The sequence below is a fragment of the Micromys minutus genome, assembly GCF_963924665.1.
Source record: "Micromys minutus genome assembly, chromosome: 32".
NCBI classification, from domain to species: Eukaryota; Metazoa; Chordata; class Mammalia; order Rodentia; family Muridae; genus Micromys; species Micromys minutus.
In genome coordinates this window covers 23864086-23936174 of record NC_137967.1, presented here as the reverse complement: position 1 = coordinate 23936174, position 72089 = coordinate 23864086, and the positions used below count along the sequence as shown (strand labels likewise).

General features: G+C 35.1%; 1 protein-coding gene and 1 pseudogene across 2 annotated transcripts; both read right to left on the bottom strand.

Moving 5' to 3' along the window:
- Positions 1 to 23151: 23151 nt before the first annotated feature.
- Positions 23152 to 23937, bottom strand: LOC308413679 (vomeronasal type-1 receptor 4-like; annotated as a pseudogene). The gene has a single exon. The product of its transcript is annotated as a vomeronasal type-1 receptor 4-like (transcript).
- Positions 23938 to 41753: 17816 nt separating this feature from the next.
- On the bottom strand, positions 41754 to 61817 carry LOC308413447 (vomeronasal type-1 receptor 4-like; the record flags this gene model as incomplete). Its single annotated transcript, XM_080908425.1, has 2 exons — positions 41754 to 41884; positions 61028 to 61817. The coding sequence occupies 2 exons, from the start codon at positions 61815 to 61817 to the stop codon at positions 41754 to 41756; spliced, it is 921 nt and encodes a 306-aa protein (XP_080764551.1).
- Positions 61818 to 72089: the final 10272 nt, after the last annotated feature.

Genomic DNA, 72089 nt, shown 5'->3' with positions numbered 1-72089 from the left:
CTACTACTCCACAAGTTATAAATACTTCAGTTTCATCCAAAAGCCCATTCAAGTTCCAATGCATAAACCAAGCCACAGTCTCTTTTTCTACTATGTATGCCTTAAGTTCTGTTTCTCTTTCTTTACCTAGTCCTTTTTTCCTCTCTTTCTTTATTTCTTTCCATTTTTGGTTCTGTCTTTCTTTCTCTTATTCCCCCTTTATTTCAGTACTAAAGTTGTATAGATTTTAACTACAACTAAAATTAAGAAACTGTGTTGTGAAGAAAGTAAGATGCTTTCATGAGCACAAGCATGATTTCTCAAAAACCGGCTTCCTAATGTCTTTAGTTCTTACTGCTGTGCTCCTGAGGGCACTCACCTCAATGCTTGATGACTCCATTGTAGTGAATGTTTTCAAGAGCAGTGAGTCATTTAAAGTGAGACACCCTTACTTAAATAAAGTTTCATGATCTCCTGGTATTCTTTCCCAGAAGACAAATCATTTTTAAAATTATTTCTTGAACCATGGTGACAGGAGTCTGAGGTAATGCTTAAACACCTTGGTTCTGTGTTCCTCTCAGAAAACAAAAAAAAACATATTATTGTGAATTATAGAATCAACTCCAAGGAATTGAGAATTAGAATAGAAACTTTTCTCTCAACCTTTGAACACAAAGAGGATAGTATAGAGGCATGTATAAGGCACAGGGTTTCATTTCTATGAAAACATAATTTTATGACATTGTCTCTATAAGGTCTTTCACTGTCACCCAATATCTCAGACTGTGTCAATATATGAAGTGTTTTTAGTCTCAAAGATATTGAAACAAATGGATAACTGAAGAGCCTATTAAAATATCATATTAAGATGGCTGCCAGCCTCTCACAGCATAGCAGACAACCTCCAACAGAGTTTGGCCCCATTGTATCACTATCCCATTCATCTTACACAAAACTCCTTCAAACCCATCTTTCCTTCTATTCCCCTAGTTCCTTCTATCCCTCCAAACCCAGATTTGATTTTGAAAGCTCATGAGCTCTAAAACTTGTTTATTCTCAGGGCCCTCCTTGTCTTTTTGTTTCTTCTCATGCACTGTTTCCTTTTTTCATTGTTTTCTCTGAACTCTTCTCTTGCTCTCCTCACCTCTCTCCTCCCATGGCCTGGTTCTGTGTGCTGGCCTTGTCTAATATACTACAACTTTTCAGTACTCTTGATGCTTCCACATGTTTCTGAATAGTCTCTCCTTCATGTCTACAATAAAAACATCTTTTCAATGAGACCTTACTGTAGTCATGTCTTAATTTTGATTTAAAACTGTCCAATAATTAATTAATTCCATTCTTTAGGTTTAATTAATCCATGTTGTGTATGACACTCAGTTGACTTTTATGCTTAAGAGAAATACAATATATGTGAACAAATGTATTTATATCCATTGGGTATAAAGTGGTGTAAATCATCTTAGTGTTATTATGAAGAGTACGGTTGGGATCTTAGCTCTAAATGAATGCAAGTATACATAGGAATTCATGCCAAAGCAGCAGGTTGAATAAGGCATAATTATATATAAAGGTTTGCTTTTCTCAACATAGTTATTGTAGATTAAAATATGATTATAACTCTAACAAAGTTTCTAGTTGCAGTATGAGGTTTATCTTTTGATATGTCTTTGTAGACTCAATTTTAACAGAATCATGAATTCATTTTCAAGTAAATGCTGTGAAAATTTACAAAATTAGGTTTTGTATATTTGTTTCTAAACCATGAATAGATTGGTATTTTCCGTTATGATTTAAAAAAAATATATTTTCCTAAAAATACCTAGCTTGTTAGTTTGTATAATTAGAAGTCAAGAACAACGGTTGCTTTTTAGGAAACTCAGTTGATAGCCCAGAAACCTATTTAGTAGAAATCAGACATTCAAGGTAAATCTAGCCTTCCTCTGACCTGGATGAGCAATCATCATACACATGCTACATACAAACACGTAGTACATACATACACACTGGCAAATATTTAAACACATAACAAGGAATGTTTTTAAATTGGTAACTAGATTTTTACTAGACAGTTTTATTCATTTAAGATCAGTCATTAATTATGTTCAAGATCCTACTAATTTCACGTGTATAAAAGAGTAATAATATCTTTCTCAACTGTTTATGGAGATGAAATATGAGTATGCCTAAAACATTACTTTGTTAATCACTTAAGAAATTCTTGCTTACACACACTTCATGTGAATTCTTGAATTACAAAAGAATACATTTTATGCCTATTTCCCTCTTATTGATATAAAAATTTTTGTATTCCCTGAAAACTTTTTTAAATGCAATATAATTATTTGATTAGTCAAACAAATTTAAGAATTGTGTAAATGTCTGGTTCTATATTTTGAAAGGCACAGGATCTTTTAATGAACATAATTGGAAAGTGAAAAGCAACAGATAATAAATTTAAAGACTTAAAGATTGAGAAACACAATGGCAAAATTCTAGCAACAAAATCATTTATAATTGCACAGGATGTAGATAATAGAGCATTTCCCACAGCAGGAGGGAGCCTCCACATGCAGTGAGGTGCTGACATATGACTGCTATGTAGCCTGGAAACATAGTTATTTGTCCTGTGGGGAACAGGTCATTTTTTTCTTGGCTTCTGGTCCCTAAACTCTGGTAGAAAACTGCTCAGAGAAGTCAGGAACAATGTATTGGCAGTCCACAGGTCTGTGAAAGGGCCAGAGTAGGTCTCCCAATTTCTGGTGCACCAAGGTTTTCTGAGTCCTGAGGAATTGGGAGCAGAGTCAGAGGCCTGCAGTTTGGTGATGACATTTAGCCCAGGATCATGTCAAAGGGAAGCTCTTTCTCTGCTCAGTGGTGATTGTCCTGTGCTTGGCTTAGAGAGAGTGGCCTTTGGCAGGAGACTTAGGCTGCAGCTCGGTAGTCTTCTACAGAGTCTTCCCCATGCCTCCCCATAGCAGATCTTGCTGAAAGACACGTCATTTGTTCTAAACAGTTTAGTGACTGTTTATGGAGAAAAATGGATGCATGCTTACTTCTCAGAGACTGCCTTGAGATTAATTTGCATTTACAGAGAAGAATGTTTTTTAAAGTTTACTTGTGGAGCTTACTTATATAATTCTTAAAGATACAATATAAATTCCTAATCCTTTTGAAAATTGCAATTATGAACTGTTATGGGTGACAAAATTACAAGTTAGGAACTACTAGGAATTAATAGTAAGACAAACTCATATCATATTTGACACTAGTCTATTTTATAATTATAAAATATATTCAATGTTATTCAGATAGTAAATAGCTAAGAATAAACAATGTATGATAATTCAGATATACTATAAATATTTGGTCTTCTAAATTCTCAGGGATCCATAGAAAATGATATCTAAGATTATTTCATTATAAAATGATCTTTTGACCATGAGACAACTCTGCTCCTGTACCTAATTCCACTCTAAAGAAGATGATGAACATCCATAAACTTCATAGTACTTAAATTATGTCAAGCTACTAATTGGGCAAAGAAAATGTCATGGTTCAGCTATAGACAAATCTGTGTGGAAAGGGCAAACAAACACAGAGTAGTTAACTACCAAGCTCTACCAGGACAGATTAAGCAAGTCTTCATAATTTTTTTTTGCCTTTTTTTATAAGACACTCTGTATTTACTTTTGAGATGTTATCCTTTTACCCTGTCCTGATCTCTTCCTCCCTCTCCTTCCATTAGCCTTCACAAAGCTGCACTCCCTCCTGATCATCCTCTCCATTTCATTGTCTTGGCATTCCCCTACTTTAGGAAAAATGCCCTCCCTGGAACAAAAGCCACTTCTCACATTGATGTCAGACAATGCTATCTTCAGTTACATACATAACTGAATCAATAGATGTCTCTAAGTGTGCCTAAGGTTGGTGTTTAATTCATGGAAGTTTTCTAGAGTTTGGTTGGTTGATGATGTGGTTTTTCCCATGAGGTTGCATCTCCTTTCACTTCCTTAGATTCTTTCTTTAGCAATCTCATTGAGATACCCAAGTTCAGACTGATGGTTAACTGCAAGCATGCTCAGCTGTATCTATATGACTCTAGCATAATCTCTGAGAGGGAATCTCTTTCTGGTTCCTGCCAGTAAGTACTTTTTGGGATCATTTATAGTGCTTAAATATGGGGACTGCATATGTGGTGGATCCCAAGGTGAGGTGGCTTCTGAGTTATCTTTTCTTCAATTCCTGTTTTTCTATTTGACATTGCATTTTTTCACATAACATATTTGTATCTCCATTTTGGCATTCCTTCTTTTTGAGCTTCATAATGTCTGTGAATTGTTCCTTAGGTATTGGGTATTCAGAGCTTTCTAGGGCTAGTATCTGCTTTTCAGTGAGTTCATACCATGTGTGTTCTTTTGTGACAGGGTTACCTCACTCAGGATGATAATCTCCATTTGCCTATGATTTTTATGAAGTCATTGTCTCTAATAGCTGAGTAGTACTCCATTGTGCTCATGTACTACACATTCTGTATCCATGCAGCTGTTGATGGACATCTGGGTTCTTTCCACCTTCTGACTATTATGAATAAGGCTGCTATTAATACTGTGGAAGATTTATCCTCATTATATGTTGGGGTATATGCTTAGGACTTGAATATGTACATGCTTGGGAAATATACTTGAAAACTGTGATTTCAATTAGTATTATGTCCAATTTTCTGAGGAATTACCAGACTGATTTCCAAGAGTGATTTTAACAGCTTAAAACCCCACCACGAGTGGAGGAGTGTTCCTCTTTCTCAAAATTCTCTCCAGTATCTGCCGTCACCTGAGATTTTCAGCTTAGCCATTCTAACTGGTGTAAGGTGAAATCTCAGGGTTGTTTAGGTTAGCATTTACCTAATGACTATGGTTGTTGGGCATTTTTTTTAGGTACGCCTCAGCCATTTGGTATTCCTCACCTGATAATTCTTTGTTTACCTCTGTACCACATTTTTAATGAGATTATTTGATTCTCTGAGATTAGCTTTCTGAGTTCTTTGTATATATTGGATACTAGCCCTCTATCAGATAGAGATTTAGTAATGATTCTTTTTCAATATGTTGGCTGACATATTTTTTCTTAACAGTGTCCTAGGCCTTACAGAAGCTTTGCAACTTCATGAGGTCCAATTTGTCCATTCTTAATCTTAGAGCATAAGCCATATTTGTTGTGTTCAGTAAAGCAAAGTCTCTGCAAATATCAATGAGCCATATAATATCAAACTACCATATTTCTAATCACATCCTCTCTTCTTAAGGCTAGAGGAAATCTACCTCAGTAGAAAGAAAGGGTTCCAAAATTTGGCAAATAGCCCCTGCTCCACTGTTAGGTTTCCTACAAGAAAGCCAAGATATATACCTCTAACATCTTCAGAGAGGCTACCTTAGTTTAACATAGGCTCCCTAGGTGGGATACCATGTATGTGAGCCCCTAAAACTCTATGTTAGTTGATTCTGTGTGTTTTCTTATGGTGTTGTTGATTCTCTTGTTCCTATGGTACCTGTTTCTTCTCTTGCACAGGATTTTCCAAAGGCAGTTTAATGCTCAACTGTGGGTCTTGCATGTCTTTCCCTCAGTTGTATTCAGCATCAATCTATGAGAATAGCAGAATATCATGAGTAATACTCCATTGTGTAAATGTCCCACAATTTCTGTATCCATTTATCTGTTGAAATACATCTGGGTTCTTTTTAGCTTCTGACTATAATAAATGGGGCAGCTATAAACATGAGTATGTGTTATGTTGGATCATCATTTGGGTATATGCCCAGAAGTGGTATATCTGGATCCTCAGGTAGCACTATGTCTAATTTTCTAAACAACCACCAGACTGATTTCCAATAATCTTCTACCTGAAGTGTTGAAAAATAATTTTAAATTACTTTACCATAACATTATAATGGAGTATAAATAAGAACAAATTGCACAAATAAATTTTAGAAAAGCAATAATGAAGGGTAGGATGTAACCTTTTCCCATGAGTCTTTGGACTTCTTAGACTGTTCCTTGAAGAAGCATAGATGATACAAACACCCAACACTAAGCAATGCCATAGTCAGTATTGCAGATGATAGAGACATTCAAAACATTGTTGTCAAAGGTGATTTTATGGCTAAATCCAAAGAAACCCCATTTAAAAAATACATACATTCAGGCAAGCATAAATATCTTGCAAAGAAAAAATGCTGTAAAGGGTTTCCAAATAGGTAAACAAAATAAAACAACAAGAAAACCACTTATATTTGCCCAGAAGCTTTAGATATCAGTGCCCAAAAAAGCAACACATATTGTGGTGATCTGAAATAGAAAAGATTTGCTGTCAGCAAGGACTGTATGTGTACTGCATAAGTATATGAGTACTAGATACAAGGTGTACAACACAGTTAGCAGACAGAAATAAAAATATTCCCTGTTACCAATTGAGTCCTTCTACATGAGAAACTCCTCCTTTCTTGTATAGTAGAAAGTTACTAGTAGATGTGAACAAAGATGAATCCATTATCTCTCTTTACATAGAATTACTTTTCTCTTCCTGACTTAAAATAATTTCACAAGGTAGCTTTCTTTCCATCTTACTGTCATTGTGGAATCAATTATTGGACAATATTTGAAGTTTTGGTGTCTCTTTTTGTATATTATTGCATTGTACAGGTTCTATCACTGGATATTATTTCCTCCACTTAGACGTTCTTGGAATATATTTCAAATTCTGAATGGGAACAGTGTAAACTATCAGGGTGTAACTGACCTTGCCCTACTATGAGAGTTTGAACTCCATCTGAGGAACCTGAAATGTAAAACGAGAAATTAAGTAGTAACAAGAGCCTCTTTGAAATACTGTGAGCGTCAGCATTTTGCTTCTTCATACTTGGAACTCACTCTTCTCTCACCTGAACTTCATTTTTGAAATATAAGCACATATATGATCGAAACATATTTCAGTGGCTAAAACTGCTTTAATTAGAATTTTGATGACTTGAGTTTGGAACTGAACAACACAGCAAAATTAAGATTCAAGAGATGAAGAGATGGCCCTTGTATGCAGACCAAATGCTCAGGTGAATTTGCACCTGGAACAGAAGAGATCCAGGGTAACAGGCCTGGTGAGACTGAGCCATGAGTAGCCAAAGAGCAGAGAAGTCTAGACAGAGCATGTAGAAAACCCCGGGCCTCTGGTTTGTTCAGGGGAGCATGAACCCTGGCATAGAGATTTGGTATCTGCCCTGAAAGCTCTTGAGCACAGACTAAATGCTAAGGCCCTTTGTCACCAGAAAGAATGGAGATCCAAGAACACAGGGCTGATGAGAAGGCACTGTGAGTATTCATAGTGCAGTGAGTGCTAGGTGGAGCATGCAGAAGATGCAGCCCTCTAGTTCAGTGGAGCCAGAACATTGGCATTTGGGCTCAGGATCTGCCCAAAAGTCCTGGCTCAAAGTCTAGGCAAACAGGCCCACAGTAAGGCATAAGCCCTTGTCAGTAGGAGCCAGTTTTTGCCTGAGAAAGGCAGTGCTTGAAGTTCAACTCTACAGAACCTCTTACACATAGATTAGAGAGGTGTCTGACACATAGGCCCTGGGAGAGCAAATCAGGAGTTCTCAGAGATCAGAAAGTACTGTGCTATTGGGGATAATGTCTGCTGTTGCCTAGAGAAAGAGCCAGGTCCTTGCCAGTAGGTGTAGACCAATTAGAATTACATCTGACTTCTCAACAGAGACTATGAAAGCTAAATGATCCAGGACAGACATCATACAGACCTTAAGAGAACAAAAATTTCAGCCTAGGCTGCTATTCCCTGCAAAACTGTCAATCACCATAGATGGAGAGACCAAGATATTCTAGAATAAAATTAAATTTACACAGTATCTGACCACAAATCCAGTCCTACAATGAATAATATGTGGAAAACCCAATACAAAGAGGGAAATTACATCCTAGAAAAAACAAGAAAATAACTAAGCAAGGAAACCAAAAGAAGAAAGACTCACAGACACAATTCTACCTCTAAAAGTAAAAATAGCAGGAAACAGCAACAACTATTCCTTAATATCTGTTAACATAAATTGACTCAATTCCTCAAGAAAAAGATATAGGTTATCAGATTGGATACATAAACGGAATCCAGCATTTTGCTGCATACAGAAAACTCATCTCAGAGACAAAGACAGACACTATCTCAGAGTAAAAGGTTAGGAAAAAACCTTCCAAGCAAAGGGCCACAAGAAACAAGCTGGAGTAGCCATTCTAATATTGAATAAAATACATTTTCAACCAAAAGTTATCAAAAAAGATAAGGAAGGACAATTTTTACTCATTACAGTGAAAATTTATCAGGAGGAATTCCCAATTTTTAACATATATGCTCCAAATACAAGAGCAACTATATTCATATTAGAAACACTACTGAAGCTAAAAAAATACAATGCACCACACACAATAATAATGCGAGAATTCAACACCCCACTCTCATCATGGGAACAGAAACTGAACAGGGAAACAGTAAAACGGGCATAGATTATGAACCAATTGGAATAAATAAATATCTACAGAACATTTCATCCTAAAACAAAAGAATACACCTTCTTCTCAGCACTTTACAACACCTTCTCAATATTTGACCATATGATCAGTCACAAAATAAGCCTCAATAAGAAGATCGAAATACTCCCATGCATCCTATCAGATCACCATGGACAAAGGTTGTTCTTTAATAACAATAAAGACAACAAAAAGCCCATATACCTATGGAAACTGAACAATGCTCTATTAAATAATAGCATGGTCAAAGAAGAAATGAAGAGGGTAATTAAGGATTTTCTAAAGTTTAATGAAAATGAAAACACAACATACCCAATCTATGGGATGCAATGAAAGCAGTCCTAAGAAGAGAACTCATAGCTCTGAGAGCTTCCAAAAAGAAACTGGAGAGAGCATACACTAGCAACTTGACATCACAGTTGAAAGTTCTAGAACAGGAAAAAGATACACCCAAGAGGAGTAGATTCCAAGAAATAATCAAACTCAGAGCAGAAATTGACCAAAAACAAACAAACAAACAAACAAACTGAACATTAAAATAATCAACAAAATCTAGAGCTGGTTCTTTGAGAAAATTAACAAGATTGATAAACCCTTAGTCAGAGTAACTAGAGGGCAAAGAGAGAGTATCTAAATTAACAACATCAGAAATAAAAAACTGAGGAAATTCAAGAAATCATTAGATTCTACTACAAAAGCCTATATTCAACAATGCTGAAAAATCTGGAGGAAATGGATGAATTCCAAGACAGATACCAGATATTGAACGTAATATGCAGTCACTGATAATTGGATACTAACTCCCAACAGTTCTGAACACCCCAGAATCCCAGAATCATCTTACAGGTATATGAAGCTCAAGAAAAACAAAGGACAAAAAAAATGAAAGCCTCAGTCTGTTTTAGTAAAAAAAATAAATGTATAATACCCTCTCAGAGTGTAGTACACCTGGACCTTACGTCCTTGATAATCAAAGAGCTAAGATAATAGCCTTGAGGCAATTTTTGGTAGTCACAGATCATTATGCTTAATCTCTTCAACAAGAAATCTGTTTTTATGTTACATTCTGTCCTACATGCACTTTATGCTTATGGTATCTCGTGGGATTTCAATGCATGCTACCATACCTGTAAAGGAATTATGTACTGACAAAAATATTCATATGTTATGTCAAAATATCTTTTAAAATCTGTATATGTATTTCTCTTTTTTAAAACAATATAGAGTTTAAAGGAAAAAAAGGAAAAGATTTGACCTCTCAGAACTCAAGACATCAATCTTGGCAAGAAGCACCTATACTTGTTGAGCTAACTCGAGAGCCCCTGATGTTTATTTTTCAGACCATCGTGTGTAGCCCCCTTTGTTTTTTGTTTCAGTTTTTTATCATATTGTACTATTTTCATGCTGTCCTGGAGTTTTTTTATCTTGTTCTACATGGAATTCGTGCATGTGTGTATGAAAGACAGAGGTTGATATTTGATATTATTTTAAATCACCTTAGTTTTTTTTTGACACTTCTCTCACTGATCTCGGTGCTCATCAGTCTGCTTGGCTGGCTAATGAGGCCATGAGATACATGTATTGCGCTAGCATCTCAAGCTCTGGAGTAACTGCTACAGGCTTGTAGGCATCTTTTTTCCTTTCTTTTCTTTTCTTTTCTTTTCTTTCTTTCTTTCTTTCTTTTCTTTTCTTTCTTACATATTTTCTTTGTTTGTTTCTTATTGCTTATTTTGTTTCTTTCTTTCTTCTTCCTTTTTTTCTTTTTTTCTTTCTTTCTGCGGGTGTTGCTGGGGATCTGAATGCGATTCTCTTTCTAGCAAGTAGTTTAACTAGTGAGCCATATCCCAGCCTCTTGTGCTTATGGCCTTTCATACATGTTTTCTAGTTAGGATTTTATATTGTTTAATGGGGATTATAATTGCCTGAATTTTATAACTATCTATTTTGTATTAAGCAAGCTTAGCTTCTGGGAAGAGAGAGAGAGAGAGAGAGAGAGAGAGAGAGAGAGAGAGAGAGAGAGAGAGAGAAGGAGAAAGATGAAATTAAGAGATGGCTGAGTGATCAATAATTTTGTTACCTGTTAAAATGACCCAGGTTGAATATTTGTGTCTACATGGCATGTCAGCACTGCTGTCATTTTAGATCCAAGTATCTGATCTCCTTTCTAGCATACAATGTCTTTTTTAGACATGCAGTGTTAAGACTATGAAGCTGGTTGCATGGTCTTGAAAAATATGTGACAAATGTGGGGAATTCCCAATGCCTAAACATCCTTAGAGATTTCTTTAAAATTTGAAGAACAGCCTAAATCAGATACACAAACGAAGGAGAGGCAATGAGTGACTTTTGTCATATTTTCTTCAAGCCATATTTTCTAAAAGATAAATCTTTATTACCAAGCAAATGTCATTTACTCTATATTAATCATTATATAGTGTAATCCATTTTAATAAATGAATTTATGTGGATAGTTAAACAACATTCTCCAATTTGCAGTTAATTTTCTCTGACATTCCTTCTTAAAGGATTGTAGTACACATATGCATATGTATTCTTTTGTGAACTTAAGAAGAGGTTATAATTATTATTAGGATTACCTATCTATCTATCAATCTCTGCATCTGTCTATCTATCAATTTATCTATCTATCTGTAAACTTATCTATCTCACTTTTCAGTTGCCACCAGAATGTACAGCTCTTAAACTGTGCCTTGAACCCTTGGCTTCTCTATATTGTGAATCTGGTTGTTTCTTCTCCTCCAGAGGAAGCTCTTACAATAGCATCCAATCCAATCATTCATAATTGTTGTATTTGGTCTGGAATTCTGAGAATTTCAGCTGCCATTTTGTTGTTCTGGTGTGAGATGTTCAATTGTCACACTTTGTCTTAGAAGATTATGAATCTGCAATTTTCATTCTCAGATACCTGAGGTATTCCCATCCCCCATGCCCAGTCATTTGTCAATCAGTGAGTCTGTGTGTCAGTGGCTCCTTCCTCTCCAACTATCACTTCACATTGCTGGATGACTGGGCTTGTCCCTAACATTTATAATTCGTCATCCACCTCAATGATCACTAGCCATAGACAACCACTCTTGAGCAAAGATGCCCTAAATATAATAGCTTTAATTGGGGCTGGGCTGTAAATGTATTGATGAGTCTTCAACAAACTCGTGCCTGACTGAAACAAGTACAACACCTACATTTTTCTTCACCATCGCACACTGCCTCTACTTTCAGACACTTGACTAGGTTTTACAAAAGCTGTTTACTGGAATTTGTGTCAGTCATGAAATTCTCAATTTAAAGCAGGAAACCATAGAAAAGAAATATAAAGGAAGAGAGAAAAAAATATCCTATTTGGTTAAAGCATTTATGTTTCCACCAGACCACAGTCCTCACATAATGTTTATCACCCACCATATTTCCCCCGAAGGAAACACAGTTCATTCTCTTTAAAAGAAATAGTATCCTAGTTCACCCTCTCTCTTGTCTATATTGTGCTTCAGAATCCTGATGGGTGCCTCCTGTTTTTTACTTTATTCCACTGGCAATTGTTACACATTGTTCACTGAAGCATTTGGGATCCTATACTTTGTGAAAAACAGAAAATATTTACAACAACGAGGTGAGCCACATGTGAGAAAAGGTCACTGTGTTATAATTCTTTATTTTCAGTATTTCTCACTCACTCCTAGGACCTGCCTGGCTATGACCCTGACCCATTTTCTTAAATGTTATTTGCTGACAGGAGTGCTTTTAACCCAAATATAGATCCATGATAACATCTACATAATGACTGATGTTTAAATTACTTACACTAATTATGTATCAGTGCAAACATGTCCAAAGCACAGAAAGAGATAAAATCAAACAATTATAAAGAAGTAGGAAGGAACCATCTCTTTGAATCCTCAGTCTCACAAAGTGGCATTTTGAAAGAACAAACAGCCAAAGCTAAGAAAATGAAGTTTGTTGCATGGCTTTGGTAAATTTGTAAATTAAGAGAGTTTCCTCATGCCCAGACATCCTGAGGATTTTTTTAACTCTAAAGAACAAATAAGGACAGAGTCATGAGGGGAAAAATATGGTAGTCTTTTTTCCTCTTTCTTCAACCCACATTTTATAAAAGACAGATTAATTTTTCTGTGCATTTGTCATTAATTCTTTATAGACTATGTTGTAATCCATGGAATGTTTGTAAAGAATGTAATTCTTATGACCAAATTATGGTTATTGGAGTACCTGAATACTTTTTATATCACAGATGAACTTAGATTATGTTCACTTTTGTGGCAGTCCACCTAAAGTTTAATAGATTTATCCCTACTTTCCTAACTTCTCCAAGTTTCATATATTCTTTTTTTCTATAACCCATTACACATTCTAGTATACAAATATTCAAAGGTGTGTAAGGTTAAGCAGTGCTTGGCTGATCTAAGGCCCATAAATTTATGAAACACTTCTTTTCCCTGCTCAGAAGGCATAATCAGTAACTGTAAATCATCATGTTAGTTGTATTTTGTTGTAACTTAGACTTGAGACTCTTGCTGGAGTCAAGATGTTTAGCAGTAAGTGCACAAACTAGCTGAGTGATCAGGAAGAACCAAAGTACTTGGTTGCTCTGTATTTAAGCATCAACCACCTGGAGTTGCTGGAACTGGTTGTGATTGCTTGGAAGCAACTCAATAAGAACAATGCATAAAGGGACATCCCTCTGTTTATTTGGTAAATAAACATAATCAATTTACATTCAATGTCATTCAGTAAATCTTTTAATCCACAATTTGGCATTTTCTGTGCAATACTGAAAGTCCTGGCTGGAGGAATTAGACAGAAAAAGGAAATCAAAGGGATAAAAATTGGAAAGGAAAAAGTAAAAACATCACTGTTTGCAGATGACATGATAGTGTACTTAAATGACCGCAAAAAATTCCACAAGAGAATTTCTACAACTGATAGACAAGTTCAGCAAAATGGCTGGATATAAAGTTAACTCAAAAAAATAAGTAGCCTTCCTATATTCAAAGGACAAACATGTGGGGAAAGAAATTAGGGAAAAGATACCCTTCACAATAGTCACAAACAATTTGTAATACCATGGTGTGACTCTAACTAAGCAAGTGAAGGACCTGTATGACATTAACTACAAATCTCTAAAGAAGGAAATCAAGAAAGATCTCAGAAAATGGAAAGATCTTTCATGCTCATGGATTGGAAGGATCAACATTGTAAAAATAGCCATCTTACCAAAAACAATCTACAGATTCAATGCAATTCCCATCAAAATACCAACACAATTTTTCAGAGAGTTGGAAAGAGCAATGTATAATTTCATCTGGAATAACAAAAGACCTAGAAAGCAAAATCCATCCTCAACAACAAGAAACATCTGCAGGAATCAGTATCCCTGTCCTCAAGCTATATTACAAGGCAATTGTGCTAAAAACTGCATGGCACTGGTACAGAGATAGGAACTTGGATCAATGGAATAGAATCGAAGACCCTGAAATGAGTCTTCACATATATGGTCACTTGATATTTGACAAAGGAGCTGTAAACATTCAGTGGAAAAAATAACAGCCTCTTTAACAAATGGTGTTGGTCCAACTGGCACTAGGTATGCAGAAGAATAAAAATAGACCCTTTCTTATCTCCTTGTACAAAGCTCCAGTGCAAGTGGATCAAAGATTTCCACATTAAACTGGGTACACTGAAACTATTAGAAGAGAAATTAGGGAAAAGAATAGAAAACTTAGTACATACATACACATTGGCAGAATATTCAAACACATAGAGGGAAATATTTTTAAAATGATAACTACCTTTTCACTAGACAGTTCTATTCATTTAAGATTAGTCATTAATTATCTTCAACATCCTACTAAGTTGAGGTGTATAAAAGAGAAATAATATCTTCCTCAAATGTTTATAGAGATGAAATATGAGTATGCCTAAAACATTACTGTGTTAATCACTAAAGAGATAATTGTTTAAAATCATTTCCGGTGGACTCTTGAATTAAGAAAGAGTACATTTTATGCCTATTTTTCTCTTTTTGATATAAAAAATTTATATTCTCTGGAAATCTTTTCAAAAGCAATATAATAATTTAATTGGTCAAATAAATTTAAGAACTGTGTCAATGTCTGGTTCTGTATTAGAAAGGCCCAGGGTTTTTCATGAACATAACTGGAAAGAGAAGACCAACAGAAAATATCATTTACAACCTAAAAATGGGAGGCAACATGGGGAAAGTCTGGAAACAAAATCATGTATAATTGCACAGGATGTAGATAATAGAGCATTTCCCACACCACAAGGAGCCTCCACATACAGTGAGGTGCTGACACATGACTTCTATGTAGCTGGTAAACATAGTTATTTGTCCTATGGGGAACAGGTCACACTTTTCTTCTCTTCTGGTCTACTAGTTTCTGGTGCAACTGCTCAAAGAAGTCAGGTATAACATATTGGCAATCCACAGGTTCGTAAAAGGGCCAGAGTAGGTCTCCCAAACACTGGGACACTGAGGCTTTGTGAGTCTTGAGGAATTGGGAGCAAAGTAAAGGACCTGCAGTCTGGTGATGACATTTAGCCCAGGATGATGTAGAAGGGAAGCTCTGTCTCAGCTCAGTGGTGATTGTCCTGTGCTTGGCTTAGAGAGAGTGACTTTTGGCAGGAGACTTAGGTTCCAGCTACATAGTCTTCTACAGAGTATTCCCCATTCCACTCTAAAGAAGATGGTGAAAATCCATAACCTTCATATTACTTCAATTATGGCAAGCTAGTGAATGAGCAAAGAAAAGGTTACAGTTCCACTATAGACAAATTTGTGTAGAAAGGGCAAACACACACAGAGAGAGAACTTAACTACCAAACTCTGCCAGGACAGATTAAGCAATTCTTCATATTTTTTGCCTTTTTAAAATACGATACACAGAATTTACATTTGAGATGTTATCCCTTTATAAAGCCCTGCAAACTTCCTTCCTTCCCTTCTTTTGGCCTTCACAAAAGTGCACTCTCTCTTGTTCACCCTCTCTATCTCATTGCTATGGGATTCCCTACATTGGGAAAACATACCCTCTCTGAAACAACAGCCCCTTCTCCCACTGATACCAGACAATGCTACTTTCAGCTACCTATGTAACTGGATCAATATGTCTCTCCAAGTGTACACAGAGGTTGGTGTTTTACTTCATGGCAGTTTTGGAAGTTTTCCTTGGTTGATAATATTGTTCTTCACATAATGTTGCAACCTCCTTTCATCTCCTTAGATCCTTTCTTTAGCAATGGAACAGGAATACCCAAATTCAGACCGATGGTTAGCAGCAGACATGCTCAGCTGTATCTATATGACTCTAGCATAGTCTCTAAAGGGGCATCTCTCTATCATTCCTGCCAGTAAGTACTTTTTTGGATCATTTTTAGTGCTTAAATTTGGTGACGGCATATGGGGAAGATAAAGGTAAGTCAGAATTTGAGTTATCTTTTCATCAATCACTGTTCCTCTATTTGACATTGCATTTTTTCCCATGAGAGTTTGTTCTCTTTTTGAAGAAGGGCTGAGGCATCCCCATTTTGGCCTTCCCTCTTATTGAGCTCCATAATTTTTGCGAATTATTCCTCGGGTATTGGGTATTCAGAGCTTTCTGGTGCTTTTATATGCTTCTCAGTGAGTGGATACCATATATGTGTTTTTTTGTTTTTTTTTTTTTTTTTTTTTTTTTTTTTTTTTTTTTTTTTTTTTTGTGACTGAGTTACCACACTCCAGATGTAAGTTTCTAATTCCATCTATTTCCTGATGATTTTCATGAAGACATTTTCTCTATTGCATTAGTACTCCATTATGTAAATATACTACACAATCTCTACCAATAAATCTTATTATGGACATCTGGGTTATTTCCAGCATCAGGCTACAAAGAATAAAGTGAAGCATGTTTCCTCATTATGTGTTGGAGATTCCTTAGGGTATATGGTAATGACTGGTATAGCTGGGTTTTCAAGTAGCACTATGTCCAGTTTTCTGAGGAATCACCAGACTGATCTCCAGAGTGATTGTAAGAGCTTATAACACCCCAAGAGTGCAGGAGTGTTCCTCTGGCTCTAGATTCTTACCACTATCTGCCTTTAACTGAGTTTTTAGCTTAGCCATTCTAACTGGTGTGAAGTGGAATTTCAGGATTGTTTTGACTAGCATTTACCTAATGACAAAGAATGTTTAACAATTTGTTAGGTATTTCTTGGCCATTTGGTATTCCTCAACTGTGAATTCTCTGTTTAGTCTGTACCCATTTTTTAAACTTCTTTTTAAAAAAACAAAGATAAATGTACAGATTTTTAAGCATTTTTGCATAAAAGTGTACAAATACATTTTATGAGGTTGTAATTAAGTATATTTGGGTTAATATACATACACATATGTATTTATGTAACAATAATATAGGAAAAGCTGTTATTAATTTGAAGAGATAGGAGAGAAACTGAGAGAGGCTGTTGGAAGTAAGGGGGATGTGACACAGTTCTATTTTAATTAAAATATATACTTTTTTTTACTTGATCTTCACACAGTCTGTGGGTTGTTTCTGGGGTGTTCAGAGATTTCAGGGGTTAGTATTCCATTATCAGTGACTGAATATTATGTCTGTTATTTTGTGACTGGGTTATCTCACTCAGGATGATATTTTCTAGATGCATCCATTTTCTTGAGAAATTCATTAGGACATTGTTTCTGATGGCTGCGTAGTATTCCATTGTGTAAATGTACCACAATTTTTGTATCCATTCATCTACTGAAGGACATCTTGATCCTTTCCGGCTTCTGGCTATTATAAATAGAGCTGCACTGAACATTGTGGTGCAAGTATCATTGTTGTATGTTGGAGCATACCTGGGGTAAATGCCCCGAAGTGGAATAACTGCGTCTTCAGGTAGGACTATGTCCACTTTTAAGAGGAACCGCCAGACTGATTTCCAGAGTGGTTGTACCAGTTTATAACCCCACCACCAGTGGAGAAGTGTTCCTCTTTCTCCACATCCTCTCCAGCATCTGTTGTCATCTGAGTTTTGGATCTTGGCTAATCTGACTGGTGTAAGGTGGAATCTCAGGGTTGTTTTGATTTGCATTTTGCTGATGGCTAAGGATGTTGAGCACTACCTTAGATGTTTCTCAGCCATTCGATATTTCTCAATTGAGAAATTTTTGTTTAAGTCTGTACCCCATTTTTAGTAGGGTTGTTTGATTCTCTGGTATCTCACTTTTTGAGTTCTCTATACCTTGGATATTAGGCCTCTATCTGATGTGGGAATGGTAAATATCTTTTCCCACTCTGTTGGCTGCTGTTTTGTTTTCAAGATAGTGTCTTTAGCCTTACAGAAACTTTGCAATCTCATTAAGTCCCATTTGTCAATCTTTGACCTTAGAGTTCGAGGTATTGGAGTTCTGTTTAGGAAATTTTCACCTGTGATCACGAGTTCTAAGGTTTTCCCTAATTTCTCATCTAATAGTTTCAGTGTACCTGGTTTAATGTTGAGATCTTTGATTCAATGCACTTGAGCTTTGTACAAGGAGATAAGAAAGGGTCTATTTTCATTCTTCTGCGTGCTGAGTGCTAGTTGGACCAACACCATTTGTTGACTAGGCAGTCCTTTTTCCATTGAATGTTTACAGCTCCTTTGTCAAAAATCAGATGACCATATACATGAGGGCCCATTTCTGGATCTTCTATTCTATTCCATTGATCCATATGCCTATTTTTGTATCGGTACCATGCAGTTTTTAGCACAATTGCCTTGTAATATAGCTTGAAATCAGAGACAGTGATTCCCAAAGATGAATTCTTGTTGCTGAGGATGGCTTTTGCTCTTCTAGGTCTTTTGTTATTCAAAATGAAATTGCACATTGCTCTTAACAACTCAGTGAAGAACTGGGTTAGAATTTTTGGGGATTGCATTGAATCTGTAGATTGCTTTTGGTAGGATGGCCAATTTTATAATGTTGATCCTTCCAATCCATGAGCATGGGAGATCCTTCCATTTTCTGAGATCTTCCTTAATTTCCTTTTTTAGAGGTTTGAAGTTCTTGTCATACAGGTCCTTCACTTGCTTAATTAGAATCACACCAAGGGATTTCATAGTTTTTGTGACTATTGTGAAGGGTATCTTTTCCCTAATTTCTTTCTCCACATGTTTGTCCTTTGAATATAGGAAGGATAATGATTTGTTTGAGTTAAGTTTATATTGGGCCAATTTTTCTGAACTTGTTTATGAACTATAGGAGTTCTCTGGTGGAATTTGTGGGGTCACTTAAGTACACTATCATGTCATCTGAAAATAGTGATATTTTTATTTCTTCCTTTCCATTTTGTATCATCTGTTTTCCTTTTGCTGTCTAATTGCTCCAGCAAGGACTTCCACTACTATGTTGAAAAGGTAGGGGGAGAGTAGGCAACCTTCTTGAGTCCCTGATTTTAGTGGGATTGCTTCAAGTGTCCCACCGTTAAGTTTGATGTTGGCTGTTGGTTTGCTGTATATATCTTTTATTATGTTTAGGTATGGTCCTTGGATTCCTGTTCTTTCCAAGACTTTTAACATGAAGGGCTGTTGATTTTTTTTTTCAAATGCTTTCTCCGCATCTAGTGAGATGACCATGGTTTTTTTACTTTGAGTCTGTTTATATGATGGATTACATAGATAGATTTCCATGTTATAACTTCCCTGCATGCCAGGGATGAAGCCTACTTAATCATGTTGAATAATCGTTTTGATGTGTTCTTAGATTTGGTTTGCAAAGATTTTGTTGTGTATTTTTGCATCAATGTTCATAAGTGAGATTGGTCTGAGGTTCTCTTTCCTGTAAGGTCTCTGTGTAGTTTAGGAATGAGGGTAATTGTAGCCTCAAAACATGAGTTATATTGTTTTCCATTTGATTCTATTTTGTGAAATAGTTTGGAAAATGTTGGTATTATGTCATCAATAAATGTCTGATAAATTTCTGCACTAAACCCATCCGGACCTTGGATTTTTTTGGTTGGTAGGCTTTTGATCACTGCCTCTATTCCTTAGGTTTTATGGGAATGTTTATATGGTTTACCTGGTCCTGATTTAACTTCAGTACCTTGTATCTGTCTAGAAGTTTATTCATTTCTTCCAGATTTTCCAGATTCATTGATTATAGGCTTATGTAGTAGGATCTGATGATTTCTTGAATATCGTCAGTTTCAATTGTTATTTTTCCACGTTCCTTTCTGATTTTGTTAATTTGGTTATTCTCTCTTTGCCTAGCTAAGGGTTTATCATTCTTTTTATTTTCTCAAAGAACCAGTTCTTGATTTTGTTGATTCTTTCCATCGTTCTTTTTCTTTCTATTTTGTCGATTTCTGCCCTAAGTTTTATTATTTCTTGCCATCAATCCTCTTGTGTATGTATGCTTCCTTTTGTTCCAGAGCTTTGACCAGTGCTGTCAAGTTGCTGATGTATGTTCTCTCCAGTTTCTTTTTGGAAGCACTCAGAGCTATGAGTTTTCCTCTCAGTACTGTTTTCATTTAATCCCAAAGGTTTGGCTATGTTGTCTTTTGGTTTCATTGAATTCTAGAAAATCCTTGATTTTTTTCTTTATTTCTTCTTTGACTCTGCTATTATTTAGTTTCCATGTGTATGTGGGCTTTTTGTTGTCTTTCTTTTTGGTAAAGACCAGTCTTAGACAATGGTGATCTGAGAGGACACTCGGGAGAATTTCAATCTTCTTATATCTATTGAGGCTAGTTTTGTGACCAATCATGTGGTCAATTTTTGTGAAGGTGCCATGAGGTGCTGAGAAGAAGGTGTGTTCACCTTCTCTCTTGTCTATATTGTGCTCAGAATCTTCTTGGGTGCATACTATTTTTTATTTTTTTCTACTGGCAATTGTTACACCTTGTTCACTGAAGCATTTGGAATCCTATACTCTGTAAAAAAACAGAAAATTTTTACAACTACAGGATGAGCCACTGTGTTGTAATTCTCCATTTGTAGTATTTCTCACTCCCACCTGGGCCCTGCCTGGCTCTGAACCTGACCCATTCTTTGCATGTTATTTGCTGACAGGAGTGCTTTTAAACTCAAATACAGATCCATGATACCATCTACATAATGACTGACTTTTAAATTACTTTATACTAATTATGTGTCAGTTCAAACATGTCCGAAGCACAGAAAGAAATGAAATAAAGCAATTAGAAGGAAGTAGGAAATAACCATTTTTTGAATCCACAGTCTCTCAAGGAGGTATGGTGTAGGAACAAACAGCCAAAGCTAAGAACATGAAGGTTCTTGCATGGCTTTGCCAAATCTGTGAGAATTGGGAGTGTTCTCTAATGTTCAGACAGCCTTGAGGATCTTTTTTTTTTAATTCTGGAGAACAAGTAAGAACAGAACCATGTAGAACAAAGATATGTTAGTCTTTCTTCTTCTTTCTTCAAGCCACATTTTCTAAAAGACAGGTTAATTTTTTGTGCAGTTGTCATTCATTCTTTATAGACTATGTTGTAATCTGTTGAATGTTTGTAAACTAATTTCTATAGATAGATAAATATGTAGCCTCTCATTTGGAATTATTTTTCTCTGAAAGTCCTTAAAATTAGATTTTCTTATACTGCTGTTTTCCTGTATAGGCTTAGGAGCAGATTATGGTTATTGGAGTACTAAAATTCTTTGGATGTCACAGATGCACTTATATTGTGTTCACTTGTGTGGCAGTCCTCCTAAAGTTTAATAGATTTATCTCTACTTTCCTAACTTCTCCTAGGTTCATATATTCTTTTTTCTATAACCAATTACAAGTCCTAGTATACATATATTCAAGGTTCTGTAAGGTTAATCTAAGGCCCATACACTTATGAATTACTGCTTTTCCATGCTCAGATGCCATAAGCAGTAACTGTAAATCATCATGTTATTGGTATTTTTGTTGTACCTTAGAGATGAGACTCTTGCTGGAGTCAAGATGTTTAGCAATAAGTGAACAAAGCAGCTGAGTGATCAGGAAGGACCAAGGTACTTGGTGGCTCTGTGTTTATTCATTATCCTTCTGGAGATGCTGGGGCTGGTTGTTATTGCTTTGAAGCATCTCAATAATCACATTGCATAAAGTGACAATCCTCTGGTTATTTGGTAAATAAACATTACCAATTTCCAATCAAATTCATTCGGTAAATCTTTTAATCCATAATTTGACATTGTCTTTCCAATGTCTTTTGAGATGATAAAGAAGCAATTGGAAAAATTCAAATATTTTATTATCAGTTCTTTGGACATTAAATGTCTTTCTGTAAATTTCAAAATGATATAACACTGTAGGATTTATGAACTGGCAATTATTCCCATTGTAATTTTGTAGAAGTGGAAAATTCCTAGTGAGATATTTTTAAAAGATATTTTTATTCTCTTAAAGAAAAAAATATATTATTGATATGAGATCTTTCAAATACATTCTGAGTGCATTATTTCATAATGTCAGTTAAAATAACATAATCATCACCTCACTGTATTTATTTAGTTATCTCATTGAATAACATTATTTAAAGCTTTAATTTTTATCAAATTAAATGTTCCTTTTTATCAAATGGAAAATTTTGGATATATTTACCGAAGAATAAAGTTTGCACTGGACATAGTAATAGAGTGATATGAGCAGTCAAACATAAATTTGTGGCTAACTTGGTCAACAGAAATAGTTCCAGAACAGCCAGTTAATTACAAAGCAAAACCCTATCTTTAATAACATTCTCACTAAATGATTACCATTTTTCATTGTTTTTTCCCAAATAAAATGATTTTAGTCTATTTTCAAGGAAAGTTTTATAAAGAAATATCAATATTTCTGAAGTTTAGAACACATATAATTCTAAATTTATCAAAAAAAACAAATAGAAATACTTGAAATATTGAATTAAAAAGTAATTAAATCTTCAAATATGAAGTATAGTTCATTTTAATATTTATTTTCTTTTAAATTATATATGTATAATGGAGTTGGTTGCATGTGAGTATGAGAGTTAATATTCCCCAGGATATTGAGATACTTAAAAAAATTCATAGACCATATGAAGCTCAAAAAGAAGGAAGTTCCAAACGTGGTTACCTCAGTGCTTCTTAGAAAGCAGAACCAAACATTCACAGTAGGAAATAAAGGGAAAAATAGAGGAGCAGGGATTGAAGAAAAGATCAGTCAGAGACTACATTACCTGTGTATCCACCCCATATGTAGCCACCAAACCGAAGCACTTTTGCTGATGCCAAGAATGAGTCTTGCTTTCTAAGTCATCATGATGAACAGAGCTTTCAGATGGGGATGTTGGTGAAAGAAACCATTTTCTCTTTGAGTTGGCACTATTAGGTATTTTTTTCCAAGAAACAGAAAAGGTATATAAGTCATCTATGAAATGCTTTCTCACAAATTACAACTCATTATTTCATATAATGAAGGAGTCAGTTATATGAAGATTGTTTTTCAAACTGTAGATTTAGCATTATATAACAGATAAAAACATATGATAATGTATAAAAAAAGAAATATGCCAGGGCTCATACCATGTTGGGAAGAAGCTATGTCTTATCTGACCAAGGTAAAAATAACCCGGAACTAGATTTCATACTGGTGATGAGAACAAAGGGACAAAATACAGGAAAAAATATTTCTAGAAATGTGTCTTATCTCCCCATATCACTGGATATTTTAAGAAGGTTCTATTGATGGCTGAAAATGAAGAGAATGAGTAAGAGATGATAAATATAAGCAGCAGGATGAGGATAGTTTTGGTGGCTCTGTCTTCTGGCAAAACTTTCAGAAACTGCTGAGCACTGTGGATGTGTTTGATGTGTCTCTTGTGTTTGTAAAGAATAATCACCATGGAGATACTTGAACATGCCATGAGACCCAGACACAATACATCAGAAAAGCACAGTAAGAATAGATAGAGTTAAGTTGCCACATTACCAGAAAAAAACAATGAACAGTACCCATAACTCAACCTGTTAGTTGCATTTTTCTTGTGACTAGGGCCTGATACTCTTTGTGGAGTCAAGATGTTTAGAAGCAGGTTCAGAAGCCAACTGACTGAGCAGGAGGGACCAATGTACTTGGAAGCTCTGTATTTAAGCTTCATCCACCTTGAGTTACTGGAGCTGATTGTAATTGCTTGGAAACAATAGGCACATGGTATAAAGATACATTACCCTTGTAATTTGGAAGATAAACACGATCAATTTACATCCTATGTCATCAAGGGAATTCTTATACCCAAAATATATCATTGTCTGTAGAAAGCCTCTTAAGATGATAGTCAAGCAGTTGGCAATAGTCAAGTGCTCTATAATCAGGTCTTTGGGCATTAAATTCTTTTTTTTGTAAATATCAAAATGATATAAAAATAGGATTTAAGCATTGCCAAATACTCACAGTATAATCTGGCAGAAGTTAAAAATTTTTATTGCAAGGTTTCCAGAATCCATTTTTTATTTCTATTAAAAAAAGAAAATAAACTTATTTTGGTCCCAAGTCCCTGAGCATGCATTATAAGTATGCATTATGTAGTGAAGTAAGCATAAATAAATGATTCACAACTACAGTGTATTTAAAAAGGTTTTTCACTACAAAAATAAATTCAAAACAGTCTTATTTATGAATTAGATATTATTTATTGTTTTAATGTAAAGATAAAATAGAATATGTTTATTCAATTTAACATTTTCTTTGGACATAATAATAGGCATCTTTAATTTAGGCGTCAAAGAACAAAGGCAGACATAATTATTAATTTTTTGATACCCTGGTCTTTGGTGGCATTTGCAAAAATGTTTTATACACACACACACAAACACATACACACACATACACACACTCACAAATACATTCACACAGACACATACACACACACACACACACACAGAGAGAGAGAGAGAGAGAGAAAGAGAGAGAGAGAGAGACTCATATATCCACATTATAAAAATAAAAAAAATTAATGTGTACTTTTTCTTTTGAATAAATTCAATGTTTTGCAATAAACATGCAAATATGGAACATTTAAACACGACATAAATTGCAAAAATCCATGAAGCATTTCAAAATCCATCAAAAGATGACAAATATTTGAAATGTATAGTTTGAATGAGTGAAAAAAAGAGAATATTTTAAAATTAATTCTGTTTTTAATTTAGTGCATGTTTGGAGGGTTGCATGTGTGTTTCATTGCTGAAGGCTTGTCATCTGCTGCAGCTGGATTTGCAGACATCATTAAGAGCTAGAAAATGAACACATGAAAAGTAACAGGAGGATGAACTCTTATACATTACTAATTTCTTTATCCTAAAAATATTCAAAACTGAATTTGAATAATACCTAAAATATTAAATAACATGAAATGGGTTCACAACTTGTAAAATTTCATATAAAGTATTCAGAAACATCCAAAATGTGTGTTGAAAAAGACTCAAAATCATCAATAGTTAAAGGATGATAGTGAGGGAATGGAAGGGAAAACTGCAGCAAGAAATCTTCACATAATAAATAAAAAGAAGTTAGTTTAAACAAATTACCATAAATAAAAACAAAATTTAAAACAGCTTAGTATATATGTTAAAGTGAAAAAGATTATATACATACTGAGAGAGAGAGAGAGAGACAGAGACAGAGAGAGACAGAAAGTGACAGAGAGACAGAGACACAGAGAGAGACAGAAACACAGAAGGAGGAGGTGACAATGTACAAGGAGAGAGAGGGGGCAGTGGGAATGAAAGAGAAAAGTTTAAGAGAGAATAAAAAATAAATTTAATGAAAAATTGTGTAATGAAATCTAATAATAATATGTATACTATTTAAAAATGTAAAAACCAAGTCAAATTAGAAAAAAATAATTTCATAGTAAATTTTGCTATATAGTTAATGGAATGTGAATAAGAAACCATCAGTTGTAAATGATCTTAGGAACATTCTTTTCTTGTCTTCTATAAGAACTGTGTTACACTGGAAGAACAAGATTGAACCCACAGTTCCATGAATGAAAGCTGAATGCTCTTCCATTGAGCTACAATCCTACACTTTTTATATGCGTTTTATGTAGGTATGACAATGTTTAAATGAATGATAATTGTAATCCATATATATTTTTGATCATACAGACTGTCTTGTAATTTTGTGCATGGAAAATTTGTATTTATGTCCCTGGAGTTTTCCTTGCAGACATATCACAAATGTTCATTTATCTTTGCTTTATGGAATGTGCTTCAAATTCCAGCGATTTCTCTTTGAAAGCTATGTGTTTTAACAATCTACTTGAAATGCTTTATTAATTATTTGCTATAAAAAAAACATCTTTCTGAATGTCATTCTCATGGTGTTGATGCCCTATGGAAAAAAAATAGTTTTCCTGATGAAAGAATTGCTGTTTCATCCACCAATTTCACTCCTTACTATGAGTAAAAATGAATTAAAATCAGAGTCTTAAAAATGTACCTCCTGGACCCATGGCTCCAAATGCATATGTAGCAGAGGATGGCTTGTTGGGTATCAATGGGAGGAGAAGTCCTTTGTCCTGTAAAGGCTCTATGCCCCAGTGTACAGGAATGCCGGTGAGAGGAGGCAAGAGGTAGTGGGTAGGTGGGTGGGGATGCACCCTCATAGAATCATGGGGATGATGAATGGAATAGGGTTTCTGGAGGGAAAACAAGGAAAGGGGATAACATTTGAAATGTAAATAAAAGCATTCACTAAAAACAAACAACAAGCAACAAATAACAAAACAAAACAAAAAAAAACAAAAAAAAAGTACCTGTTTAGTCATATCCACAACGGAATCTTTCACAGGAGGTGAATATTATAATCATTCCACATGACCATCAACAACAACAACAACATATGCATGGTGAATAAAAAGTACTGTATACAAGCAATAATATAACAACTTTCCATTAATCAGAAATTAAACACACTGCAAACATGGCAGTAACTAGAGGCACTGTGTTAAATGCTATGACTAGTTCCATGGCCCTGTAGCTCTTTCTTATACATTACATTTTCATCAAAAACCCAAGACTACAGTAACTCACTACTGTGGCCAGCAAGACTGCTGTGCAGAGACAGGAGCTTTATATCTAGTCTGATAAGTAGGGTTCATTCCAGGGTCCCACATTACAGGAGGGACACAGCTCCCAAACACATCTACTAATCTTTACATGTGTATGCTGTCTTAGCTACATTAGCATTCACTAAATATAAATAAATCTTCCAATGCAATTTTTTTAAAAAAGAGTGTTGATTCACAAGGCTGCAAGGGACAGAGTCTTGAGTTTGTGAAGAAAATGTCTTGCCATTCTGTTCATTATTGAACTGTATACCCACAATGGTTACTAGTATGAATGTTTGTAGTTTGACCTTAGTTTTAATTTTAAATTAAGGAGATTACGGTTCATATATGAAAAGTTCAGGTTACATTATATGGTACAGAGTGACAGTGAATTCCATCATGTAAAGTCAAAACTGACATGGGCCCATAGGTTAGTGAATTCAAATTAAGTGTCACAATGCTGAGTCTGCAATTGTGTATATAAGATAGAATTTGAAGTATATTAGTTATCAGTAAAATGTGGTAGAGTGTTATTTTCAATTGCATTTCTCTTTGTAACAACAATCTCTAACATCAACAATACAAATGATATCTCCCAAAACCCTAAACATAGGCCATGAAAATAGGAATAGAAAACCCCACATACCTATGTCTATTTTACAGAAGGAGAGGGACTAGTGGACAGGCTTCACATATGATGACCACTGTATAGGTTTGTGCTTGCAGATGACCCCAGACCTGGAAAAACATAAAAATCAATTTTAAAATGTACTGAATGAAACATAGGAATAATCATAGAAGTATCTGTCATATTTCCGACTGTCTGCAGTACCAAGGAATAAAACATATTTTTTCTATGATCAATGTAGTTCATAAAATTTATGAGTTAATCACAATGTTTTCATAGAAATTCAATTTTCTTAGTCAAAAATAAAATCATAATTCTACCATTGATAAGATAATTTTATTACTGAAATGTGTTTTCTTTTCTACCCATTAACTGAATCTTGTTCTGTAGTGACAAAAGCATAATGTAGAGTTTTTGAGTAGTATAAAAACTGGTGAGTAGGAGAAAGTAAAAAAATGAGAGTACTTGAAGATATTGTGATAAGATGTGGGTGTATCACATAGCTTTTCTAGTCAGTGCAAGGTCTTGGATGTGTACCCCTTGAGATCTTTAAGGAAAAATGAAAAAAGTCCAATTAAATCTTTCTTTGAAAATCAGAGATTTAAGAGGAGACAAGCAAAAAGATAGAAAGAGGTAAAGGAAAACAGAGATAGAGAAAAGGGAAAGAGAAAAAGGCTACATAAAGAAAGAAAAGAAGAAAATGAGTTTCTATCTGTGATAAGAGAGACTCAGTAGCATCCTCTAGAAGGAAAAGTGTTCGTTCATGCAATGTATGGAGCACTGGAGGCAATCTACTATTCCACAAGTTATAAATACTCCAGTTTCATCCAAAAGCCCACTCAAGTTCCAATGCCTAAACCAAGCCACAGTCTCTTTTTGCACTATGTATGCCTTAAGTTCTCTCTCTTTTTTTTTTCCCAATCCTTTCTTCCTCTCTTTACTTCTTTCCATTTTTGGTTCCTTCTTTGTTCCCCTATTTCCCCCTTTATTTCAGTACTGCAGATGTAATTTTTGATATAGATTTTAACTACAAGTAAAATTAAGAGACACTGGAGTGAAGAAAGATGCTTTCAGGAGCACAAGCATGATTTCTCAAAAAACTGCTTCCTAATGTCTTCAGTTCTTACTGCTGTGCTCCTGAGGTCACTTACCTCAATGCTGGATGACTCCATTGTAGTGAATGTTGTCAAGAGCAGTGATTCAGCTGAAGTGAGACACCCTGCCTCAAAGAAAGGTTCATGATTACCTGGTATTCTTTCCCACAAGACAAATCATTTCTAAAATTATTTCTAGAACCATGTTGACAGGAGTGTAAGGTAACTTTTAAACATCTTGGTTCTGTGTTCCTGTCTCAAAACCAAAGAAATAGTATTATGGGTTATAGGAGCAATTCCAAATAATTGGGAATTAGAATAAAATCATTTCTCTCAACCTTTGAACACAAAAGATGATATAGAGGCCTGTATTAGGCACAGGGTTTCATTGCTATGAAAACGTAATTTTTGACTTTGTCTCTGTAGGCTCTTTCACTTTCACCCAATATCTTAGACAATTTCAACATATTAAGTGTTTTTAGTCCCAAAGATACTCGGGACAAATGGCTAACTGAAGAGCCTATTAGTGTATCATATTAGACTCTGGCTGCCAGCGTATCACAGCATTGCAAACAACCTCTTACAGAGTTTGGGCATTTTAGCACTACCCATGTCATCTTATTTACATCTCTTTAAAACCCATCTTTCTATCTTTTACCCTAGCTCCCACTATCCTTCCAAAGCCAGATATGTTATTGAAAGGTCATGAGCTCTTGAAATTGTTACTTCTCAGGGTCCTCCTTGTCTTCTTAGTTCTCCTCACACATTGTTTCCTTTCTTTTACATTGTTTTCTCTGATTTCTTCTGTTGCTCTCCTCACCTCTCCCTCTCATAGCCTGGTTCTGTGTGCTGGCCTTGTCTAATATACTACAATTTTTCAGTACTCTTGATGCTTCTAAATGTTTTTGAATAGTCTCTTCTTCATGTCTACAATGAAGACATTTTTTTTTTCAATGAGAACTTACTTTAGTCTTGTCTTAATTTTGATTAAAAACGTTCCAATAATTACTTCATTCCTTTCTTTAGGATAAGTTTTTAAAAAGATTAATCCATGTTGTGTATGACACTCTGTTGAGTTTTATGTTTTGGGAAAAAATAAAGTGTATGTGAAAAAAAGAATTTGGGAATAAATTGGTATGAATCATCTTAGTGTTATTGTGAAGAGGACTAATGGGAGCTTAGCTCTAAATGAATGCAGGTATACATAGGAATTCGTGCCAAAACAGCAGGTTTAATGAGGCATCATTATATATGGAGGTTTGCCTTTCTCAACAGAGTCATAGAAGATTTAAATATGATTACAACTCTAACAATATTTCTAGATGCATTATGAGTGTTTGCCTTTTGATATGTCTTTGCTGACTCAATTTTGACAGAATCAAAATTTCATTTTAAGTAAATGCAGTGAAAATTCACAAAATTACATTTTGTATGTTTGTTTTTAAACCATGAAGATATTGGTATTTTCCTTTATGATTTTAGGAAAATATATTTCCCAAAAACTAACTAGCTTGTTATATTTTATAATCAGAAGACAAGAACAATGCTTGCTTTTTTAGGAAACTCAGTTGATAGACCAGAACCTATTTAGTAGACATCAGATATTCAAGGTAAATCTGCCCTCCTCTGACCTGCATGAGCAATCATCATACATGTCGTACTTACATACACATTGGCAAAATATTCAAACACATAAAGGGAAATGTTTTTAAAATGATAACTACCTTTTCACTAGATAGTTTCATTCATTTAAGATCAGCCATTAATTATGTTGAAGATCATATTAATTTGAGGTTTATAAAAGAGAAATAATATCTTCCTCAACTATTTATGGAGATGAAATATAAGTATGCCTAAAACATTATTGTGTTAATCACTGAAGAAATTCATGTTTAAAAACACTTCAGTGGATTCTTGAATTAAGGAAGAATATATTTTATTCCTATTTCTCTCTTATTGATATAAAAATTTATATTCCCTGAAAAATTTTAATGCAATATAATTATTTGATTAGTCAAACAAATTTAAGAATTGTGTAAATGTCTGGCTCTGTAATTTGAAAGGCCCAGGGTCTTTTAATGAACATAACTGAAAAGAGAAAAGCAACAAAAAATACAATTTACAGACTTAAAAAATGGGAACCACAATGGCAAATTCTGGCAACAAAATCATGTATAATTGCACAGGATGTAGATAACAGAGCATTTCCCACAGCAGGAGGGAGTCTTCACATGCAGTGATGTGCTGACACATGACTGCTATATAGCCTGGAAACAGAGTCATTTGTCCTGTGGGGAACAAGTCACACTCTTCTTGGCTTCTGGTCCACTAGTCTCTAAAGGAAAAATGCTCAGAGAAATCAGGAGCAACATGTTTGCAGTCTACAGGCTCGAGGAAAGGACCAGAATAGGTCTCCCAAACTATGGGACACCTAGCCTTTGTGAGTCTTGAGGAATTGGGAGCGCAGTCAGGGACCTGCTGTCTGGTGATGACATTTAGCCCAGGTCCAGGTCAAAGGGAAGCTCTGTCTCAGCTCAGTGGTGATTGTCCTGTGCTAGCTTAGAGGCAGAGACCTTTGGCAGAAGACTTAGGTTACAGCTCAGTAGTCTTCACAGAGTCTTCCACATGCCTTCCCACATCATCAGATCTTGATGAAAGATTCTGTAATTATATCTTAACAGTTTATTGACTGTTTATGGAGAAAAATGGATGCATGCTTGCTTTTCAGAGACTGTCTTGAGATTAAATTCCTTTGACAGAGCAAAAAGTTGCTCAAAGATTACTTGTGGAGCTCTACTTATATAATTCTTAAAGTTCAATATAAAGTCCCAATACTTTAGAAACTGATATTGAGAACAGTTATGAATGACAAAAATTGAAATTAGGAACTATTAGAAATGGCTAAGTAATACAAATAGTCAGTCAAAACCATAGTAATATTGGACACTAGTCTCTTTAATTACAATAAAATAATTTCTAGGTTATCCAGGTAGCAAATAGCTAAAAACAATAATTGATAATTCAGATATACTATGAATATTTGGTCTTCAAAATTCTCAGAGATCCATAGAAATGACATTTAAGATTATTTCATTATAAAATGATCTTTTGACTATGAGACAACTCTGCTCCTGTACCTAATTCCACTCTAAAGAAGATGATGAACATCCATAACCTTCATATTAATTCAATTATGTTAAACTAGTAATTGAGCAAAGAAAAGGTTACAGTTCTACTATAGACAAATCTGTGTAGAAAGGGCAAACACACACACAGAGAACTTAATGACCAAACTCTTCCAGGACAGATTAAGGAATTCTTCATAAGTTTTTTGCATTTTTAAATAAGATATTATGTATTTACATTTGAGATGTTATCCCGTCATAACGCCCTGCAACCTTCCTTCCTTCCCTTCCTTTGGACTTCACAAAAGTGCAATCCCCCTTGTTCACCCTCTCCTTCCATTGCTATGGAATTCCCTACATTGGAAAAACGTGCCCTCTCTGAAACAAAAGCCCCTTCTCTCACTGATCCCAGACACTGGATCAATGTGTCTCTCCAAGTGTGCACAGAGGTTGGTGATTTACTTCATGGCAGTTTTGGAAGGTTTCCTTGGTTGATAATGTTGTTCTTCCCATAATGTTGCAACCTGTTTAGAGCTCCTTAGATCCTTCTTTAGCAATGTAATTGGAATACCCAAATTCAGACTGAGGGTCAGCAGGAGGCATGATCAGCTGTATCTATACAACTCTAGCTTAGTCTCTTTAGGGCCATCTCTCTATCATTCCTGCCAGTAAGTACTTTTTGGGATCATTTATAGTGCTTAAATTTGGTGACTGCATATGTGGAAGATCCCAACGTGAGGCAGCATTTGTGTTATCGTTTCATCAATCCCTGTTCCTCTATTTGACATTGCATTTTTCCCATGAGAGTTTGTTCTCTTTTTGAAGAAGGACTGAGGCATCCCCATTTTGGCCTTCCTTTTTTTTGAGCTCCATAATGTCTGTGAATTGTTCCTTGGGTATTGGGTATACAGAGCTTTCTCGCACTATTATACACTTCTCAGTGAGTGTTTTTATTTTGTTTTGGAGTGACTTTTTGGTATATGCCCAGAAGTGGTATAGCTGGGTCCTCAGAAAAGCACTATGTCTAATTTTCTAAAGAACCCCCAGACTGATTTCTAGAACACCATCTGCCTGAAGTATTGAAAATTACTTTTAAATCACTTTATTATATTATTATCATGGAGTGTAAATAAGAAAATATATACAAATAAATTCTAAAAATCAAGTATCAAGGGTGGGATGCAAACTTATCCCATGAGTCTTCTGAATGGTTCGTGTGTTTCTTCAATTTTTGTCACTCATGAAATTCTCAATTTAAAACAGAAAATCATAGAAAAGAAATGTAAAGGAAGAGAAAACATAAATCTACCCAATTTAGTTAAATCATTTTAATTTCTACCAGAACACAGTCCCTACATAATATTTATTACCCACCATATTTCCCCCGAAGGAAACACAGTTCATTCTCTTTAGAAGAAATAGTATCCTGGTTCACCCTCTCTCTTGTCTATATTGTGCTTCAGAATCCTGATGGGTGCCTCCTGTTTTTTGCTTTATTCCACTGGCAATTGTTACACCTTGTTCACTGAAGTATTTGCGATCCATTACTCTGTGAAAAACAGAAAATTTTTACAACTACAGGATGAGCCACTGTTTTGTAATTCTCCATTTATAGTATTTCTCACTCATTCCTTAGCCCTGCCTGGCTCTGAACCTGACCCATTCTTTTACATGTTATTTGCAGACAGGAGTGTTTTTAAACTCAAATACAGATCCATGATACCATCTTCATAATGACTGACTTTTAAATTACTTTATACTAATTATGTATCAGTGCAAACATGTTCAAAGCATGGAAATAAATAAAATCAAGCAATTAAAAGAAAGTACTTAGGAACCATCTTTTTGAATCTACAGTTTCACAAAGAGGTATGCAGTAGGAACAAACAGCCAAAGCTAAGAACATGAAGTTTTTTGTATGGCTTTGGTAAATATGTGACAATTGTGATAGTTTCCTCATGCCCAGACATTCTTGAGGATTTTTTTAACTCTTAAGAACAACTAAAAACAGAGTCATGATGGAAAAAGATATGTTAGTCTTTCTTCTTCTTTCTTCAAGCCACATTTTTTAAAAGACAGGTTAAGTTTTCTGTGAAGTTGTCGTTTATTCTTTGTAGACTATGTTTTAATCTACTGAGTGTTTGTAAACTAATTTCTATTGATAGTTAAATGTGTAGCCTCTTATTTTGATTTATTTTGCTCTGAAAGTCCCTATAATTTTTTATAGTATACAGCTGTTTGCTTGTATAGGCTTAAGAGCAGATTATGGTTATTGAAGTACTCAAATCCTTTTAATGACACAGATGTTCTTAGATTGTGTTCACCAGAGTGGCAGTCCTCCTAAAGTTTAATAGATTTATCTCTACTTCCCCAACTTCTCCCAGTTTCATATATTCTATTTTCGATTACCCATTACAAGTCCTAGTATACATATATCTAAGGGTGTATAAGGTTATTAGGTGCTTGGCTGATCTAAAACCCATCCATTTATGAAAAACTGACTTTCACTGCTCAAAAACCATAAGCAATAACTGTAAATCATACTGTTATTTGTATTTTTTTTTTTGTAACTTAGACCTGAGATTCTTGCTGGAGTCAAGATGTTTAGCAATGAGAGCACAAACTATCTGAGTTTTCATGAAGGACCAAAGAACATTGTTGCTCTTTTTCAAGCATCATCTACCTGGAGTTGCTGGGGCTGGTTGTGATAGCTTGGAAGAAACTCAAAACCACATTGTATATATGGACATACCTCTGGTTATTTGGTAAATAAACATTATCATTTTACATTCAAAGTCATTCAGTAAATCTTTTAATCCATAATTTCACAGGGTCTTTCTAATGCACTTTGAGATGATAAAGAGGCAATTGGCAAAAGTCAAATTTTCCAAGTTCTTTGGACATTAAATGTTTTTCTGGAGAACTTCTGTTTCTACCCGGAGGCGACTTCCGGACGCAGAGCAGAGCCTGGCCTACCTGCCAGGTGGAACGGTGGCTCATAGAGGCTGAGCAAATGGTAAGTGGGAGACCAAGACTGCAGGGGAGCAGAGAGATCTCTGCGGAGTGCACACAGAAAGTGCACACTGTAACTCGCCCTGCCCCGCTCTGCCCGATCCAGTGATTGGGAACAGAAAATTAGAACTTCTGTTTCCACCCGGAGGCGACTTCCGGATGCAGAGCAGAGCCTGGCCTACCTGCCAGGCGGAGCGGCGGCTCATATAGCCTCTGCAACTGCGATTAGGAACAGAAAATTAGAACTTCTGTTACCACCCGGAGGCGACTTCCAGACGCAGAGCAGAGCCTGGCCTACCTGCCAGGTGGAACGGCGGATCATAGAGGCTGAGCAACAGCGATTGGGAACAGAAAATTAAAACTTCTGTTTCCACCCGGAGGCGACTTCCGGACGCAGAGCGGAGCCTGGCCTACCTGCCAGGCGGAACAGCAGCTCATAGAGGCTGAGCGACTGTGCCTGAACCAGCAAACAGAAACAGAACGTTGGAACTTCTGCTCACACCCGACGACTCTGAGGCATAAAACAGGGCTTGACCCATCTGACACCTCAACCATTGGAGAACCAGGGATACAGACCAGATACAAGGGAAAGGTAAGAACATATCACTGACAAAAAAATGGCAAGAGAAAAGAGAAAGAGTATATCCCAAGGGAACCAAGACAATCTAGCAACACCAGAGCCCAGCTCTCCCATAACAGCAAACATCGGAACTCCAAACACTCCAGAAAAAGAAGACACAGACCTGAAATCATGCCTCAAGACGCTGATAGAGTTAAATAAACAAGAAAGGAAGGAAAAGCAAAAAGATTCAGAAGCTTTTAAAGAAGAAACAAGAAAAACACTCAAAGAACTCAAAGAACAAGAGGAAAACAGAACCAAAAAAATAAAGGAATGGAAGAGGGAAATTAAAACAAAGATTGACACAATAAAGAAAACAATAAAAGAGATAACCCTAGATTCAGAACACCAAAAAAAGAAATCAGGAGTCACAGAAGCAAGCATTTCAAATAAATTACAAAAGATCGAAGAGAGAATCTCGGGGGCAGAAGACAATATTGCAAACATAGACAAAACAGCCAGAAAAGATGCAAAAAACAAAAGGCTCCTAAACCAAAATGTCTAGGAAATCCAAGACACAATGAGAAGACCGAACCTAAAAATAATAGGAATAGAAGAGGGAGAAGAGTATCAATTAAGGGGCACAGTAAATGTCTTCAACAAAATCATAGAAGAAAACTTCCCTACCCTCAAGAATGAGATGACCACGAGCATAAAAGAAGCCTTCAGAACTCTAAATAGGTTGGACCAGAAAAGAAATACCTCCCGACACATAATAGTAAAAACATCAAGTGCCCAAAGTAAAGAAAGAATAATAAAAGCACTAAGGGAAAAAGGTCAGGTAACATATAGAGGCAGACAAAACAGACTCACACCCGATTTCTCAACAAAGACTATGAAAGCTAGAAGAGTCTGGATAGACATCATGCACTCCTTAAGAGAGCACAAGTGCCAGCCCAAGCTGCTATACCCAGCAAAACTATCAATCACCATCGATGGAGAGACAAAGATATTTCAAGACAAATCAAAATTCACACAATATCTGGCCACAAACCCGGCACTACAACGAACTACAGGTGGAAAACCCAATACAATGAGGGAAAATACAGCCTAGTAAGAACAAGAAAACTCCTAAATAAGAAAACTAAAAGAAGAAAAAAACACAGACACAATTCAACCCAAAAAAGCAATAATAGCAGAAAACAGAAACAACTATTCCTTGATATCTATTAACATAAATGGTCTCAACTCCCCAATAAAGAGACATAGACTATCAGACTGGATACATAACCAAAATCCAGCCTTTTGCTGCATACAGGAACCTCATCTCAGAGACAAAGACAGACACTATCTCAGAGTAAAATGATGGGAAAAAAACTTCCAAGCAAACAGCTCCAAGAAGCAAGCTGGAGTGGATATTCTAATATCGAATAAAGTAAATTTCCAACCAAAAGTTATCAAAAAATAAGGAAGGACACTTTTTACTCATTACCGGGGAAATCTGTCAGAAGGAACTCTCAATCCTTAACATATATGCTCCAAATAAAAAAGCACACACATTCATAAAAGAAAGCCTACTAAAGCTCAAAAAATATATTTCACCTCACAAAATAATAGTGGGAGACTTTAATACCCCACTCTCACCCATGAACAGATCAGGGAAACAGAAACTGAACAAGGACACTGCAAAACTAGCAGAGACTTTGAACCAACTAGAATTAATAGATATATACAGAACATACTATCCCAAAGTAAAAGAATACACCTTCTTCTCACCACCCCATGGCACCTTCTCGAAAATTGACCACATAATTGGACACAGAACGAGCCTCAATCGATATAAGAAGATTGAAATACTCCCATGCATCCTCTCAGATCACCATGGTCTACGGCTGGTCTTTAACAACAACAAAGACAACAAAATCCCACATGCACATGGAAACTAAACAATGCTCTGTTAAAGGATAGCAGGGTCAAAGAAGAAATAAAGAAAGAAATTAAGGATTTTCTAGAATTCAACGAAAACAAAAACACAACATACTCAAACCTATGGGATGCAATGAAAGCAGTATTGAGAGGAAAACTCATAGCCCTAAGTGCTTCCAAAAAGAAACTGGAGAGAGCTCACATCAGCAACCTGACAGCACAGCTAAAAGCCCTAGAACAAAAGGAAGCAGATATACCCAAAAAGAGTAGACGGCAAGAAATAATAAAAATTAGGGCAGAAATAGACCAAATAGAAACAAAAAGAACCATTGAAAAAATCAACAAAACCAAGAGTTGGTTCTTTGAGAAAATCAACAAGATTGATAAACCCCTAGCGAGACTAACTAGAGGGCAAAGAGAGAGTATCCAAATTAACAAAATCAGAAAGGAAAGTGGTGACATAACAACTGAAACTGAGGAAATTCAAAAAATCATCAGATCCTACTACAAAAACTTATACTCCACAAAATTGAAAAATCTGGAGGAAATGGATGAATTCCTAGACAGATACAAGGTCCCAAAGTTAAACCAGGACCAAGTAAACCATCTAAATAATCCTATAACACCTAAAGAAATAGAAGAAGGCATCAAAAGCCTCCCAACCAAAAAAAGCCCAGGTCCAGACGGGTTCAGTGCAGAATTTTATCAGACTTTTATTGAGGATATAACACCAATACTCGCCAAACTATTCCAAAAGATAGAATCAGATGGAATATTACCCAACTCATATTTTGAGGCTACAATAACCCTCGTACCTAAACCACACAAAGACCCTACAAGGAAAGAGATCTTCAGACCAATCTCACTTATGAACATCGATGCAAAAATACTCAACAAAATCCTTGCAAACCGAATCCAAGAACACATCAAAACAATCATTCTTCATGACCAAGTAGGCTTCATCCCTGGGATGCAGGGATGGTTTAACATAAGGAAATCCATCAATGTAATCCACCATATAAATAAACTCAAAGACCAAAATCACATGGTCATCTCACTAGAAGCTGAGAAAGCATTCGACAAAATCCAACACCTCTTCATGTTAAAAGTCCTGGAAAGAACAGGAATCCAAGGCCCATACTTAAACATAATAAAAGCAATATAGAGCAAACAAACAGCCAACATCAAACTGAATGGCGAGAAACTTGAAGCAATCCCACTAAAATCAGGGACTCGACAAGGCTGCCCACTCTCCCCCTACCTATTCAACATAGTACTGGAAGTCCTGGCTGGAGCAATTAGACAGCAAAAGGAGATCAAGGGGATACAAATCGGAAAGGAAGAGATAGAAAGGTAACTCTTTGCCGATGATATGATAGTGTACTTGAGTGACCCCAAAAATTCCACCAGGGAACTCGTACAGCTGATAAACAAGTTCAGCAAAGTGGCTGGATACAAAATTAACTCAAACAAATCAGTAGCCTTCCTGTACTCAAAGGACAAACATGTGGAGAAAAAAATTAGGGAAAACGTACCTTTCACAATCGTTACAAAAACTATGAAATACCTTGGTGTGACTCTAACTAAGCAAGTGAAGGACCTGTATGACAAGAACTTCAAACCTCTAAAGAAAGAAATTGAGGAGGTTCTCAGAAAATGGAAAGATCTCCCATGCTCATGGATTGGAAAAATCAACATCTTAAAAATGGCCATCCTACCAAAAGCAATCTACAGATTCAATGCAATCCCCATCAAAATTCTAACCCAGTTCTTCATGGAATTGGAAAGATCAATGTGCAATTTCATATGGAATAACAAAAGACCTAGAATAGCAAAATCCATCCTCAACAACAAAAAACATCTGTGGGAATCACTATCACTGACCTCAAGCTATATTACAAGGCAATTGTGCTGAAAACTGCATGGTACTGGTACAGAAATAGGCATGTGGATCAATGGAATAGAATAGAAGATCCAGAAATGAGCCTTCATGTATATGGTCACCTGATTTTTGACAAAGGAGCAGTAAACATTCAATGGAAAAGGACAGCCTATTCAACAAATGGTGCTGGTCCAACTGGCACTCAGCATGCAAAAGAATCAAAATAGACCCGTTTTTATCTCCTTGTACAAAGCTCAAGTGTAAGTGGATCAAAGATCTCCACATTAAACCAGATACACTGAAACTATTAGATGAGAAAGTAGGGAAAACCTTAGAACACATAGGTACAGGAGAAAATTTCCTGAACAAAACACCAATGGCTCAAGCTCTAAGGTCAAAGATTAACAAATGGGACTTAATGAGATTGCAAAGTTTCTGTAAGGCTAAAGACATCGTCAAGAAAACAAAATGGCAACCAACACAATGGGAAAAGATCTTTACCAACACCACATCAGATAGAGGCCTAATATCCAAGGTGTACAAGGAACTCAAAAAGCTAGACACCAGAGAATCAAATAACCCTATTAAAAAATGGGGTACAGAGCTAAACAAAACGTTTTCAGTTGAGGAACACCGAATGGCCGAGAAACACCTGAGGAAGTGCTCGACATCCTTAGCCATCAGGGAAATGCAAATCAAAATAACCCTGAGATTCCACCTCACACCAGTCAGATTGGCCAAGATCCAAAACTCAGATGACAGCAGATGCTGGCGAGGCTTTGGAGAAAGAGGAACACTTCTCCACTGTTGGTGGGGTTGCAAGCTAATACAACCACTCTGGAAATCTGTCTGGTGATACCTCAGAAAATTTGATATAGTACTACCTGAAGACCTAGCTATTCCACTTCTGGGCATATACCCCAGAGACACTTTAATACACAACAAAGATATATGCACCACAAAGTTCATAGCGGCTCTATTTATAATAGCCAGAAGCTGGAAGGAACCCAGATGTCCTTCAGAAGATGAATGGATACAAAAATTGTTGTAAATATACACAATGGAATACTACTCAGCCACCACAAACAATGACTTAACCAAATTCTTAAGAAAATGGCTGCATCTAGAGAATATCATCCTGAGTGAGATAACCCAGTCACAAAAGAACAGACATAATATGCAGTCACTGATAGTTGGATGCTAACCCCAGAGGCTTGCACTCCCCCAGAAATAACTCACAGACTGTATGAAGTCCAAGAAATAAAGAAAACAAAAATATATACATATATTTACAAAACAAGAAGACTTTGATTATTTCCATGTTGCGTTTTGTTTTGCATGTACTCTACGCTTATTGTAACTATTAGGTTTTCAATGCATACTGTCAAGCCCTTGAAAAAAATCAAGTACTGACTAAAAAAATATATTCACATGGTTTTATGTAAAAATTATTTCAATGTCTGAAAAAACAGTACTGACAAAAATGTATAATTTTAAGCAAAAAATATTTAAAATTTGTACATTTATCTTTGTTTTGTAAAATAAAGTCGTTTAAAAATGTTTTTCTGTACATTTGAAAATGATGTAATAAGCTAGTATTGAGGAATTTTTGCCAATTATCACCATTTTAATTTTGTAAAAAAGGAAAATTCCCAGTGCACTTTTTCAATTCATTAAAGAAAAAATAAATATATTATTGATATTAGATACTAGAAGTACATTATAATATTGCATGATTTTATGATGTTAGCTAGCATAAAATATCTATCACCTCATTTTATTTATTTAGTTATCCCACTGAATATCATTATTTTAAATTTTACTTTGTTTCAAAGTAAATATCCCTTATTATTAAAGGGAAAACTTTGGAAATATTTACTGAAGAATAATGTTCTCAATGGACAAGTTGATGCATGACCTTTAACATTGCAGTCAAGTTATAGGGGCAGACAACCAGAAATTTGAGGCTTTCCTGGTCTACATAGATAATTTCAAAACATCCAATGAATTACAAGGCAAAACCATATCTCTAATAACATTCTCCCTAAATGATTAGCATTTTTTCATTGCTTTTTCCAAAGACAATGATTTGGAGTCTATTTCCAAAAAAAGATTCTTAAAAGACATATCATTACTTCTTACATTCAGAAGAAGAAGAATTCAAACTTCATTAAAAGGAACAAATGAAAATATTTAAAAATTGGATTTAAAAAGAAATCACATCCTCAAATATATAAAGTATATTTCACTTTAATATTTTTTTAATTATATATGTATAATGGAGTTGGTTGCATGTGAGTGTGAGAGTTAGTTTTCCCCAGAATGTTGATATACACAAGAAATAATTCATAGAATTTATGAAGCTCAAAAAGAAGGAAGGCAAGAATTTGGATGCCTCAGTCAGTTGTAGAAGGGAGAACAAAACATTCATGAGAAGAAATATAGGGACATATAGAGGAGTAGGGATTGAAGGAAAGATCCTTCAAAGGCTACAATACCTGTGGATCCACCACTTATGCAGACACCAAACTCAAGAAATTTTGCTGATGCCCAGAAGTGAGTCTTATATATCTAACTCATTATGATGAACTGAACTTTCAGATGGGGATGTGAGTGAAAGAAACCATTTTTTCTTTTAGTTGGCATTGTTAGGTATTTTGTCTGAGAAACATGAAAGTTATAAAACACTTCATCTAACGCTTTCTAACAAATAACAACTGATAATTCCAAATAATGAAAGTGTCGTTTAAATGAAGATTAGTTTTTCAAACTGTAGTTTTAGCAGTATATAAAAGATAAAAATATACAAAAATGTATAAGAAAAGTAAGATGCCCAGGGCTCATATCATATTTGGAGGAAGCTATCTCTTACCAAAGAAAGTTAAAAACAGATTGGAACTAGATTTCATATTGCTGATGAGAGCAAAGGGGCAAAATATTGGAAAAAAAATTTCTAGAAATGTAAATATATTTACTCCCCATATCAGTGGATCTTTTAAGCAGGTTCTTATGATGGCCACAATTGAAGAGAATGAGTAAGAGATGATAAATGTAAACAGCAGAATGAGGATATTTTGGCTGGCTCTGTCTTCTGGTGAAACTTTCAGAAATTGCTGAGCACTGTGGATGTGTTTGACATGTCTCTTATGTTTGTAGAGGATAGTCATCATGGAGACACTTGAGCAGGCCATGAGACCCAGACAGAAGACATCAGAGAAGCACAGTAATAATAGATACAATGTAGCTGCTACACTGCCAGAAGGAAAGGATAAACAGTACCCATAAGAAAACCTGTTTGTTGCATTTTTCTTGTAACTAGGACCTGATATTCTTAGTGGAGTCAAGATGTTTAGAAGCAGGTTCACAAGCCAACTGACTGAGCAGGAGGGACCAATGTACTTGGAGGCTCTGTATTTAAGCTTCATCCACCTTGAGTTACTGGGGCTGATTGTAATTGCTTGGAAACAACTCAGTAGGCACATGGTATAAAGAGACATTCCCCTTGTTATTCGAGAAATAGACACAATCAATTTACATCCTATGTCATCTAGGAAATTTTTATACCCAAAATATGTCATTGTCTGTGGAAAGCCTCTTAAGATGATAGTCAAGCAGTTGGCAATAGTCAAGTGCTCTATAATCACGTCTTTGGGCATTAAATGCTTTTCTGTAAATATCAAAATGATATAATAAAATAGTATTGAGGAATTGCCACACACTCCCACTATAATCTGGCAGAAGATACAAGTTTCAATTGCAAAGTTTCCAGGATCCATTTTCATTTCTATTAAAAAAAAGAAAATAAACTTAATTTGGGCCCATGTCTCTGAACATGCATTATAAATATGCATTATTTTGTGAAGTAAGCATAAATAAAGCATTCACAACTACAGTGTATTTAATAGTTTTCTTTCTACAAAAAGATGTTAAAAACAGTCTTATTTATAAATTAGATAGTATCTATTATTTTAATGTAACAAGATAATAGAATATGTTTACTCAAGTTTAATATTTTCTCTGGACATGATGGTAGGCATCATTAATTTGGAGTCAAAAAACAAAGGCAGACATAATTATTAATTTCTTGGTACCCTAGTTTTTGGTAGTAGTTACAAAATTATTTTATAAAAACACATATATATTCACATTATTACTAAAAGATTAATGTATAGTTCTTTCTTTTGAATAAACTCAAAGTTTTCAGGTAAATTTGCAAATATGCAACATTTAATCATAACATTATTTGCAAAATTCCATGAAACATTCCAAAATCATTAAAAAAAACCCACAAATATTTGAAATGTATAGTTTGAATGAGTGAAGAAAAAGAGAGTATTTTAAATTTTATTCTGTTTTTAATTGTGTTATTGTTTGGAAGGTTGCATGTTTGTTTGATTGCTAGAATAAGTTAAAGGCTTGTCTTCAGGTACATCTAGATTTGTAGAAACCATTAAGAGCTAGGAAATGAACACATGTGAAAAGTAACAAGAGGATGAACTTTTATACTTTATTCATTTTTCTACCCTAAAAATATTCAAAACTGAATTTGAAAAATACCTAAAATATAAAATAAGTTGAAATTGGTTCACAACTTGGATAAATTCTCATAAAAAATTCAGAAATATCCAAAATGTGTGTAAAACAAGGCTCAAAATTGTCAATAATTAAGGGACCACAGGGAGGGGATGGAAGTGTAAACTGCAATGAGAGATCATCACATACTAAATAAGAAGATGTTAGTTTAAATAAATTACCATAAATAAAAGCAAGAGTGAAAATGGCTTAGTATGTGGAGGACAATAACCTTAGTGCAAACTTCATAGCAAAGAAAAATATTGTAGAAATATAAAAAACAGGACTGTTGTCTTCAACATAATTGAAGAATAATTACAAAGTTCCACTTGTATTACTGAGTCACCTAGATGGTAGGTCATTAACTCTTGTTTATCATAGTAACAAATACCATACAAGGAATCTAGCACATACAAGTAAACAAAGCCTCACAGGAAATTACCAGTATTGAGTCAGAAGGATAAAGGTATTCCATCCAAATGCCTTCCTGAGTCACAGCAGTTCTCAGAAAAAAATGTCAGAAAGACACACTCTTTTATTTTTTCTCAAATGGTTGGCATAACTTATTGATCAGATCTTCTGATCCTAAAAGAGTCTGTGTACACTGTATATCCAAATGTACAATGAGATTATACATATATGTGCTCAGACTAAACACAAATGTTAATGTTGAATTACTCTCAAACTAAAATGCTAAAATTTTCAGAGGAAAATGTTAGCAATATGAAGCCTAGATGCAAGTATACACCAACAACACAGGAAATGTGCCAATAATTAAATAGTGGAACTGCATGAAGTTAAAAGCTTTCCACACAAAAATTTAACTACCAGTCAAGTGTTGATAACCTGTGAAATGGGAGAAAGTCTTTGACTTCTCTATTTCACTAAGGAACATAAAACCTACATGCTCAAAGTCAAATACAGACTAAACAATCTCTCTATAAACTGTCCAGCAAGCAAGTAGTTTAAAAAATGTTCAAAGTGTTTTTATAAAACATGGCACCAATTGGCAGTAAAAGGTTCCTGATATTATTCAACATGTTTACCCATCAAGTCAGTGCAAATTCAAAATTCTTTGAACTGCATTACACCCCTTAGAATGATTAACATTGACTAGATAGATCATAATGCAGATTATGGTGTAGAAAAAAGGAATCTTGATTCTGTAATGGAAGGAGGTTAACTTTTTTGTTCATTATAGAAATAAATATAAAGATATGTCAATAAAACAAAAAAGGATTGCAATATAACACAGCTGTATAAAATCTGGTCATATACGGAAAGGACTATAAGTCCTGTCACAGAAACACTGCACATCCACGTTACCTGGATAACTTAGAGCAGTAAAGAAATGAGGGTCATCTGCAGACAATTGAAGTTTGGTATAAATACAGAACAGATCTGTAAATCTGTAAAGCAAAACATAATCATGAGGCTTTCAGGAATTAGATGGAGTGCAATGATTTTAGCAAGGTAACAGACTTGGAGAAAATAAAGCAGGCATTCTGTCTCAAACACTGATGTGAATCATGGGCTTTCTATATATGTAAGTGTTGAGAGTTCTGGAAAATAAAACCAAAGGAAATCACAAAATTAGGAAAGCAGGCTTGTAAAATCAGGCAGAGGATGATGAAAAAAAATGTATCTTTAAATTGAAAAAGATTATATGCATATTGTGTATATCTGTGTGTGTGTGCATGAGAGAGAGAGAGAGACAGACAGACAGACAGAAAGACAGAAAGACAGAAAGAGACAGAGAGACAAATGGTGAGGTGAGGGAGGGAAAATGGAGGCTGTGGGAAGAAGGATGAGAGGGAGAGAGTGGGTAGGAGGAAAGAAAAAGAAAAGTTTTAGAAGAGAATAAAAAATGAATGTAATGGAAAATAATATGTGGAAATTTAATAATACTATGTATGCTAAGTAAAAATGTAAAAACAAAGCCAAATTAGAAATAAAATGTTATTTTGTAGTAAATTTTGCTATTTATATTCAATGGAATGTGAATAAGATGCAGTCAGTTCTTAAAGATCTTAGGAACATTCTTGTCTTATTTTTTTCTATAAGAACTGTATTACACTGGAAGAAAAAACTTGAACACGGAGTCTCATGAATGAAAGCTGATTGCTCTTCCACTGAGCTACAATCCTAAACTTCTTGTACGCATTTTATGTAGGCATGTCAATTTGTAAAATAATTGTATTTGTAATATGTATATATATCTTGATCATAGAGATGACCTTGTCATTTTCTGCATAGAAAAGTTGTATTTATGTCCCTGGAGTTTTCCTTGCAGACATATCACAAATTTTCATTTATCTTTGCGTTATGGAATGTGCTTTCAATCGCAGCAATTTCTCCTTAAAATCAATGTATTTTTACATTCTATTTGAAAAGCTTTATTAATTATTTGGATATAACAAACATCTTTCTGAATGACATTTTCATGGTGTAGGTGCCCTATGAAAAAAGAATAGATTTTTTTAATGAAAAATGGCTGTTTCCTCCACCAATTTCACTACTTAGTAGGAATAGAAACAAATTAAAATCAGAGTCTTAAAGATGTACCTCCAAGACCCATGGCTGCGACCACATATAAAGCAGAGGATGGCCTGTTGGGCATCAATGAGAGGAGAAGCCCTTTGTCCTGCGAAGGCTCAATGCCCCAGTGTAGAGGAATGCCAGGGCAAGGAGGCAGGAGATAGTTGTTAGGTGGGTGGGAATGCACCTTCTTAAAATCAGGGGAATGGTGAATTGGGTAGGGGTTTTGGATGGAAAACCAGGAAAGGGGATAATGTTTGAAATGTAAATAAAAATATTCAATAAAGACAAACAAGAAGCAAGAAAAATCAGCAAAAGGAAGTACCTCTTAAGTCATATCCACAAAAGAATCATTCACGGGTGCTGAATATTATAATCATTTCACATGACCATCATATGTGTGATGAATAAAAATTGCTTTATACAAACAATAATATAACAACTATCCTTTAAATGGAAACTAAACACACTCCAAACATGGCTATAACATGAGACATGCAAAAGGATAGAAAGACATAAAGAGAAACAGAAACAGAGAAAAGGATATGAGGAAAAGGCTAAATAAATAAAGTAAAGAAGAAAATGAGGTGCTATCTGTGATAAGAGAGACTCAGTAGCAGCTTGTAGAAGGAAAAGGGTTTGTTCACATAATGCAGGGAGCACTGGAGACAGTCAACTATGCCCTAAGTTATAATTACTCCAGTTTCATCCAAAAGCCCATTCACGTTCCAATGCCTTAACAAAACCACAGTCTCTTTTTTCAACTTTGTATTCCTTAGGTTCATTCTCTCTTTCTTTACCAAATTATCTCTTCCTCTCTTCCTATATATATTTCCATTTTTGGTTTTTTCTTTATTTCCCTATTTCCCCTTTATTTCAGTACTGCAGATGTAATTTTTGATTCAGATTTTAACTACAACTAAAATTAAGAGACACTGTTGTGAAGAAAGTATGATGCTTTCAGGAGCACAAGAATGATTTCTCAAAAACTGGCTTCCTAATGTCTTCAGTACTTACTGCTGTGCTCCTGAAGTCTCTCACCTCAATGATGGATGACTCCATTGTAGTGGATGTTGTCAAGTACAGTGAGTCAGTTGAAGTGAGACACCCCTTCTTACTTAATGGTTCATGATCTCCTGGTATTCTTTCCCAGAAGACAAATCATTTCTGAAATTAGTTCTAGAACCATGGTGACAGGAGTCTGAGGTAACTTTTAAACACCTTTGTTTTGTGATCCTGTCAGAAAACAATGCAAATAGTAATGTGGTTATAGGAGCAATTCCAAGGATTTGGGAATTAGAATAGAAACATTTCTCTCAACTTTTGAACACAAAGAAGATGATATAGAGGCACGTATAAGGCACAGGGTTTCATTGTTATGAAAATGTAATTTTATGACTTTGTCTCTGTAGGCTCTTTCTCTGTCACCCATTTCTTACACAGTTTCAACATATCAAGTGTTTTTTGTCCCAAAGATACTGAGGACAAATGGCTAACTGAAGAGCCTATTAGTGTATCATATTAGACTCTGCTGCCAGCCTCTCACAGCATTGCAAACAACCTCTTACAGAGTTTGCCCCTTTTAACACTACCCCTATCATCCTACTTAAAACTCTTAAAACCCCCATCTTTTCATCTTATACCCTAGCTCCTTCTATCCTTCCAAACCCACATATATTTTTGAAAGGTCATGAGCTCTTGAAATTGTTGCTTCTCATGGTCCTCCTTGTCTTCTTAGTTCTCCTCACACACTGTTTCCTTTTTTTTTCATTGTTTTCTCTGAACTCTTCTCTTGCTCTCCTCACTTCTCTCCTCTCAGGGCCTGTTTCTATGTGCTGGCCTTTTCTAGTATCTACAACTTTTCAGTACTCTTGATGCTTCCACATGTTTCTGAATAGTCTCTCCTTCATGTTTACAGTAAAAATATGTTTTCAATGAGACCTTACTATAGCCATGCCCTAATTTTGATTAAAAACTGTCCAATAATTATTTCATTCCATTCTTTAGGTTAATATTTTGAAATGATTTATCCAGGTTCTGTATGACACTCTCTGTTGACTTTTATGTTTTAGGGAAATACAGTGTATGTGAATAAAAGAATTTATACCCTCTGGGTATAAGTTGGTATAAATCATCTTAGTGTTATTATGAAGAGGACTAATGGGAGCTTAGCTCTAAATGAATGCAGGTATACATAGGAATTCGTGCCAAAGAAGCAGGTTTAATGAGGCATCATTATATATGGAGGTTTGCCTTTCTCAACATGGTTACAGAAGATTTAAATATGATTATACCTCTAACAATGTTTCTAGTTGCAGCATGAGAGTTTTGATATCTGATATGCCTTTGTAGACTCAATTTTGACAAAATCATAAATTCATTTTTAAGTAAATGCTGTGAAAATTCACAAAATTATGTTTTGCATGTTTGTTTCTAAACCATGAAGAGATTGGTATTTTCCTTTATCATTTTAGGAAAACATATTTTTTCTAAAATAACTACTTTGTTAGATAGTACAATCAGGAGACAAGAAAAATTGTTGATTTTTTAGGGAACTTAGTTGAGTGCCCAGAACCTATTTAGTAGAAATCAGATATTCAAGGAAAATCTAGCCCTCCTCTGACCTGCATGAGCAATCATTATACATGTGTAACATACATACACATTGACAAAACATTAAAACATATAAAATTAAATATTTTTAAATGATAACTACCTTTTCATAGACAGCTACATTTACTTAAGATAAGGCATTAGTTACATTAATATCCTACTAATTTGATTTGTATAAAAGAGAAATATTTTCTTTATCTATTGTTTATGGAAATGAAATATGAGTATGCCTAAAACGTTATTGTGCTAATAACTAAAGAATTCCTCCTTTAAGAACACTCTAGGTAGATTCTTGAATTAAAAAAAATAAATTTTATGCATATTTCTTTCTTGATATAAAAACTTTTATATTCACTGGAATTTTGTTTAAATGCAATATAATTATTCAATTAGTCAAACAAACTTAAGACTTTTGTAAATGTCTGGTTCTGTACTTAGAGAGTAAAGCCCAGGGTTAGTTAATGAACATAACTGGAAAGAGAAAAGCAACAGAAAATATAGTTTACACACTTAAAAAATGGGAACCAACATGGTGAAAGTCTGGCAACAAAATTATTTATAATTGCACAGGATTTAGATAATAGAGCATTTCCCACAGCAGAAGGGAGCCTCCACATGCAGTGAGTTGCTGACATATGACTGGTGTGCAGCCTGGAAACATAGTTATTTATCCTGTGGGGAATGGGTCACTCTTTCTTAGTTTCTGGTTCCCCAGTCTGTGCTGGAGAACTGCTCAGAGAAGCCAGGAACAGCTTTGTTGTTAGTCCACAGGCTTGAGACAGTGTTGAGTCTCCCAAACTCTGGGACACCTAGGCTTTGTGAGTCCTGAGGACTTGGGAGCAGAGTCAGGATCCTGCAGTCTACAGATGACCTTTAGCCCAGGGTCATGTGAAAGGGAAGCTCTGTCTCATCTCAGTGATGATTGTCCTGTGTTTTGCTTAGAGAGAGAGAGACCTTCTGCCGCAGGCTTAGGCTGCAGCTCAGTAGTCTCCAACAGAGCATTCTCCATGGCTCTCCACCGCAGATCTTGGTGACAGAGATAGTCATTTGTTTTAAACAGTTTATGGAGAAAAGTGGATGCATGATTATTTATCAGAGACTGCCTTGAGATTAAATTTCTTTTGTAGAGCAGAATATTTTTTAAAGTTTAATTGTGGATCTTAGTTATATAATTATTAAAGATACAACATCAAGTCCTAGTCGTTATGAAAACTGCTATTATGAACTGTTAAAAATGGTAAAAATACAAGTTAAGAACAATTAGGAATGGCTAATCAATACAAAATAATACTCAGTCAAACTCATAGTCAGATTGGACATTAGTCTATTTAATTACAAAAATATTTACAAGGTTATTCAAGTAATAAATAGCTAAGGATAAACAATATTTGATAATTCAAATATAGTATAAATACTTCATCTTCAAAATTCTCAGAGATATGACATTTAAGATTATTTTATAATTAAACGAAGTTTTGGTTATGAGACAGTTTTGCCATTCCACGCCAAAGAAGATGATAAACATCCATGACCTTCATATTACTTCAATTATGTCAAGCTACTAATTGGGCAAAGAAAATGTCATGGTTCAACTATAGACAAATCTGGGTAGGAAGGGCAAACACACACAGAGTAGTTAACTACCAAGCTCTGCCAGGACAGATTAAGCAAGTCTTCATAAATTATTTTGCCTTTTTAAATTAGATACTCTGTATTTATATTTTAGATATTATCACTTTACCCCACCCTTCTCCCATACCAACTCCCCCTCCACTGGACTTCACAAATGTGCACTCTCTCCTGATCACTCTCTCCAGCTCATTGCCCTGGCATTCCCTACATTGGGAAAACATGCCCTCCCTGGAACCAAAATCTCTTCTCACATTGATGCCAGACAATGCTATCTTCTGCTCCATATGTAACTGGATCAATAGGTCTCTCCAAGTGTGCACAGAGGTTGGTTTTTTACTTCATGGGAGTTTAGGAATGTTTGGTTGGTTGATAATGCTGTTCTTCCCATGAGGTTGTAACCCCTTTCAGCTCCTTAGGTGCTTTCTTTGGCCATCTCATTGGTATACAGGAGTTCAGACTGAAGGTTAGCTGTAAGCATGCTCAGCTGTATCTATATGTGTCTAACACAGTCCCTGAGGGGCATCTCTTTCTGGTTCCTGCCAGTAAGTACTTTTGGGGATCAGCTATAGTGCTTAAATTTGGTGACTGGTATTTGGTAGATCCCAAAATGAGGCGCTTCTGAGTTATCTTTTCTTCAATCCATGTTTCTCTATTTGACCTTGCATTTCCTCTGATAAGAGTTATGTTCTCTTTTCTAAGAAGGACTGAGGCATCCCCATTTTGGCTTCCCTTATTTTTGAGCTTCATAATCTCTGTGAATTGTTTCTTGGGTGTTGGGTATTCAGAACTTTCTGGGGCAAGAACCCCCTTATCAGTAAGTGCATACCATGTGTGCTTTTATGTGACTGGGTTACTTCACTTAGGATGATAGTTTCTAGTTCCATCCATTTGCCTATGATTTTCATGAAATCATTGTCTCTAATAGCATAGTAGTATTCCATTGTGTAAATGTACCACACTTTCTGTAACCGTGCATCAGTTGATAGATATCTAGTTTATTTCCAGCATCTGGCTATTATAAAATAAGAATTCTATAAACATGGTGGAGCATGTTTCTGTGTTATATGTTGGAAAATTCTTGGGCTTTATGATCAAGTATGAAATAGCTGGGTTTTCAAGTAGTACTATGTTGAATTTTCTGAGGAATCAACATACTGATTTCCAGAGTGATTGTACCAGCTTAGATCCCCACCAACAGTGAAGGAGTCTTCCTCTTTCTCCAGATTCTCACCAGCATCTGCTATCACGTGAGTTTTTAGCTTACACATTCTAACTGGTGTGTGGTGGAATCTCAGAGTTGTTTTGGCTAGCATTCCCCTAATGACTAAGGATGTTGAGCATTTCTTTAAGTGTTTCTCAGCCACTTGTTATTCCTCAGCTGAGAATTCTTTATTTAGCTCTGTACCCCTTTTTTAATGGGATCATTTGATTCTCTGAGACTAGCTTCCTGAGTGCTTTGTATATATTTGATACTAGCCCTCTATCAGATGTAGAATTGGTAAAGATTCTTTTCCAATTTGTTGACTGCAATTCTTTCTACTTAACAGTGTCCTTAGCCTTACAGAAGCTTTGCAACTTTGTGAGGTCTTATTTGTCTATTCTTAATCGTAGGGCATAAACCATTGGTATTCTATTCAGGAATTTTTACCCTGTGCCTATGTGTTCTAAACTCTTCCCCACTTTCTATTCTAATAGATTCAGTGTACCTGGTTTTATGTGAAGGTCTTTAATCCACTTGGACTTGAGCTTTGTACAAAAATAGGAAGCACTGATTTACATTCTTCTACATGCTAATTGCCATTTGAACCAGCACCATTTGTTGAAGAGGCTGTTCTTTTTCCATTTGATGTTTTTTTTTCTTTTTGTCAAAGATCAATTGGCCATAGGTATGTGTGTTTATTTCTGGGTCCTCAATTCTGTTTCATTGGTCTACTAACTTATCTCTGTAACAATAACATGCATTTTTTAATCACAATATCTTTGTAATATAACCTAAGATCAAAGATGGTGATTCCCCTAGAAATGATTTTATCTTGAGAATAGATTTTGCTGTTCTAGGTTTTCTGTTACTCCAGATGAATTTGCAAATTGCTCCTTTCCAGTCTATAAAGAATTGAGTTGGAATTTTGATGGAAATTGCATTAAACCTTCAGACTGCTTTTGGCAAAATGGCCAGAAAATATCTGTCGGATATACTGGGCTGGAAGGCTGAAGATGATGCTCCAATGTTATAGAACAAATATTGGGGAGTGTCCTGACATTTAGTTGTCTCTTTAATTTCTACAATTTTTGGAAGCTGTATCCCAAGATTTCCTAAATACTCAATATTTATTCCTTCTCATGGCATCGAAAATAGATATCCTTAGCCTAACAATTAAACTTATATTGTTTAACATTTAGAAAGATGTTTTTAAGTTAATATTTTAAATTAGGATATAAATTAAGACAAAAATTAAATAAAATACTGAACTCCAATTCCATCAAAATGAAATAGTTAATAAAATACTTTTTCCTGAGTTATAAAATTTAGACTAGATATCATAAATGTATGACATTTTTTACTTTTCACAACTCTTGCGTTTGTTTTTAACATATCTAAAAAAGAAAAAAGAGCCTTTTATTTGGTTAAAAGAGAGTATTATTGAAGTTTGATGTTTTGCTATATGTTGTAATTCTAAATGTTAACACCAAGGCCTGATTACGCATATGGATGAGAAATTGGTACATACACCAGGTGCTGCTATGTGATCCTGCAAACAAAGTTCTTTCAGACTGGTAAACACAGATGCTTACAACCTGTAGCTGGGAAAAATTGAGATAGGTGACATTTTGGTGTTCCCAGGCCTGGGGTCTGAGGAGAACTACAAGGAGGAGAGAAGAAGGGATAAAGAGGAAGAAGCTGCTATTTGGTAGGTGAATCATGGAAGCATAACTATGAGTGTCATTCTATTGGAGTTAAGAGCTGTCCAGATGAAACATGTCAAATTATAACTTGTGATTACTTCTATAGAAATAGATCCTAATATCATAGAAGGTGCATATCTGTCCACACTAGTTCTGATGGAGGCTTATTATAATATAAAAGTTGTGTGTCTTTTATTGTTGAACTGAATGATCAAAAGCAGAACAGAAACCTCCATTGTAAATTAAATATTTTATACACCATGCATACAATACATTGTTATCCTGCAAAGAAATACAAAAGATTGCTAATGCTTCTGGAAAGAAAAAGACTTTAATGCTGAGAAAAATCCTTTTATAATAACTCACAAAAAAGTACATGGTGATAATCTAGAATAGCAAATCTTTTCTTCTTCCCTTCTCACCTGAGCTCACACTTCCAGAAGACTCAAAAGCAGAGGTGGTAGAAGCATTCGTATTTCAGCCCAGACATCTGTGTGGGACTTCTGGCCCGAAGTACCACAGCTATTCTCCCATGTAAGGATTTAGATGAAAGAAATACATTACACTAATAACAGAAACTATGATACCTAGTCAGAACTTCTTCCCAAATGTAATTATTGTTCTTTTCCTCTGAATTAGTTTTCTATCAGCCCAGTTACCAACTGTGAAAAAGATATTCAAGCACTCATCAGTCAGACTATACATGAATTTCCACATGTTTCCTTCTGTTGATTACCATTTCTCTACCATGGCAAACTTGTCCTTGCAGTGTCCACTGATGAGAAACCTCTTTATGACCAGTTGAGAAATTATGTGGCTCTGGCTATACTTTTGTTGCTAAAACCACTGAGCTAACATCTCCCAATGTCTTTGCAGCTCATGCTTTATCCAAGAGCCATAGTCATTTGAACAAAATTAGAGGTGAGCACTTGAGGAGTGAGAGAGGCTTTGTCAATAAAATCCTGGGTTAGAGGAAATTTTTTTAACTTAATGTTATTTACCTTTTACACATGGATGTAAGATTCTCTAAGTTGTGAACCCAGCCTTTTGTGAGTCTCTAGAAAATTTAATTGGCAGATTGGTACCTGTTTTGTGATTGTGGATCTGTTTCAACTTTTGCTGGATGTGCAAAACTATACATTGAAAAAAGATGAGACACATACTGTGAAAAATCAGTTGTGTCTCAGTTGGTTTCATCCTCACCTGACAGTAGACTGAGCACAGCAATAAAACACACAAGCAAACAAAATAAGGAGAAAAACCCTTTCTTCCTGGTTTAGTCACAATGGAACCTTAACTCACCTCCAGCTCTGTATCTACAATGCAGTTCTTGAAGATTCCCTGGAAGAAGACCGCACCATAAGCATGGATAGGAATTTACCATGGTGAAAGAGGACAGTACTGCACTAGACGAGATAGGAAGATCAGCACTTATCTTCCAGGAATTCTGATTTTGTATTTTCACATATGTTCATTCTATAGTTGTGAATATTTCCTAATTCTCAAATTTTTTTAAATCCAAAGCATTTCAGTGAACAATGTCAAACAAACCTTAGCAAGTAGAATAAGAAAGAGGACAAGAGGTACCAAGGAGTTGTCTAACACACTGCATAGCAAAGACAAGCTCAACCATATTCACTTTCTGTAGGTAGACAAAGGTCTTTCTGCTCTGAGAAAATGATGGTTGATAAACATGATATGAGGACTATAGTCTGGGGCAGAATTAAAATAGTGCGGCAAAATTAAGTAGTATTTGTTTTCTCTTCTTTTCCTTTCATTTCTACTTTTTGTTGATTGGGTGTTTTTGCAAAAAAAGAATCTTGCACTCTGCTTACAAGTGCACTAACTAGTTTTTCATTCCTATCTTAGGGTTTAACTGCTGTGAAGGGACACCATGACCAAGGCAACTTCTATAAGGACAATATTTAATTGAAACTGACTCACAGTTTCAGAGGTTCAGTTCATTGTCATCAAGGTGGGAGCATGGCAGCATCTAGGCCAGCAAGGTGCCGGAGTATCTGAGAGTCCTGCATCTTCATCTTTAGACCTCTTAAAGAAGATTGATTTCTAGACAGTTAGGGTATTAATGACATACCTACTCCAGCAAGGTCACAACTCCTAATAGTGCCACTCACTGGCTCAAGCATAGAGAAACCATCAAAATGACTTTGTACTATATTTCAGTGGCTTCTGCCCTTCCAAAGCTGGGGTTCCTTAAATGTTCTACTTCTTTATGAATTCTTATTGTATACTCCTCTGTTTTATTTTGTTTTGTTTTTGATATATTGCAATTTTACATTGCTCTAGCTCTCCTGGAGTTCTCTGCAAAGCCCAGGATAGACTCAAACTCATAGAGATTCACCTGTCTCTGTATCCAGTGTGCTGGTATTATAGGCATTTGACACTAGAACTGTATTTTACAGTCACTCCTAATTTAGGTTGAATTCTGTCTTCAGAAATTTATGTTTAGGTCTAAATCAGAATGAATACAGTAAGATTTCAGATTTATGTGAAGGACCTCAACATAAAGGACAGAACCCAAAATGCCATAATCCAAAAGAAGACCAGAAGCTCAGTGATTAGAATTTTGCAGTTTCTAATTTTTCCTAGAACTACAACACTGAAGATTTCGAGTGTTGAAACCTCAAGCTGCACATCTCCTCCATAATTAAAAAAATGCCACATATGGGGGTTAGAAAGCAACATTCTTGTTATGGATTAACCACAAGTTAAGCCAAGGATGCAATCTCCTGGATAAAGTCCCATCATTGTTTTGGCATTGTTATTCATTCCTGTTGATATTCTGCATTTTACTAAATTAAAGCAACACTGATCACATGAAGCATTCACATAAAAACATTTGGTTTTATGCCAACAACTTATTACACAGAGTGTCACTGTTTTCTTTGTGAATGTAAATTTCAGATGACAGGATTGATCCTAACAATTAGAATAAATGGAGAAAACCCCTGATATTTAAACTCACCACATAAGAGAAGAAGGCTGGAATAATTCTATGACTTTAAGATTCAGCTTGGATTACATTATTGCTAGGATAACCAAAGCTACATAAGGAGAAACCTTCTCAAAAATAAATAAATAAAAAAGACAAACAGAAAGGACGCATGAAATAGTGAGGCAGCCATGGAATGCTGTACTAGAAAGTAAGAAACCATAGGATTTGGGTACAAAGTAAATTTCATCTTCTTGGTCAGTTGCTGAGCATGCCAGTCTAAATGACATACTTTTGGGAAAGCAAGAAATGAAATGGAGAAGATCCCGAGAAAAAGAAAGTCCAGGCATAACCCTAAAATGGGATCCAGCTCAACAGAAGGCCCCATGTACTGACACCATTACTGAGGCTATGGAGTACTCATGAAAAAGGGACCTATCATGGCTGCCTTCTGAATGACCCAATAGCAGCTGAAAGAGTCAGATGCAGATATTTGTGCCTAAACAATGAACAGAAGCTGCTGAACCCTGTGATTGGATTAGGGAAAAACTGGAGGAAGCTGAGGAGGAGGGTAACCCAGAAAACAGATCAGTAGTATAAACCTAAAACCCAGAGATCTCTAAGACACTGAATCACCAACCAGGCATCATACACAAGCTAATATGAGACCTTCAACACATATACAACACCAATATACTTATTATGTGTATGTGTGTGTAAAAGAGAATATGTGTGTAATATGTGTATATGTATAGACACACGCACACACACACACATATATGTATATATATATATGTGTGTGTGTGTGTGTGTGTGTGTGTGTGTGTGTGTGTGTGTGTGTGTGTGTAAAAGAGAATAGAGAAAAAAACCTACTCATTTTTTGTCACACAGTTTTAATTTCCACCCAGGCCACAGTCATCATATCATCTCTATCAAACAATTTCTCAAGTAGAAAATACATGCCCCTCTCTTTCTGGAGAGACATGAGTCAGGTTCAGCATTTGTATTTCATACATTGTGCTTCAGAATTGTTCTGATCACCTGTTGCATTGTCTCATTCTATTAGCGTTTATTAGATTTTGCTCCCCAAAGCATTTTGAATCCAAAACTGTGAAAATTAGGATAATTTTACAACTATGAAATGAACTATGTGTGAGAACATAGGATCAGAATTCATGGGAGATAAATGTCAATTCCATGACCACTCTGCTGTAATAACCCACCTTCAGGGCTCCACATTCACGCCCAGGCCCTGGAGGTGCCAGTCTGGCTCTGATCCTGACTGTTCCTTTTCATCCTATTTGCTGACAGGAGTATCTTTGAGCTTAAATCTAGATCCCTAATACCATCTACATAAGGCAATGAAAAACTTTTAAGGCACTTTTGACCAATTATGTGTCATTGCATATGTGTCAAATAACAGAAACAAATCCAATAAAGAAATTAAGAGTAATTAGGAAGAGTCCCTTTCTGTGTGCCCATGGTGTCACAAGGAGGAATGTAGAAGCTCAAAGACACAATGCTAATGAAAAGAAGTTGATTCATGGCTTTGATGAATGTGTCAGAAGCTTGAAACCTTTTCCAATACCCAGTCATCCTTGGAGATTGATTTAAACTTCAAACAACAGCTGGATTGAGAGTCTTGAAGGAGGGAGATACAACAAATATTTTTGTATCCAAATCTTTAATCCACATTTTCTACAAATGGCTGAATTTTTACTGTGCTGTGGTTATTCATCATTTATGAACTATATGTTCTCTATACCATGTATAAAATGAATTTTACATGAATACTTAACATATAGACTCTTATTTGGGATTATTTTGCTCTAAAAGTTATTATATATTATGTTTAGTACTCACATGTATGTTTGCCTTCCTACACTTAAAAACAAATTATTACTAATGGAGTATATTTAAAACACAGTATGCATATTACTCTTTGAGAATATCATATATGTTCATATGCACTTATATCATAGTCACATCCTAACTCCTATATTCACCCCACATTCCCAATTCTTACAACTTCATGTCTTCTTTTATTTGTAACACACCAATTTTGATACCAACCAATGAACTTGGTTGACCTACTAGAGGTAATATCTTTAGGAAAAATTGATTCTTTCTGCAGGAACTTTCCATAGCTCCTCAGTTAGTGATGTTTTGTCAAAATTCCTGTCCCCAATTTTTGGAAAGTTGCCTACCCTAGTATTGTGTCTTCCTAATGTAGGCAAGCACAACTGTGGAGAATTCATGAGTGCAGAGGGCCTGTTGAGGTAATTGGCACTGTTTTCTTCTGATTCTCTATAACATCTGGCTCTTATACTCCTCCTATTCATGACTTTGCTTAAGACTTGTGGTGTGGTGAATGGCACAAATATCCACGACAGACTCAATCTTTGCACTATGAAAACCATGTGCACAGCACACAGAAATTTCTTTGATGAGTTCTGAGTGTTGCACTAAACTATTATAGAAATTTATAGGGTAGTTTGACAATGTGTTTATTTAGGAAAATAATGATACTAATTGTATCTATGGGGTCTGTGAGATCCCTAGCATATATTCTTGGCTTAATTTTTAGGGTCAGGCTTCCTGAAGAGCAGTAATTTTTATCCTCATATGACAACTAAAAGAAAATTTATATTTCTGATGGCCTTAAGAATCTTTAGCTATAAATTTATCTTCCCTGCCACTTCAAAACTTTAATTTTCCTACTATGTGGTGTCTTAAGACCACTGGAAACATCTGTTGACAGTATAGACTTGTGATTGTTACAATTCATTGTTTATATGACTGAAGATGTGGTGGCAAACTTTTCTTCTTTGAGTTGCCTTTGTCTGGTTAGTATAATAAAACAAATAACACATCTATCAGATAGTATTACTTATTTTTTAGATTTGGTTGCCTTTTCTGATAGTTCATAGTATGTGTGTCAGATTATGGTAAACTTTTTCTTCAATTCAATATTCTTAAAACACTTTCTATAATTTTGTAGTAAGGTTTCCATTTCCATGATACAAACGTTGAGAAGTTTTACTATTTAACATAACTGCCGAATCAACAAGAAAATTATGTGCTATATGATAACAACATGCTCATGGAAACATTGCAAAAGTTAATAAAAAATTTATCCATCCAATTTTACTTTAGATTATATTGCTACCTAAGAATGTTTCATGTGTGTGGATATTATGCATGCTGAATGCTTGCCTGGAAAATGAGGTGCCCTATGATCCATAAGTAATACTATTGTAGCATATATCACCGAGTGCTTACTATACATATCCTACATAAATCAAACATCACATTACATAACCCCAGTTTAGTTATTAAAACAAGATAATTTATTTATATATGACAACATTATCCCATCTTTTAGCACCTTTAATATTTTCATCACATTGCTGCTGTTTGTGATAGAAGATAGTACAATATTCTCATGAAAATTCTAAGCAAGAATAACTGTAGCATTAGCAACTTTCATTCTTTAAAATATGTTTACATTCAAAACATGGAAAAATGCTTCATAATAAGATAAGACAAATTACTATCCAGAAGAAATAAAAATATGACTGTAAACTTCTCAGACATTTAGAGGTAGTCACTAAGTGACAATTTTTGTAATATGAGTACAAAGCTTAGAGATATAAATTAGACTAAAATCAAATACTTGAAACAGGAAAGAATAAAAATATGCTCAATGTTATACAAACTAAAATAAGATAATATTTATTTTCTTGTGAAAAAGTAAATGGGAACAAAACTGAAGATCAGGTATCTCTGACTTTTTTTAATCCTTGATTTCACATAAAAGAAAATGTAATACTTGCCTTTGTGAGGGTAATATTTTAAGGGAATATATGCTTCATTGTTTTTCTAAAAAAAAATTTCAAGCCAATAAGATATTTGAAGATGTAGAAACTATATACTAGAAGCAACAAACAACAGCTAGGAGATAAAGAGCTGGCTCACTGGGGAAAAATTCATCAGTGATTTTGGAGTTCCATTCCCAGCAAGTATACCAGGTGGCTCATAACTGCGCTTAACTCCAGTTTCAGATGATCCAATGTGCTCCTCTTGCAGCTGTGTGCATTAGGCAATGCACATAGTGCACATACATGCACTAAGGTACACACATACACAAATAAAAAAGTAAACTATAATTTTTAAAGAATTTTTTAAAATTTCAGGGCCTAGCAGAGAGCTTGGTGACTGAGAACACTGATGGCTCTTCTAGAGGACTCAGGTTTTATTTCCTGCACTAAATGTTGTCAAACAGGTGTCTATAATTCTAGTTCTACTGGGTTTAGTTCTTTACAGGAATATTATGCATGTGGTACACAGAGAAATATGCAGGAAAAATTAACAGGTTGGAAGAAAGAGAGACAGACAGACACAAACACACACACACACACACACACACAGAGAGAGAGAGAGAGAGAGAGAGAGAGAGAGAGAGAGAGAGAGAGAGAGAGAGAGAAGAGAGAGACCATAAGGTCAGGTCTGACAGGTATATTTTTTCATAAAAATTGTCTACTATCAGATAACTCTTATAATAGGATGGTTCTATGTATTTGAAAATTTGCTTATTATTGTATAATAAATACTGTAAAAGAAAAACACCACTATAATAAAACAACCATGTTCAAATCACATGACAAAGAAGTCTATTAAAATATGACTAACATTTTCAAAATGCATACTTGGCATTCTACATTAGGTAAAAGCATATTGTAATATCCATGAAGCAAAAGATTACCTTGGCTCATGCAATATTTGAAGGAAGCTATCTCTTATTACAGAAGGATAAAAACAGGCAGCAACTAGACATAAAATTGGAGAAGATAACAAAGGGGAAATATATTGGAAACCATATTTCTAAAAAGATAAATATACTTAATCCCCATAGTTCTGTACCTTTAGAGTAGCTTGTAAAAATTACATGTATAGAAGAGATTGAGTAAGAGATGACAAATGTGAGCACCAGAATTAAGATAGTTTGTGTGGCTCGGTCCTCAGGAGAGACTTTAAGAAAGTGCTGAGAACTATGGATATGCTTGAGTTGCCTCTTGTGTCTGTAGAGGATACTCACCATAAAGATACTTGAGCAGGCCATGAGACCTAGGCACAAGCCATCAGAGAAGCACAGTAGAAACATATACAATGCAGTCGCCACATTTCTGGAAGTAAACCATGAACAGTATCCATAATGCACTATGTTAGTTAGATTTTTGTTGTAACTGGGTCCTAACACTCTTGCTGGAGTCAAGATGTTTATAAGCAGATTCACAAGCCAACTGACTGAGCAGGAAGGTCCAATGTACTTGGTGGCTCTGTGTTTAAACATCACCCACCTTGAGTTGCTGGAGCTGATTGTGATTGCTTGGAAGCAACTTAGAAGGCACATAGCATACAGGGACATCCCCCTCACTATTCGGTAAATATAAGCTATCAATTTACATCCAATATCATCCAGGAAATCTTTAAATCCCATATCTAACAGTGTCTCTGGAATTCCTTTTGAAATAATAGTCAAGCAGTTAGCAAATGTCAAATGCTCTATAATCACATCTTTGGGCATTAAACGCTTTCTGGTGATTATCATACAGACATAATAAAATAGTATTGAGGAATTTCCAAGAATCCCCACTGTAATGTGAAAGAAGAGGAATATTCCAGATGCCAAGTTTCCAGGAGTCATTTTCATTTCTGTTAAAAAAGTAAATAAATTTGTTGTAATTGGGACCCTGGAAATAAACTGAGTTTCCATTATTTCATAAAGTTAGCTTAAAGAAAACAATTATCACTTTATTGAACTTATATAGCCCTTTCACTAAAGAATATATGAACGATTTATCCTTTTTATTAGTAGATATTCTACATTATTTCAATGAAAAAATATCAGGTATGTTTACTAAAATTTAATGATTTCTCTGGATGTGGTAGTTTACTCATCTATCTTAGGACTCAAAAGACAGAGGAAGATAGATCTATGAATTTGTGACCCTACAGAGATAGTTCCAGGACAGTCCTTGCTACATACAGAAAATAACATTCTCAAAAATCATAAACAAAATCAACTAAGTGTAATGTATTCATTTCTTTTGACTAAACACAATGATTTGGGTCAGTTTTCAACTACAGCAAGTTTCAAATCGGCCATTATTTTTTCTGAAGTTCAACTGAAACAATTAAAATTCATCAGGAATAACAACAGAACACTATTTGAAAATAATATTTACAATGAGTGATTAAATATTTAGAATATTTAAAAATATCCAAATTTAAGGTACATGTTGTCTTAAATGATGTGTGTGTTTGGCCATTGCACGTAAGTGGCAGCAGACACAATAGGGTTGGGATCTCATAGAGTCAGATGTGTAGGTTGTTGTGAGTCACCAATAGGAGCTAGAAACTGAACACAGATTCAAGGTAATATCAGTATATTCACTTTCCTCTCTACCATAAAATGAATATTTAAAACTAAATTTGAAAAATTAAAATTTATAAAACAAAATAGAAATTGGGTTTATGACTGACATAATTTTATAAATTCAGAAATGTCCAAAGTGTGTGCAAAATGAGGCTAAACATCAGTAATAATTATGGGAATACAGTGATGGGGCTCTAATGAGAGTAACAAAGAGGGACCATTAAATAGCTTATAAACATATACTAAAACATATAAAGATAGAAGCAGGAGTTTAAGGGGCTGAGCATAAGGAGAAATCACAAGCACAATGCAGACCATATGGAAAGCAAACTGCTGTAGAAACTATACAATTTACTATTGCTTTTCTTTAACAAAATTGAAAAAATAATAACCGAGTTTCAATGTAGTCTTATTGCATCTTCCACATACTGAAACATCAATGATTGTTGTTAATAATGACAAATGTTGGGTGAGATTCTGGGGGTATGAGAAGATACCAAGACAAAGAGCAAGCTGCTAGTGTTGAGTAAGGATAAATCAGAAATCTAGTTTTCTCTGTCGTTGCCTGCAGAGTCCCAGCAGTTCACAGAAAGAATTTTCAGAGATAAAATTTTTCATGTCATCAATGTTTGGTATGACTATGTACTGAGAACTTCTGGTGCTGAGTGGATTTATGTAAAATGTATATCCAACTGCAGACTAATTGTATTGTGTATATCCCAGCCTTTGTACAAGCATTAATATTAAATTATTCAAACACTTAAATACTAAAATTCTCAGAGGAAACTGCTAGTAATACAAGATGGAGGTAGAAGCAGTAGAACAAGACATGCAATAAAACATAATGATTGAATATACATCAGCATCTTTCTGCACATTAAAGGAAACTACCAGTCAAGTTGAGATGTAACCAACAAGATGGGAAAAAATATTGGCTTCTGTATTTCAACCAAGAGTTTAAAACCTAGAATTCATAAAAAACAGTAACGATTAAACATTCTCTTCACAAACTTTCAATTCCAATGAATATGTTAAGGAAATAGGAGAGATTTCATTATGGATAAAGCACAAATGTGTAATAAATTATTTTAAACTGTGTTCAGTTTATTTAGCTTCCAAAAAATTAGAAATTACAAATACCTTGAGACTCCATTACACTCCTGAGAAGAAAATAGACACCAACAAATGCTAATGATAATAGAAGAAACTTTTCTTATTCTATACTGATAGGAGGGTATTTACTACTTTTATTATGGAAATAAGTGCAAAGATTTGTCAATAAAACAAATATAGGATTACAGTATGACACACAGCTATATATTTTTGGCCATATACCCCAAGCACTTTATGTCCTACCACAAAGTTACTAGATATCCATGTAAAGAACTTCATTATTCATAATTGCAAAGAAGTGATGTTTATCCTAGAGATTCAACACCAGATTTCAAAAGTGTGCTATCTAAACACAGTGGAATTTCACTCACCTGTAAAGGAAAATTGAAATAATAAAAATTTTAGGAACTAGATCAACTTGCAAAGAATTAAGCAAGGTGACATAAAAACGTGTATCACAATGTTCAAAGATATGTAAGTGTTGAAGGAAAGTGGATATGAGATAAAAAACCAGAAACCCGATCAAAGATAAGGGGGGAAGATGTTTTGAAATCAAGAGTAGAGTTATGAGACAATGTACCATTAAACTGTGAGTAAGAAAGAATTAAAATCAGGATCTTGAAGCAGTTCCTCATAGTCACTTCTATAGTAGAATCATTCCAGCAGCTGAAAGATGCAATCATTCCACATGTTCATCAATAAAGAGATAAAGATAACATGGTGTACATAAACAATGGTGTAGCATTTATCCTCAAAGATGAAAGTCAACTCATTCTAAAATATAGGTGATGACAACAGACCCTACGATAAGAGCTATGACAACTCTTGATGACCATAGTAAATATAATGATCAATTATAAATTCATAGAAAGTAAAAGGATGAGGCCAGCAAGATTGCTCGGCCAGTAAATGTATTTTCCAAGAAGCCCAATGACCAAAGATCATTCCAGGGTTACAGTCATGAATGAATGGAGCAGTACCCACACATATTTTCTAACCTCCACACAAATATGCTCTATTTTGTACACATACCCGTCCCAACAATAAACAAATTACATAATGAATATTTAAAAAACATTATAATTATAATGAACAGTAATGCAAGTAGAAATTAATAATTGCTTGTTTCAAGTACCCAGAGTTTTGTTTTTACAATGAACTATTCTGGAGATCAGCTGCAGAAAAGTAGAACCATTATTCACACAACTGAACTGTGTAGTAATAATGGTTGACATAGTAAATGTTTATAGTTTGACATTAGTTTCACTGTTAAATGTAAAAAGGTTGTGGTTAATACATGAGAAGCACTGGAAACTAAGAGAGGTACACAGGTGGCCATCACCTAAATTAAAAACTGTCTTTGGAATTTTCATTTACCTGGCAGCTAAATACAAATTTTAAAAGAATTTATTGTCCATTTGTGCTTCATCTATAATGAAATCTCTCCAATTTCATTAACATGTTCGTTGGACTTGAAAAATTGTGAAGAGACGTTTCAATATTTAACTTCCTTCATTTAGCCTTCCTTCCTTACATCCTTCCTGTCTTTGTTCTTCCATTCTTCCCTCTTTATTTCCATCTTTTACCTTTTCTTTCCTGTCTTTCTTTTTTCTTTTCTTCCTTTCTACCCGCGACCTCTCTTCTTTTCTCTCCCCTGGTTTTACTTTCTGCTTTTCTCCTATTGTTTCTTATTTCCTTCATGTGAGCATAGTTTTTGAAGTATTTTGAAGTAATAATAATAAAGATTTCAGGTGCAACTAATATAAAGAAACATACTTTGGAAAGAAAATAAATAATCTGAATCAAGGAACAGGAGCATGGCTTTTTCAATGACTGTTCTTCAAAGTCTTTATTTCTTACTATTTCTATGCAGTGGTCACTCACCTTTTAGCTCAGTGATACCACAATGGCATGTGTCACGATGAAAAAGAATCTCTGCTAAAGCTGTACTGAGACACTAGTCCTGATTTAAAAGTTCACAACCACCTGGTGTTTCTTCCTAGCAGATCAGTGATTATCAACTCAACTGTCTATTGATGACAACATCACCACAAGGGTGTGAAGTAAAATTTAAACACCTTTGTCTTGAGTTCCTGGTAGAAAAGAAAAAGATGTGCAAATTATACAAGCAACTCCAAGGACACAATTAGGAATCAGAAAGGGAACTTTTCTGTCAGAACTTGAGCACAAAGTGTATGGCAGAGATGTATGCTGAAGCAACAAGGCTTCATTGCATTTAATTTATAAACTAGCTGTATGGCCTTGTCCCTGGAGAGCTTTTCCCTCCCACCCAGCATTATACACAATTTAAAAGTATCAAGATTTTATTTCTCTTCCTAAACCACTGTGAAAAAATGACTAACTCTGGTGCTTATTAACATATCAAAGCAGGTGCTGGCTGTCAGACTCTTATTACACTTCAAGTACTTCTTACAGAGTCCTGGCTTGTCTCAAAACGTCTCTCCTGCCTCCCTACCCTAAAAAACTTTCTAGCCCATGAGCTTGTCTTTTCTTCTCTCATTTCTCTTTTCTATAAACCCAGATATTTTATTCATGTATTCTTGGGCTCTTGGTGCTCTTTTTGGTCCTCTTGCTCTTGGTTCTTCTTTTAGAACTTGGTTCCCGTGGCCTCTCTTCTCTTGTTCTCATTTGTCTATCTCTGTTCCTGTGGACAGGTTCAGGTTCTACTAGTCATGGCTATCATTTCTGTTTACATACCTGCCTGCCATATAACTTTCTTGATGTCTCTGGCTATTATCTCTTATATTTTCTTTAAAAGTCTTCCCTTCAATGAGACCTTGGAGTTGTTATGTTTACATTTTCATTCAAATTTCATCATGGAGTATGGAAGAAAAGAGTGCATGTGTGCATTCCATCCTTCATGTCTGGTATGCCAAATGATCCATCAAGGTTGTGTGTGTCAATCTTCATTGTCTTCCAGGCTCCAGAGTACTCCTTTGTTTGTACATGATATTATTTATATTAGAATTTGATAGGTATTTCCTCTGAGTGTGAGCTATGATGAATGAGGCTGCTGTGAACATTGCTGTTATTGAATTCAGTTATAAATAGGTCTGCATAAGAAACATCTTTCATTAACTACAATTAATTATTGGGATTTGCTTTTCACAGTATAATGACAATGATTTAACAACTCACTATAACAATAACCAAACTTCTAGTAGCAATACCAGAAAGTTCCTCTTTAATCTGTCTTTGTTGACTCTTGCTGGTGGTAGAATTCTAAATGTTTTCAACTACATATTTTGGAAATTAACAAAATTCCATTCTCATCTGTAAGATGTAAAACATGATGAAATAGAAAATTTTCTTTAGGCACTTGTGCTCTCTTAGGGTGTGCATGATGTCTGTCCAGGCTCTTCTAGCTTTCATAGTCTCTGTTGAGAAATCGGGTGTGATTCTGATTGGCCTGCCTTTATATGTTACATGATCTTATCTCCTTGTACAAAGCTCAAGTGTAAGTGGATCAAAGATCTCCACATTAAACCAGATACACTGAAACTATTAGACGAGAAAGTAGGGAAAACTTTAGAACATATAGGCACAGGAGAAAATTTTCTGAACAAAACAACAATGGTTCAAGCTCTAAGGTAAAAGATTAACAAATGGGACTTAATGAGATTGCAAAGTTTCTGTAAGGCTAAAGACATTGTCAAGAAAACAAAACAGCAGCCAAAAGAATGGGAAAAGATCTTTACCAACTCCACATCAGATACAGGCCTAATATCCAAGGTATACAAAGAACTCAAAAAGCTATACACCAGAGAATCAAATAACCCTATTAAAATTGGGGTACAGAGCTAAACAAAACGTTCTCAGTTGAGGAATGTCGAATGGCTGAGAAATATCTGAGGCAATGCTCTACATCCTTAGCCATCAGGGAAATGCAAATCAAAACAACCCTGAGATTCCACCTCACACCAGTCAGATTGGCCAAGATCCAAAACTCAGATGACAAAGGATGCTGGCGAGGTTCTGAAGAAAGAGGAACACTTCTCCACTGTTGGTGGGGTTGCAAACTAATACAACCACTCTGGAAATCAGTTTGGCGATACCTCAGAAAATTGGACATAGTACTACCTGAAGACCCAGCTATTCCACTTCTGGGCATATACTCCAGAGACACCTTAGTACACAACAAAGATATATGCACCACAATGTTCATAGCAGCTCTATTTATAATAGCCAGAAGCTGGAAAGAATCCAGATGTTCTTCAGAAGATGAATGGATACAAAAATTGTGGTACATTTACACAATAGAATACTACTCAGCCACCACAAACAATGACTTGACCAAATTCTTAAGAAAATGGCTGCATCTAGAGAATATCATCCTGAGTGAGATAACCCAGTCACAAAAGAACAGACATAATAAGCAGTCACTGATAGTGGGAATCTAACCTCAGAGGCTCGCACTGCCCCAGAAACAACTCACAGACTGTATGAAGTCCAAGAAATAAAGAAAACAAAACAAAACAAAACAAAAAAATCTTTACACAACAAGAAAACTTTGACTATTTCCATGTTATATTTTGTTTTACATGTACTTTATGCTCATTGTAACTATTAAGTTTTCAATGCATACTATCAAACCTTTAAAAAATTAAGTACTGACTAAAAATATATATTCATATACTTTTATATAAAAATCATTTTAAAATCTTTTTAAAAAGTACTGACAAAAATGTATTCTATAATCTTATGCAAAAAAATGCTTAAAATCTGTACATTTATCTTTGTTTTGTAAAACAAAGTTGTTTAAAAAAAAGAAAATTTTCTTTATAATATTTGTTTATGAAAAATACATTGCCCTAAAAATAGCTACTCCATAGTTGGCTAAGGAATCAAGAGAACTTGTTTTTATTCAAAGTACCTGGTTGAGTTGCTAGAGACACCATGCCCTTCTTAATTTAGTTCTTCACTCTGTTCTTTCCAGTGTCTAGATATGAAAGGAAATTTAATCTACTGTTGGGTACCATAAAAACACAATGTGTATTCTGTGGTGAACACCTGTGGTTGTGTTCAGACTCTTAATGTCCACATTAAATTTTTTTTTATTTTCTGGACATTTTCTAGACAAAATATTTTGTTTTATAACTGGGTTTCCCTGATACCATCTACCTGAACCTTTAGAATTACTCTCAAATCACTCTGCTTTAATATATCTTGATTTATTATGTAAGAACAAATTTCACCAAAATTAAAAAAAAAAATAGGAAGATTTGTGTGGAACCTTTTTTGTGAGTCCTTGGAGTGCTCAGTGTATTCCAAGAAGGAATATAGAAAGCTCAAATTTTCAGTGCTAATCAATGTCTTAGTTATTGTTGAAAATGGTAGAAACATTCGATACTTTTTTACCAATGATGATGTTGTTAGTGAATTCAAAAAAACAACTCCTTAAAAGCAACATATATATTTTCAGGCAAAACATTCATGTCATACAAAGAACTCTGAAAAACTGTTTTCCAAAGTTAAAAAAATGCACATGTGTGCCAAGAAACTTTTAAAACAACATGCAAAACAACAAAAGCACATGTTGAAATATATTCTTAGAAAATACTTGTACTTTTGGTATCTATCCATGTGTAACACTGGATTGCAGAGCTTCTATCAGAAGCCTTTATCAACCCCTATTTACTTTCTAGTACTTGGAAAACATTTCAAACTGCTGAAAGGGAGCTAACACGGAGCAAAACAGCTCATACTCTGGCCCATCTGAGGATCTGAATTCAATGGAATAAACCCAATACCCACACAGTGAAATATGTAAGGGGGAGCATTTCTGTAACACTTTGAGATTCTCAACTCTGTTTTATCCATATTGGAATTCACTGTACTCTCACATCAGCTAAGATAGAAGATATTTCAGTGGATAAAAGTACTTAAGTTACAATACCAATGACCTGAGTCTGGATTTAAAGAAGAAAGCAAAAAGTCAGATTTACTAGATGGAGAGATGGCTCAGGGGTTAAGAGCACTTATTATTTGTTAATTTCCCAGCACCTGTGTGGCTCCTCGCAACTGCTCTTTTTATTTAGGATTCTGAGTTCTGATATTCCTATGAGATACAAGGGCTTGTCTACATATATGACACATGCACATGCGCGTTCACACACAAACATAGATATACCATGGCACACAGAGATAAAATAATATAAAATAACATAGGAAAACAAAATTTTAGATGTACATCTGGTAGCAGAGATATATGTCATATTAGCTTCCTAGAAATGTGTCCAACAAAGACATAAGAATTGCAGTAAACTTCATAGCCACCTTTTCTAGAGTACAACTTATTGAACTGTGTCTGTGTCAAAGAAGTAGAAAGTAGAGCCAAGATCCCTACACAGAGACACTGGAAAGACCACATGTTTAATAAACATACATAACACAAAGGAGGAACATAAAAATACCAGCACTTATTTGCTAATGAAAAATGAAATATCTTTTAAGATTTATGTGTGGGGTCCACGTTCCACCCTGTTGCTCTCAAGGTCTCTAAGGAAGCAAATATTGGGGAGTTCCCTGAGCTGCTGTCATCAGGTGCTGGACTTTAGAGAAACTCCAATACACCACTCAGGGAACTAAAAACCCCAGTCTAAGCTACGGGGATGAAGCTGGAGTTCCCTGACTTTTGAACACCTTATTGAAATGCCACACTGAGAAGTTAGGAATGAAGTGTCAGGGGAGTTTTGCTTTAAACTTCAAGCACAATAGATATAAGAGATATAAATAAATATGGAGGAACTGAACATCCTTATCTTATCCCTGAGTTTAGAAAAAGTGCTATTAGTCTCTCTCCATTTATTGTACATCGTTTATCTTCTTGCTGTATATTATATTTTGTGTGTTTAGGTATGTTCCTTATATCTCTGGTATCTCCAAGCCTATTACCATGAAGGGGTGATGGATTTGTTAAAGACATTTTCAGAATCTAATGATATTATTAGCGGTGTATGGGTGTACCTGTGTGTGTGTGTGTCTGTGTGTGTGTGTGTGTGTGTGTGTGTGTGTGTCTTGGTTTTTTTCTAGATTGTTTATCTGTTGGATTAAATTGACACATTTTCATATGTTGAACTATAATTTTTAAAAATTATTTTATAAAATATTATTGCATCTCACTAAATTTGTTACATAATAATATAGGATGAATACACATTTTTTTCTTTTTTTAAGAAGAACTAAGGCTTCGAAATTTAGGCTTTCCTTCTTTTTGATCTTCATAAGGTCTGTGGGTTTTTTCTTGGATATCCAAAACTTTCTGGAGCTAGTATTGGATTGCCAGTGACTGCATATCATGTGTGTTCTTTTGTAACTGGGTTACCTCACTCATTCTCTACTTTCACCCATTTGCCTATGAATTTTGTAAAGTCATTGATTTAATAAATGAGTAGTGTTCTATTGTATAAACATGCCATACTTTCTGTATCCATTCCTCTATTCAAGGCCATCTGGGTTCTCTTCAGTGTCTGGTTATTATGAATAAAGCTGCTGTGAACATGGTGAAGCATGCATCCTTATCATATGTTGGAACATATAATAAAAGTATTATATGCTTTGGGGGTATATGTGCTGAAGTGGAATTACTGGGTCTTCAGTTAGTATTATGTCCAAATTTTGAGGGAATCACCAGACTGATCTTCAGAGTGGTTGTATCAGCTTAAAACCCCACCAATAGTGGAGAAGTGTTCCTTTTTCTCCACATACTTGCCAGCATCTGCTGTCATTGGAGTTTTTGATCTTAGCCATTCTGACAGTTGTGAGGTGGAATCTCAGGGATTTTTTTGATTTGCATTTCCCTGATGACTAGAGATGTTGACCATTTCTTTATGTGCTTCTCAGCATTTGGTATTACACAGTTTACATTTCTTTGTTTAGTTCTGTACCCCGTTGTTTATATGATTGTTTGATTCTCTGGAGTCTATCTTATTAAATGTTTTGTATATGTTGGATATTAGACCTCTATCAGATGTGGGATTAGTAAAGATCTTTTCTCAGTCTTGGCTGTTTTTTTTTTGTTGTTGTTTTGTTTTGTTTTGTTTTGTTTTCTTGACAGTGTCCTTAGCCTTACAGAAATTTTACAATTTCTGGAGGTCCCATTTATCAATTCTAGATCTTAGAGCATAGGCCATATATGTTCTGTTAAGCAAACTTTTTCCTGTACCTTTGTGTTCTAAGCTTTTTCATACTTCCACTACTAATAGTTTCAGTGTACCTGGTTTTATGTGGAGATCTTTGATCCACTTGCATTTGAGCTTTGTACAAGGAGATAAAAAATGATCGATTTGAATTCTGCATGCTAACGGCCAACTGAACAAACAACATTTGTTGAAAAGGCTGTCCTTTATCCATTGAATGGTTTTAGCTCTTTTGTTAAAGATCAAACGACCATGGGTGTGAGGGGTCATTTTT